Genomic DNA, 72,089 nt, shown 5'->3' on the forward strand with positions numbered 1-72,089 from the left:
GGGGGGGGGGGGGTTCACTTATTTGCACCCACCGTAGAAGCGACAAGGATTATCAATCATACCACTAGCAAAAGTTAATATTTCATTTCATTTTTATTGGAAACCTGAAGCTCCTCATAGCAGCCAGTTTAGCACTCCACAACCCTTGTTATATCGCTTGCATCATCATAAGGAAGCCGGTCTTGAGCTTATTTTGGCCAGTTTAGCAGCTTATCAACATTCAAACTAATTTTTTTTCTTTATAACCATAGCCAATAATTTTGGCAACATCTAGTATCAACAACCAGCAGCCTGCAATTCCAACTTTTGGTAGCTTGCAAGCCGACAAACATGGCATAATCTGCAAGGCTCCTCAAGTGGAGAGATTAGAGACTTAGTCGGCATACAAAAATTGACAAAATCATCAGTGGTGAGATAATAGATTTTCAGCACCTCCAACTGGGAGATGCAAACTTGCAAGGCTGCATGCTATCACCTCGAGTATCTCAATAGTGCATCCTACATTGCAAACATCTCTCTAGAAACCACAAGTTTCACAAAGGCTGTTGTACTGCATCATACACACACATTAACACTCCAAGCATAAGAAAAATACCAATTTTTGTAAAGCTAGGCCCCATCCTCCAGCTCGTCTTTTGCAGACTTGATGCCATCTCAATTTTTATTTACGTATTTTTGATTTATTTTTTGGCGTACAATAAAGGTTTGCTAAAGTTTTTCTAAAGAGGCCTTTCCCACCTATCACGCACATCATAGCTTTTTACCCCATCAAGAAACAACTTAAAGGGAGCGACAAATCCTTGAAAATTCCATCCATCCTTAAGAGGTAATTCATATCCTTAAAGAACATCCAAAGCATCAACGAGATTCAATGAAGCTTCAAAGTTTTCAAAACGAAGGATTCTAAGTCACCAAAGGGCAACATTTGCATTTCAAAATCATCAATCAAGCTACAAGGGTTTTGAAAGGCATTTCAAGGCACGAGCAAAGCTTCACAAAAGATGGCTAAGCCCGACATCGTCAAGTACTTTTAATTCACCGTCAAAGTCACAAATTCAATGCATAAATATGCTATGGAATATTTTTTCACACCCATGTTCTTTTTGTCAATGTATAGAGGTGATGATCATGCACAAAATCATGAGGAAATGTATGTAACATTATCTATGAGGAATACACACTACCCCAATTCTAATTGGAGGTAAGACCTTCCTTGAGACAAGTCTTTGTGCTAATATCATCTGCACATTGCTATGTATGCCAAATATCTTTTTCAAGAAGAAAGCCAAAGTTGAAGCTATTGTCAACAAAACATGGACACGCTGCATTGGTGGCAATAGCAAACCGTAGCAGATGGGAGAAGAAGACCAGGTGCAAAGGGAGGTGTAACTATGAGTAAATATCGTCAGACAATTGTAATGTAGATATGGGTGTCCTTCAACCTTATTTGTCTAAGGGGAGGAGTCTTTAGTCTTTGTGACACCATGTTAGATGAGACCTACTTCTATTCTGTGTGACTACCCAGTTTATATGACAACCAACCTATGTGGCATTGAGTCTCAATCTACCTTTCTTTAGTATAGGCATGGGGAGGATTGTTTGGTGGGCACGTACTAAGCCTAGTCTGAGTCTTTGAGGAATAAAAACTCTTAGTTGTTAAAGCCTATGTGGAGGATAAATGCTTGTGTGGCAAGATGTTATGCTATATCTTTATGTAAGTAAAAAATAGAGCCGGATAGCTTTTCACACTTATAAGTAAAGGCTTTTATTTACATACACTATTCTATGCTAAAGATATTATTGTACATTTTGTATATAAAGAAGTACCTTTTTTTCTTCTTCTTCTTCTTTCTCTTCTCTCGTTCTCTCTCTCTCTCTCTCTCTCTCTCTCTCTCTCTCTCTCTCTCTCTCTCTCTCTCTCTCTCTCTCTCTCTCTCTCTCTCTTCCTCCTACTATGTAGCTATGTCTACCTTCAACTTCAAGCCTCCATGAGCTCTTGTACCCACTATTGGTCCCTACAATTGGATGGTGGCAGAGACATTGAAGAGATGGAACCTCCTCCTGTCTTTGAAAATAAAATAGTTGAACGTGATGAAGGTGAGTCTCTTCCCTTTGGTCCTCACACTCCTAGTTCTGTTCCTTGTGACTTTGATTTCAACATTGTTCATGAAAGGACCAAATAGTTCAACATGATTGATGAGACACCTCTCATCTTGGTTGTTAATACTATTGATCACCCACCACTTGACCATACAAGACCTTTTGAAGTTTGTTCCATAACTCTTGCTCGTGTAAGTAGTCTCAAGTTAAAGATGAAAGAAAAAACAACCACTAATGTTCTCCCATTTCTTGTTGATACAATTTATCCTACGACTTGTCTAGATAAATCATCCTCTGTTAAGTCAGAAATTGAGAGTTACAGTTACTTTCTTCTTGGTGTAACACACTCTCTTGTTGTGCCAAAAAAGAGCTACGTGCAAAGTATCCATTTGTTTTGAGAGCTATAAGATAGTTTTAGCATAGGTTTACATAGGTATTTCTAATAAGGATGCTAAAATTCTAACATGGGATCATTACATAAATTCAAAAACACATATTTCCATGTCATTTCTTTAGAAGGCATGTTACTTTTATGATGATTGAATTAATCATTTTAAGTCAAGGTAAAAAGGTAGATGAAGCTTTCAAAGTTAGAATCTGTGAACATGTGAACAAGTAGTACTTAAAACAAATAAATCAAAGAAAGATGAGAGGGGTTCCAATTATAACATCTACGAGTTTTGATATGTTTTTTTAATTGGTTTCTCATTAGGAACAGAACGGGTTATAGGAAGGTCTCTTTATTTAATAGTTTAAGGAAAAACTAAAAAATTAATCAAGCCTTGACCAAAGGCTAGAATGGTAGGGTAGATAGCCTAAACATACCTATATAAAAATACTTTTTCTTTTTTTCTTGAAAAGTATATGCAAATCTTACTAGGCTTGGTTGAGTAACCCCAAATATATTTATTCAATTTTCAAATATTAAAATTTTCCCTCTTCTTCTTCTCTCTCTTCTTCTTTCTGCCCCTCCCAAAGTGTCCTAGTTACTCTTTATCTCCCCTCAGTTTGTGAAAGTGTAGATTTGCAATCCTTATCTCCGCTCCCTCTCTCTCTCTCTCTCTCTCTCTCTCTCTCTCTCTCCAAAGGACCATAATATCTCTCTCTTCTCCTATTCTCATGGTAGGGAACCTTTTTGTAAAGTAGTCTACCATGCATCATTTTAGCTCTATATCATCTCCTTTCCAGATTTGCAAACTCTTCCTCCACAGCTACATCATCTCCAACCTCTTTCTCCATATCCCCAAAATCTTCTTCTAGATCTACAACCTCTTTTTCCATAGCTTAAACAGCTCATTCCAGATCTACAACCTCTTTCTACATAGCTCCAACATCTCCTTCTTCGAGATATGCAACCTCTTTCTCCATAACTCAAACATCTTCTTCTAGATTTGTAACCTATTCCTCCATAGCTCCAACATGATCTCTTTCCATAGTTGTAACATGCTTCTCCATATCTCCAACATCTCCTTTTATGATCAAGGTTCTCTAGCTCACTTTTGCTCACTTCCCAATCTTGCATCTCACTTTCAAGTTCCATCACCTCTTTCTTGATGTGTAGCATCAACTTTTCTATTATATTATCTCTTTCCATATTTGTTGCAATATCTCTTTCCTTAATCTCTCTCTCTCTCTCTCTCTCTCTCTCTCTCTCTCTATGCGTGTGTGTGTGTGTGTGTGTGTGTGTGTGTGTGTGTGTGTGTGTGTGTGAGAGAGAGAGAGAGAGAGAGATAGATGAGAACTATGCATTATGCAAGTAATTTTTAGCAAGAGTGTGCTTTATCATAGCTACCAAAGGATTGCAATGGAATAAAGATGTAGTGTACATGGTGCCAACATAGTGGAATGCAAGGTGTGTATGTAAGGATTATCAAGCATCACACATTTTCAATGTTGGCAACGGATAGGTAAGTGTCAATTTCTTCAAAGCATGTGTAGTTAGTGTATTTTTCCTATGTATGACTTATTGGAGCTTTTTATATAAAAAAATCAAATAATTTTTTATTAATCGCCTCTTATTTTAGCTTGTATTGTATTTATATTTTGATACTGTACATCTTTGTGCATGCTCATGTTTGATTTGTAAAAGGTGTATCGCAAAAGTTAATAACATAGAATTTCATGCCTGCAATATTTGAATACACAATCCTTAGGGAGATATAATGAATCACTTAATGGATCAATTGTAGACCAAGAACCAACCAAGCCATGATGGACATTCAAGTGTGGAACCAAATCTCAATAGCCAACAATCCATTGAAGGTGTCTATTGAAGTTACAACAAAGAAAGGTACCGCAAATGAAAGGCAAGACAAAGGGGCCAATAAGGTGGAGCAGTAGAATAAACAGGAAGGACCCCTTCATCATGGCGATCCTGAGAGTCTAACTCTATTTCCCTTGTACGGAGTTTATATAGACAACATATATGCTAAGCTAGTAGTTTCATGTACTTGATAGATGAAATAGAATCTTTATCATCTTACAATGTCATCTCTTTACTTGCGTTAACCTGTGTCATCGTTTTGAAGTACTTTATGTTGTCATTCAATTATTGATTAGTCATATGCACTTGTCTTGAAAAACTAAATTCCCCCAGTTTTCTAAGTTGCACATAATTTTTATTCGAGACTCAGCACATCCAAAAACTCTTGTAGTTGACACGTTTGTATTTATAACTAAATATCAATAGTGGCTAGTTAAAGGATGGCCACAATGCACCATAAAACAAAAAAAAAACTCATTATTCATATTTCTAGATAAAGAAAATTTAAACCTATAGTGACTAGTAAAAGGATGGTCACATTGCACCATTAAGAAAATACATTGATCATATTTCTAGATAAAGGACATCTAAATCTAAAATGTGGATCCAAAAGAAGATTTTTTTCAAGAAATAGAAGTTTATGCTTTAAGTTGCAATTTGTTGTTGAGCTTAAGTGAGTATTGAATTTTATAAATCTTTATTGACACGTTGTAGAAGCTTCAAAGTTCTACTACATACCTAAAAATGGGATTGAAAAAAGAAAATGAACCAACTTAAGAAATATATGGCCTACATTTATGATTTAGTAAAAATTGCTACAATTTGATAGTTTGTCTCCTTAAAGATGGACATGGAAATTTGCTAAGTATGAAACTTGATTAACCCTTGTAAATATTATTCTAGAAAATCACATTCATTAATCCCTTGTTATATAAATCCCTTGTGGTTAAAAAATGGCCATAAAGAGGATTTTTCCATTCAAGGCCATGTTTTTGGAGCAAATAATGGCCAAATTAGGTAGCATATGCACCAAATAGCCACATCGAGTGGTGTTTTAGGAATTGAGGAGCCTAACATGCAGAAAGCCATTTTGACAAGGTCAAAATGGCTTTCAACATGCCGTGGCACTCGGGGGATTGCTTGGACCTAATCGAAATGACTTTCAGTGTGTTGTAGCGCATGTGGCATACTCTTTGAGCTCCTTGGGTCCCAAAACACCCTCCTCATGTGGTCCTTTGGTGTATATGTCTTCTAATTTGGTGATAAGCTCCAAAAACATGGCCTCTTATAGAAAAATAAACTCTATGGTCCCAGAAAAGTAACATGCAACTTGATCATGGTGCAAAAACACCCCCATACTTTGATGGACCCAAAAAGTCCCCAATGAAACACATTGTTGTGTATCGTTTTCCAATTAACCCCATTTTTCTAGATAAATAGTCATCTTGCAATGAGGGTATACAAGACCAAAACCTCAAAACCTCAGGAACAAGCCAAAGAAACTTTAAGAGAGATAGAAGAATAGGACTCAAACCACATAGGAACAGACAACCCAAGAAGAGTGAAGAAACATTGTGTCAATAAATCTCCCACGTTGATGAGCAACTAAAGAAGGGATGAAAGAAATGTAGTACACCTTGTGAAAAAAATCAAGATTAGTTCATATACACGGTTTTCCTTAGTGGTGCAACATGAACAAAAATGTTAAGAGATATACAAAAATAGACATTGGCACTACTACAAATCTCTACATGCAAGATAGAAACAAAAAATAATATGGTGAGTGAGCAAAGTTACGAGAAAAACATTTTTCTTACCAACACATATGTTGAAAGAAGCCTAACGATTTTATCAAAGAATGCCCCTATGACAAATCTCCAAAACAATGTGGATGAGTGAGTGGGGACCATTTTGGATCTAGATGAGGAAGAAGAATTGAAGAAAATGTTTACAAATATACTCTAGAAGTAGTCAAGGCTTCAGACCTACAACTTTATGTAGAGCTGTGAAGGTGAGATTGATTAAGTAACCTCATCTTCACATCTAAATGAGGAATAAGGACCAAGGAAAGTGTTGATGAAGATACTCTAGAAGCAGCCAATGCTACAGATGTATAGTTTTATGTAGAGATGAGAAGGTGAGGTTGAGTGATCAATGGAGAAGGGATATTTTAAACCTCTATTGCAAGATATATTTGGAGGAAAAAGTGGGATTGAAGAAGGAGATATCAGTTTAACAACTAGAGGGGAGAGAGGATTGATGTAGCAGTGTTAGAGAGAGAATGTGAGCATGTTTTTTGAAAGACCCCTTTTAGGGGGAAGGGGGGAGTCAGCAATCTCTAGAGAGAGAAAGAGTGGACCCCAACTTATAAAAAAAGGTTCTAATTTTCTTATTTCATTAATAAAGAAAAGATCTCTCCACCTCTAGGCCTATAACTTTGTCCATGTTGTACCAAAAGAACTCACCATAATCATCTAGATTGCCATGTTTGTGGCATCATATGATAGCACATGCATGCCAATGTGCTGGCGTGGGATGTCCTAGCAATCATGTCCATTGTCTAGATCCAAGTAGAATGGTCAAGGGTCAAGAGAAATATTTCCTTTCAAGTGACCTTTGGAAAGGTGTAAGCACTAGGTGCTATGCCGATATAATAAGCTTTGATTATTTTTTTTCAAGTTGAATAATCAAGTGTGTGTGTGTGTTTACATTCTAATCTCTTGTGCATTGGCTTTACCTTTAACTAATCTCTCTCTCTCTCTCTCTCTCTCTCTCTCTCTCTCTCTGTTTCTCTCTCTCTCTCTCTCTCTCTCTCTCTCTCTCTCTCTCCCCATTTTATGATTACATAATGAATGCCACCATTTACTCTCGAGAACCTTTCACAGTCAACTTATGAACATGTCATAGAAAATGTGATAAATCCTAATTTTCACCCTAATTGGAAATCTCTATGATACCATCTACTATGTGTAAAGATGCTTAGCTCAAGGCTATAAAAGTGAGCTTGTATATACACGTAACAATCCAATGCCAATATTATGCTACATTGCATTGAGTAACTAGTGCATAATTAGTTTCTACTTGTGTTCAAGGGGAGGATTATGTCATGTGTACCTATCCCTAATGTGTTTTGAAGGAAGGAAGTGTGAGTGCGTTTGTGCAAACAAAACCCACATGGCAAGGTTTGTTAGGATGCGGGTTTTGTAGCACCTAATGTACATGAGCACCCTCTTAGAAGGTGACCAATCAACTTATGACCATGTCATAGACAATGCGATAAATCCTAATGTGCACCCTACTTGGAAATCTCTATCACACCATCTCCTGTATTTGCAAATATTCTTAGTTCAAGGCTATACAAGTGAGCTTGTATATACACGCAACAATCCAATGCCAAGTTTATGCTACATTCCATTGAGTAATTAGTGCATATTTACTTTCTCTAATTCAAACTACATCTCCTAATGGCTTCAAAAATTATAAATTAGGTAGACATTGTGCTAAGAATTCTAAAGAGAAGAAAATGCTCAAGGGTAAGGTAAAGAAAATGAAGACTCATACACATAGCATGACACTTAACCACCTCATTACATACAGACATAAAAGACTTTGTACTTTTACCTTAGGCTTTTCATTGCCTAGATCTACCCTTCACTTATGCATTGGAGAGGTTTTAAAGGAATTTTTATTTTTCCAAAAATTGTGGAGACATGCTTCTTTACTTTTATGTTCACAAGCACACTAGTCTATCCACCCTATCACAACGTGTAGCAAGCTGCACCCATGAATGCTCAGCAAGAACACAGTAAGCATATGTTGCAAGAATATTGTAGACCCCAAAAGGGGAGGAGAAGATTGGAGGAAGTGAAAAACCTAAAAAAGAAAGGCTCTTGTCTATTCTATTTCTTTATTGAACCTAAAATTTTATCAAGCAAAGAGCACTGCCACACATCGAGTGAAGGGCTCTCGATCGTGCGTGTATCCAAAAAATGGCTCCAGCAAAGGTGCGGAGATGGTGAGAAAAGTCGGGGTGTGTGGATGGTGGCAAACAAAGGTACAAAGAACGTGAGTAGACATGCATGGTGTTGCTATCACAGGGATTACCAAAGGATGGGCAAGCTCCAAGATTGCTGCAGCCGCCAGTTGTGTGTGTGTGTGTGTGTGTGTGTGTGTGTGTGTGTGTGTGTGAGAGAGAGAGAGAGAGAGAGAGAGAGAGAGAGAGGGGAGTGGGCGGGCAAGGCGACACCCAAAACATATGTAGGTCATGACAAGAATGAGGATGGGGTGGCTACAGGAGCGAGGACGGGTTGTTGTAGTAGCAACGAAATAGAGGGTTCAGTGGAGAGAAATTGATAATGGTTGGGTGTTTGTCGACAATGGGTGCTCCTACTCAAACGTGGACCCGTGGGCTTGGTGTGTGTGTGTGTGTGTGTGTGTGTGTGTGTGTGTGTGTGTGTGTGTGTGTGTGTGTGTGTGTGTGTGTGTGTGTAAGAGAGAGAGAGAGAGAGAGAGGTCTTCATTTTTTGCTAGCGGCACCCTGCATGTTGTAGGTCTAACACACACACACACACACCCACACACACACACACTCACACACACACACACACGGGGAGAGAGAGACAGAGAGAGAGAGAGAGAGCGAGAAAGTATTTATTTATTGAACCTAAAATTTCATGAAGCAAAGAGCACTGCCATGTGTCCAAAGAAGGGCTCTCGATTGTGCGAGCATCCAAAAAATGACTCCAACAAAGGTGCGGAGATGGTGAGAGGAGTCGTGGTGTGTAGCTGGTGGAAAATGCAGGTGCAAAGAAGGTGAGTAGGGGCGCATGGTGTTGCTGCTGGAGGGATTATGGAAGGATGGGAAAGCTCCAAGATTGCTACAGCCGCTAGTTGTGTGTGTGTGTGTGTGTGTGTGTGTGTGTGTGTGTGTGTGTGTGTGTGTGTGTGTGTGTGTGTGTGTGTGTGTGTGTGTGTGTGTGTGTGTGTGAGAGAGAGAGAGAGAGAGAGAGAGAGAGAGAGAGAGAGAGAGAGGCACATGTAGCACTGTCAGTGTGTGTGTGTGTATGTGAGAGAGAGAAAGAGAGAGAGAGAGAGAATTAGGTAATTTGGGATGTCATTTGGAGGGTCTTATAAGAAAATGCAATTTTTTGCCTTCCCTCTCTAGAAGATAAGTGTGGTAAAAGAAAAGGTGTCGTCATCAACCGTTCAAAAAGTGTGCTTGGAAGTGGATTCTTTTGACAGATTCATAACGGCCATAATGATTGATGGAATGTCCCTTTTCAATAATATTGAATATACCTCGTCATATAGGAGGGAATTTCTTTTCCATATGACGTATGCATTAGCTAGTCTAGGGAGTAATGGCACTATACTCTTTTGTTTCTTGATTTCTTGACTGTGTATTCATGGCTTCTTCATCCACCCCCTCAAACCTTCTCACTAAACGTCATAAATATCATCTACACATTGATTTGAGTCCTGAATATGAGTCTTCATGCAAGCAAAGTAAAACAAACACAATAGTAACACACATGGAGAAAGAAAAACTCAGAGTAGAAGGAGCAAAACACATAGATTTATGGAAAAATGGCTCCCTCTATCCTTTGAATCCTATGACCAATGCCTCCCCTACATTGGTAGATCCGACTAATTTATTGACCTTTGCAGGTGAGGGATAGAATGGTTTACTTGGCTTCTGCAAAGCTCTAGCAACGAAATCAAAAATTCAAAAAAGCATGGTTCACCATCAAGGAAATGAGATTATACAAATTTCTACTTTCCATTATGAGGACCAAAAAGCCCTTTTGTGGTGCACACAAGAAATACAGGTACTACAAGAAAAAGTGTGTAACTTACAAAGGAAAGATACAAGCTTAGGTATTCGCGTGCAAAAGAAGAGACTATGGAATCTTGAAACCTTGAAGATTGGCTCTAGAGGTCTCAAGAAAAGAATCCAAGCATTGGGGTTAGGATTGTGAACCTTTTATTTTATCTCAACCATACCTTGTTTTTTCTTATGTCTGTTATATTTTCTATGTAGACATGCTATATATCCACACAAAGAAAACATAGATCCAAAGGCCAATGTAGGAAAGTAGTCAAAGCCTTTGATAAGAAGTGGTCTCGCAAAGCCTATATAATGCATGAAAAAAAGTATAAGGTTTTGCAGTGAGATGTTGTTGATCATTTTATTACAAAGAGTGCAGTGCCTACAAGTGAGATACAAGTCACACTTGACTCCCTTGGTGTGAGTAAGAGAGGGTACTCAGCTATTCTGTAGTCTATCTCCTCCTTTTTTGTGAAGAATGGAATAAATTCTAAGCTTCTACCAACAATAGCAAGTGTTTAGAAAGTGATACTTCAACTCAACCATGCACAAACAGATTTCATTGGATGTCCATTTCATATTGATGGTATTTATAGATCTCAAGGAAAACTATAACCTACGATGAGTACAACAATATCTTTATGGACCTCACTTTGTTGCAAAAACTAAAATGGTTGAGTTCTACAATGTAACATTTGAAGAAACAGGTGGCATTCCACATTTTGTTTTGAAGCTAGATGAGTGTGAGATCCTTAAAGAGAAGAAGATAGAATGAGTCACAATAACATGGATGAAAGTAGGGCTCTTTCAAAATGCCCCACTGATGATCCTTCATACTTAAGTGTTCAATTAGAAAAAAAACATATGGTGGGTTGGTGCTTTTCAGGTATTCCATTTCCACCTTCTATTCAGCTTTGGTGAGCCCTCTTGAGATTAAATTTAGATTTACTTTAACGTCTCATGAGGATTTAATCTTGAAGGTAAAGAAAGAAGACCACGACATTTTATATTGGGTGTTTCCTCAAACCCCTATCCTTGATATCATTGATAAACAAATGAATCAAGGAAGGTGCTGGTTGTCAATGGGAGGGGAGAATTTCACGTCCAATGGCATCTTTCACGTGACCTTAAAACATTGAAGTATATGTATAATTGTGGAATGGGTGCTATGGTAAAGCAGAGCTCTCTTGAGATTAAATTTAGATTTACTTTAACGTCTCATGAGGATTTAATCTTGAAGGTAAAGAAAGAAGACCACGAAATTTTATATTGGGTGTTTCATCAAACCCCTATCCTTGATATCATTGATAAAAAAATGAATCAAGGAAGGTGCTGGTTATCAATGGGAGGGGAGAATTTCACGTCCAATGGAATCTTGCACGTGACCTTAAAACATTGAAGTATATGTATAACTGTGGAATGGGTGGTATGGTGAAGACTCCATGCTTGTATTGTATGGAGCCTACAAAGACGATGGACCCAAAATGGAGAAAGGCATCTACTCGCCACAATGAGGATCCTAATTTCCACCGAGTTCTGGATAGTCCACTTGTCAATGTCCACATTTGTACAATGCATGCTCTTTGCAGAAATGTGGAGAAGTTGGTGTATCCATACATTGGGTTTTCTTGGAAAATCAAGAACTCAATAGAACAGAAGGTTGCGAAAGCGGCACTTGAACTAGTTTTGTCAGAAATGGGTCTCCATGGGGGCAATGTGAAAATCCAGTGGGACGAGAAAAGGTCAACCAATGATAAAGATGTACCTTACAAACCATCTGTTGATGGGTCAAGGCGTCAAAGATAAGAATCCAACCAAGCGTGGAAGTATATATCAGTACACTTTTGTCAGCTTAATTGAGTTTCAGCAATGGAAAAATCTCCATATGACCGTGAAGGACCAAGAACCCACAACCCGCAATGCTAAGGCTGAAGTGTGGCATTCCATTGATGTGCTATTTTAGATGTGTGACAAAGATGAGTGGACACAAAATGATCTAAACAAGTTTAAGGAGAACCTTCAGCTACTAAAGAAAGCATTTAGGTTAGCATGGACTGAAACTAAGATTACTCATTACATGGTATTGTTAACGGACCCTTTTAAATGATAAGGGCTAAAAGGTTGTTTAAAATTCTTGACAACTTGTTTTATTTATAGCACATTATTTTCAATCACTTACCATACTTCATTCAAAAGTATGGAACCCAGGAATATGGAACACCCAAGGCTTGGAAAAGTCTCATTACATGGCCATGAATGCATATTTCAGACACAGACGTCATGGTGGCTCTGGAGATAAGGCAAACTGTTTGAAAGAGTTGTTCCAATCGTTTTATTGCAGAATCCTTCATTGGCTGTAGCAAAAACATGTATTAGACTATTCGGCAATATCACAAGCAATTAGGCATTTGCAACAAAGGAAATGGAAACGAGTAGAGGCATTCAAAAACTCTAGTGCTCGTGAAGCCCAGAGAAAGTGGAGAGAGACAATGCAATATGGTAACCATAGGTGGATCAAGAGATTTTGATTTTAGGTCACAACATGTACAAGAAATTACTAATGAGATAATAGATACATTACAAGTCACAGTCTCTCAACTTGATGACAAATAGTGGATATCTTTTGGCACATTACCCTTGTATTGGATCATTAAATGTTTCCATAATCTAATAGTTCATTTGGGTTTGTTTCCCCAAAGTGAGTTCCATTGCTGTGTATGTGTAATAATAAGTTGCACGACCACCAGTGTACCCCGGACAGTATCGAAAACATTCATTAGCAAAAACTTTGTCGACAAGGATAAGTTTGTCTGCATTTTGTGGTAGCATTGGTCCACCTAGGAAGTGTGAGAGCGTCTTGAGGGCGAATGTTGCAGTACTTCCCTCTTGGGACATTTAATTGTGAAATACTAGTATGCGTGTCTCACAGAGTCTGGCAAGGTATTGTCTAGTGTTGCATCCCTTCTACAATACTCTCTTGTCCAATGGCGAAGAAAGTCATCCTTTTCATCAATCCATGACTATACATAAAATGATGAGTTAGAGAAAGACAGTGACAACTAGCATTTTTTTTAGGTGGCGGGGGGGTGTCTTTCCATTGTAGCTCTCATCTTGCATATATAAGTCATCCTTCCATAGGTCCACTAACCTTGTGGAACCTCGTGCAGAACGTGTAAACTAGTCCTCTACTTCTTGAGTACTGGTTGATGGCTTGAGGTTGTTTCTAATAGCTTGGAAGGTGTCCTCGTCTGGAAGTGTCTCTCTATACTTTTACACATTGTCAAAGTAGAGTTTGAGGCAATCCATCCGGTTACTAGAGGTTTCCATTGCCTCGTCATCACTGGTGTCATCTAATACAAATCCACTCCTCCCCTCTTGAAATTTGGAGAGTGTGGCAAGTGAAAAGTCCTCCCTTAAAGAAAATATACTTCGAATTTCATGGAGGAAAATGTATGATCTCTCACCAAATTTGAAGTCTGACAGTCCAGGAAGCATCAATGTGGTTTGTTTCTCATTAAAGCCAGAGACATCTAAAGGTAGTTGGATTTCAGATGTTTCAACTGTAAGTATTTTTCTTTGTTGCACCTCTTTAGCCTCTGCCTCAAGATTAATATCCTCCTCAATCTCAAGAACCTCATTGGACTTCAAGTCCTCATCATCTTGTTCATCGGGTGGTAGATCCTCTTCATCCATTACCTCTGAAGGATCATTCCATAGACTAGCAAATAGAGAATTTAAGAATAGAAGGAACCCAAAGTATTCTTTAGTTAGCTTGCAATCTTGTTCATGCATAGGACACCGTTACGGTCTATGGATAATAGATGGTACTTCTTGTATGACCGTCTTGTGGAATCACAATCTTTTAAGTGCACCACCACTTGTTGTGAAGCTTCTGAGTCATTGGGGGGTTCCTTTGTCCCCACAACATCATCTCCAAGAAACGTATCTTTAGCCAGAGCAAAGTCCGCATCTCTATTTAAAGAGCCTCTCAACAACTTAGATGGTCTCTCTTCTGCTTCATGTTCACCTAAGACAATTTTTGGATCCACAATCTGTCTTTATTCTCTAGGATCTTAATCCTAAGAAAAACAAAATATATGCAAAAAAAAGGTAAGTATTGGGACACACCAGGATTTAACACACTCTCTCTCTCTCTCTCTCTCTCTCTCTCTCTCTCTCTCTCTCTCTCTCACACACACACACACACACACACACACACACACACACACACACAGATTGGTCAAATAGGTCATGTTTTGTTTTAACAAAGGTTACTTGGAGAAACTCATTTTATTTGAGTTCCAAATCCTCTCTCTCCCTGTTTTGCTACCCCTTATATTCTCCACCGTGCGCGAAGAATGATCAACAGACCAATACTACGTATATGCATGCCATAGGACAACAAATAGAAGGAGGGGCTTCTCTCTCACTCTATGACGGTCTTATTTGACTTCCTATCACCCAACATAACCATTTAGCGCTCTAAGGTGCATAGACAACAATTGGCTTACAAAAAAGACCCGTCCGCGTGCCATAAGTCAAGTAAAATTGTTGTCTCTCTCTCTCTCCCTCTCTCTCTCTCTCTCTCTCTCTCTCTCTCTCTCTCTCTCTCTCTCTCTATGTACATTAAATTGTGCCTAGAAGAAAAGAACAATAGAAGTCACCTTTTCCTGGGCTTGGCATGACGACCTTCAAGATGATGCTATTTTTGTGTACCTCTCTCTCTCTGTCTCTCTCAACCACCCTCTTTCTCTCCCCCCCCCCCCCCCCCCCCCCCCCCCCCCCCCCCCTCTCTCTCTCTCTCTCTCTCTTTGAGTCACTCATTCATAGTGCCATTGCTGACATGCACGGATAATAACTACATGCTTTACTCATGTCAAACAGCTAAAACTACCTAGTGGGCATTTATTGCACCGTATAATTGTGATTGAGAGGTCGCTTTCACACTTAATTGGTTGCACATTATTTGCTAGCAGGTTTATTGTAGCGCCTTAAAGAGAGAGAGAGAGAGAGAGAGAGAGAGAGAGAGAGAGAGAGAGAGAGAGAGAGAGAGAGAGAGAGAGAGAGAGAGAGAGAGAGAGAGGATAGCGCAAGCATCCACCACGAGAGATAGGGAGAAAGAGAGAGAAACACAAAAGGAAAATATCTCAGAGAGCAGCACACAAGGTGACAATGCAGTGTGTATTGTGTCCACATATACCTACATGTATGAGAGAGAGACATAGAGAGGAGACTGAGAATAGTGTTGTGGGTGTTTGTGTGAATGCTTAACTCAAAATGGTATGTTATTGGGATTAATACACAAGCCAAAATGACAACCTTCCAAATATTTAATGAGTTTCCACAATGGTACATGGAGACGACTTTACGTTAAGATAAATGTATTACGCGCCACATATTGACACTTTTTCCCTATATGTGTGTGTGTGTGTGTGTGTGTGTGTGTGTGTCCCTATGTGTGGTAGAAAGAATTTTAATGTTGTGGTTTAAATTAGAGCTCTTGTGTGGACAATGGCGCACAGATATCATTCTATCAGTCTCTAAATCATTCCCGCGCTCCATAATGTCACTCTAAGAGAGAGAGAGAGAGAGAGAGAGAGAGAGAGAGAGAGAGAGAGAGAGAGATCTTAGAGTGAGTGAGAGGGAGATAGAGAGACATTGTTAGAGTGAGAGATAGAGAGAGAGCGATTGTTAAAGAGAGAGAGAGAGAGAGAGAGAGAGAGAGAGAGTATTTGTCAGAGAGAGAGAGAGAGAAGAAGTTTAATATTGTGGTAAAAAACTTGAGCCCTTGTGTGCACAATGGCACGCGGATAACATTCTATCATTTTCTAAATCATTCCCGCACGCCATAATGCCACTCTGAGAGAGAGAGAGAGAGAGAGAGAGAGAGAGAGAGAGAGAGAGAGAGAGAGAGAGAGAGAGAGAGAGAGAGAGAGAGAGAGAGAGAGAGAGAGAGAGAGAGAGAGAGAGAGAGAGAGACATTGGCTTACAGTTAAATGGAAAGAGCAAAGGCAACTACAAGGAAGGCAAGGAAAGGACCAGGTTTGGCTTCTAAAGTAGGAGGAAGATCTGCTAGTAAAAAGAAGAGACTAGGGAAGCCCATGAAAATCTTGAAAGCTGATGAATAGGCTACAAAGACACATTAGACAGTTTAAGGAAATTAAGAAGGTTAAAAAATGTATCTAGCTTCTAGTACCAAAGCTTCCATTTCAAAGACTAGTCAGGTCAATATGTGAGGAAGCATGTTTTGGTACCATGAGGTGGACACCTGTTGCATTGCTAGCACTACAAGAGGCAGAAGAGGATTTTTTACTGGAATAGTTCAATGAGATAACAATTATTGCAGCACATGCACACAGGGGAACAACTATGGAGAAAGATAGTGAAACTCTGAAAAGAGTAAGGTGGAGATATGATAGGCTGCTCCAGCCCAACAAATTTATAGATAATAAAATGAATAAAATTTTTCTCATCAAAGCCTAGGGCCACGACTGAACAAGAAAATCAATGTGCAGAGGAGTTAAATAAACTGAAAGAGAAGGAAAAGGCAACACATGCTATAAAAGAAGAGGTTAACAGCTACCACATTGGTGAACACACGAAATCGATGTTAGCAACAACAATTTTGTCATCTATGGAGGAAAAATTAATACTAGATATACAGTTAGAAGATGGTTTAAGAAGACTTGCATTAGATTCTACAAATATCAATATATTGCAGGATCCAGATGCTCAAATCAGGGATTCAATTGTATATATCTTCTTGAAGTAAGATGTTTTCACCATCTCTAGCATATTTTTATTCAGCCTTGAGGCTAGAGACTAACAACATCAAATTGTCTTGTAGTTTGATAAAGAGCCAGCTACCTCCACAATGCCATGCAGAAATATATATACTGGATTCCCAGATTTCTCCCTTTCTTAGAATGAAAAATACCCCTATCGGCACATTCGAGAAGTGGATTGCTCATTGTCCAATGCTGCAAGTAACAACCATAATTTTTCCATATGAGAGCAACCAGCATTGGAGCCTCGTGTGCATTGAACTTGACAAGCTAGCTATCTCGACACGAAACTCAATTCGAGGAGAATGCATCCAGAATTGAGACTATGAGTATTGATAATTATAAATTGGTTTTATTTTTGATACACAATGGAGGCAGTTATTGTGTTGGGTTCATATCAACTCCTCCTGCCTTGCAGATGCATAAAAAGATTGTTGCACATATATGGAAGGCTATGTGTGAATCTAGAGCTTTACAGGTCAAAAATTAAGGAAGTCACGGTGCCTTTATAGAATGACGCAACTCGTGTGGATGGAGATGCCTTCTCCTTGCGGAGTTTATACTATAGATCTTTTTTGTATTAAAGCCATTCATGTCAAAGATATGCATTTTACACAACATTACTATAACATTGTGATAGTTTGGACCAAGTTGTGTCTCAGTTCCTTTTTGTTTTTCTTTTGTCTTTTGCACAGTGCATTGGAGAAGTACACCATAGAGTATTTGCACCGATACTATGCCACCCTAATCCAACATCTACTTGCAATTTCACATACCATGAGCATGGATGCAGAAAAAACCCTATTGGATGACCACGTTGTAGAGTTAATGATGACTGCAGCAAACAGATTCCATAAGGGAAGCTAAGAAAGGACAGGATCAAGAGAAGGGAGGGACTTTCGAGATGATAAATGCTATAGAGGGAGAGTTTGACAAGGAGAAAAGTCCAAATGAGGGGAATCCCACACAGGAGCAAGATCACACAGATTGAGGGGCTGAGAAAGAACGCTCTAACCCTCAAGCAAAGCATACCTCTGCCACACTTCCACCTGTTGATCTTGAAAATCAAGAGTCTTTTATGCATGACACACAAACATTATAAGCAAATCCAGGTGCAATGGAGCCCTCAACACTGGAGATGCAAGAGTCTTGAACAACAAAAGAACAAGAGAAGACTCTCCAAGATTTCAACATTAGACAAGACAACCTTGATGCCAGGCAAACCCAATATGGACCCTTGATAGACATCCCTATGATTGTTTTGGTAATAAACTATATTAAAGAATATGAAAGTCAACCTATTGTCTAACTACTTTTTGTTTTACAAAATGTTTGTAGAGACTGAATATTTTGGATGACAACGGATTGTTGTTGTTTTGGGAGCCGTATGATCCCCACGCAGAAGTTATCAACCTATGCAACTTTAGGATATGCTATTGTAGATGTATTGTGCGTCCATGAACCAAGGAATTTATACAGTTTCTACTTCCAAGGTTCCCGGTTGCCATATGGTCCTCTATGCTGCAGAGAAACCTCAATCCCCCTGTAAATATGGTTTGCAGCGTAGCAAGAATCGAACGTTTGCAATTTGATTTTTTGTATTCGCAAAAGGAGTGTGTTTACATTAAAGGCAACTAAAACCCTACCAAACCAAATGTATTGCTATTCTATAAGCCCTTTTTCCAAATCCATGTCCCACATGATGATATCAACACTTTGGTGATAGTTGCCATACCCCATAAGGGCTTGCTAAATCCATCGGGCACCACTCTTTCCCCACCCTCATTTGAAGGTCATGAGCATGACTTTTATCTAGAGGATATTTTGATCCCTTATCTCCAAAATTTGTATTTCAGTCCATTGACTTTTTCAAAATTTGTACTTACAAATAATCTCCGAAATGCTAGCTATCTATATTATTATGATTCTTTGTACTTCTCAATGTGGCGCCATGGAAATGTGTGTGTGTGTGTGTGTGTGTGTGTGTGTGTGTGTGTGTGTGTGTGTGTGTGTGAGTGAGTGAGAGAGAGAGAGAGAGAGAGAGAGAGAGAGAGAGATTATATATTAAACTTAGCATATGTTGTTCAAAATATACAGTTATCACACTACCAACTAACAAAGGGACATAGGTAGTGAGATAGACCTCATCTTACAATTGAAATAAAGATATAACCAAATTGTGAAAATCATCTCATAACCAAATTGCAAGAAACACTGGAATGGAAGTCATGAATATAGATTCATTCAAGCTACATTGGCACGATTTGGACTCTTCCAATTAGTTCTCTACTACAGACAATTTTTTTTTCCACCGTTGCATTACTTTGCGTCCACCAATTAAGAAATAGAACAGTGAGGGCTCGTTCTCCGCGGGCTCATCCACGATGTCATGCCAAAGTTGCAGAAGGTTACATTGCTTTCTTATTGTGGCCACTGTCACAAGGTTGAGCTCTTTGTCAAATACCTCCACATCTATGACACCATTGTTCTCCAAGCCTGCTAACTCTTGATCAATAGGAATAAACTTAGAGTAGACTGCAACAATTTGGGAGCATTGGTACCAGAAGGAGATGAGAAGGGGTTGTGTGCCGATGGCATGTACTTGTCCACCAAAGTGTCCAGTGCAACCTCAAAATGTATGTCGTCCACCTCTTTAACATACCACTCTCTATCAAGCAGCTTGTCACAGAAGCAAGCATATAGAGATTTACATACCAGCATTGTCTTTGCAACATGTATGTGGCAGGTGTGAAATAGTTCCAACAAATAAACTTATATGAAAAAAATTCGCAATATTTGTGAATTTAGTGGGCACTAAATTTTGTAGGGACCTCTACACATCCCTAAACAACTTGCTTCTGAGAGCCTCACACACGGTGGTCTCTAGGAGTGGCTAGTCAATACAGCTCCAATTGGTATTGAGAGGGAGTTTAACCAAATTACATTTTTGATTTTCTGGGTAGAGCTGGTAGAAATTCTCATAGAAAAAAATTCCCTCATCTGCAAGACTCTTGCTAGTTCTTCTATCATACTGTAAAACACCAATGTCAGCATGGGCTACATAGGTGAGACCTATACTACACTTTAGTTGCTCCCAGTCTTCGTATCATGAAGGATAGACATCTGCATTTGCAACAACGAAATGTAAGACACCTAGTCTAACTACTCAAACGAATGAAGAACTTATGAGAGAGAGAGAGAAGAAGAAGAAGAAGAAGAGAATTTTAACGACGTAGGAAACTATTTAAGCCGATGAGGAGAGTTGAGCTCAAGACGTGCTAGTCAAGAGGGAAATGGCATAACTAATCTACCACACTTGGGTGATAGAAAGGTTATATCATTTTCCTCTTTTCATTAGCATACACACACACACAACCACCTAAGAGAGAGAGAGAGAGAGAGAGAGAGAGAGAGAGACATTTTCGTTACTTGCGAAAGCGCTGTGTGTGTGTGTGTGTGTGTGTGTGTGTGTGTGTGTGTGTGTAGAGGGAGAGGTAGAGGCAGTGGAGACGACAATGGTGGGGAAGTGGGAGTCACTGAGAAGGATGGAGACAGGGTTTTGGCTACCAGGGGTGGGGGGTCTATGGGAAGGTCGGAAAATTGCTAGCTATCATGGTGTTTGGTTTTGACATGGATTGCTTCTTTGCTCCACATCAGAGGAAAACAATGCCCACAATGGCATGTGCCCGCCCCGAACACACGCTATGTATGTATGTATGTATGCACACAAAGAAAAGTAGACACATTGCATCTACGATCTAAGGTATCGAAGAGTTCAAGCATGCATGTAAGCTTGGCTGTAGTTAAAAATTGGATAGCTATGTAGGTTTCTAGCTTGACCTCGTGAGTAGGGAAAGGTCTTTTTTTATGTGCCGAACATTTATTAGAAATTAATATGCTCAAACAAACTTAATTTATACTTTTGTACAAGCGAGATGGTTATGTCGACCTTCGACTTGAGCACGTGAGGTGAAAGGTTCAAGCACCAGGTCGATCGTGCGCAGTATGGCTTAATCAATTTTTTTTTTAAGCAATCAACATGTTTAATCACTACTTGATTAAGCACACGTCGTAGATCGGCTACTAAATGGGGCAACTGTTGATTTTTGTCCTGAGCTAGCAAGCTTTCGAGGCTGCTGTCCTTGAGCTTTTTCTTCGTGACTAGCTCAACCTATGTGTCATCCCTCCCAGGATTGTGCTCAAGCCGCACAAACAAATGATCTCACCATCTATCAGATTTCTTTGCATGGCACCACATGTGTGGACTCCTCTCTTCTTGAAAGATGGTGCATTGTGCTTTGCTACTAGTCCTCCATGTGACTATACCCACATAAGTAGTTTGATTTTCTTTCTTTGGGTTTGTCTTGGCCTACTAAGATAGACATATGTTACCATGATTGATATCTTTTAAAGTGCTCGCCCATAATTGGGGGGGGGGGGGGGGGAGAGAGAGAGAGAGAGAGAGAGAGAGAGAGAGAGAGAGAGAGTCACGTGCACATCTAACCATGTGTGCATGTGGACAAGCTGTACCTACTTCTAGAGTTTAGGTAGCCTAGGAAGTATTGTGGCACCTTTGTGAGCCTGTACTCATGACGTGCATGTCCAAGCGCTTAGAGTAGATGCATATCCTCTGATTGCACAACCCACTTCATTAGCATTAGTACCCAGTACTCAGCATGAGCATTTTCCACTATAGGAACCCTTTTTTCCCAATTGCATATGAACCACCTTTTATAGTCACTTATTTAATAAGTGACTTTTTTGCATTATAGAATCGTGGGATCAGACTGCTACTGCTCAAGCGACGCTAGCAAGAGGCAGAAGACCTAGAGTAAGAAGACTCGGGAGCACAGAACGAGTTGTGCCCCGCATGACCCAAGACCTCTAGGGTTTTCTCAGTCATCATCAAAAAATCGGCCCTTAGCCCTGCGATATAGTACCCTTCCTCGCACCAGAACCTCACTGAAATTAACCATCCCCATAAAATTTAGTCAGGATTTTGAGATTTCATGCGTGTTCAGATTTCAACATCGTTACAGACTTAATTCAATCCCAAGAAACCTCATATTGAGCTGATAATTCTTGAAATCTATACACACACACAAATAGAGAGGGGAAGGAACACACTCGCCCTGATTGGGAAGAGTGTGTTGGAGTTTTGGATGACCATAGTGATGGTTGATGCACAAGTTTATTAAAGAGCTCTAAAAGCTGCCATGAGAATCAGAGGCATTTAAACCGCACTCTGAAGGGAAGGAGATCAATGGTTGCTTCAGTTGAAGCACACCATCTTCTTCGCCGCAACAACACTCGGGTCATATACTAGAAATGTAGTTAAAGAGGGACATTTGTAGGCAAGAAGTTTATGCATTATGTTGCAATTTATAGTTGATCTTAAGTAAGTATTGAATATTTATTAAGACATTGTAGAAGGTTCAAAATTCTACTGCATACCTAAAAATGCAATTGAAAAAAGAAAATGAGCCAACTTAAGTAATATATGACCTACATTTATGATTTAGTAAAAATTCCTACAATTTGATAGTTTGTCTCCTTGAAGACGGACATGAGAATTTGCTAAGTATGGAGCTTGATTAACCCTTGTAATTCTTATTCTAGAAAAGCACATTCATTAATTCCTTGTTATATAAATCCCTTGTGGTCAAAAAATGACCATAAAGAGGAATTTTCCATACAAGGCCGCCATGCTTTTGGAGCAAATAATGGCCAAACCAGGTAGCTTATGCACCAAATAACCACATTGAGTGGTGTTTTAGGACTTGAGGAGCATGGCATGCAGAAAACAATTTTGACAAGGTAAAAATGGTTTTCGTCATGCCGTGGCACACGGGAGATCCCTCGGGCATGGTCGAAATGTCTTTCTATGTGATGTGGCGCATGTGGCATCCTTCACGCTCCTTGAGTCCCAAAATACCCTCCTGACGTGGTCCTTTGGTGTATATGTTGTGTAATTTGGTGATAATCTGCTCCAAAAACATAGCCTCTTATAGAAAAATAAACTCTATGGCCCCCAAAAAGTAGCATGCAACTTGATCATGGTGCAAAAATGTAAAGAATGAGGATGCAAGAGAGCTACACAAGACAAGCACAAAGCACACAGAGATGAAAAGCTTCTTCTTCTTCTTCACAGAAAAGAGAGTACAAAATGACTAAGTGCTAAAGCTGAAAAGTAGCACATATGTACATGCGGTCACTAAGTGTGAACTCGCTAGAAGCGTACTAGGCTGGCACTATAAGTGTAGTCCAGCTGTAGAATCACTGGCAGAGATCCTCCGTGTCGGTCACCTGACGCACCAATGAGTAAATGCCGTAAGCGGCCAAGACCCGTAGTGGATGCCAGCTCAAGGTGTAGAGCTCAACATCTCAACACTCCCCCTCGAGCTCTGCATGTCGCAGAGTCCAAGCATAGTCCGAAAACGTCGAAGCGTCTTAGCTCCGAGGGCCTTGGTAAAGATATCCGCTATCTGCTCCTCTGTGCTGACGTAGACCAAGTCGATGTCGCCCGCCAACACTCGCTCTCGAACGTAGTGGTAATGGACCTCTATGTGTTTGGTCCTAGCATGGAACACTGGGTTCCTAGACAACTGCATGCTACTAAGGTTGTCACAATGAATGACAATCTATTGGTCCACCTACACTCCCAAGTCCTCAAGTAATGTGCGTAGCCAAGCTACCTCGCACGCCGCAACTGCTGCACCTCTGTACTCGGCCTCTCTGCTCGATAAAGCAACCGTAGGCTGCTTTTCGCTGCTCCAAGTAACAACAGCACTCGCAAAAGAGAACATGAATCCACTCGTAGATCTCCTATCAACAATGCTACCTGCCCAATCTGCATCTGTATACCCATACAATGCTAATGGTGCATCTGCTGCATAGAACAATGCGTAGTCAAGAGTCCCTTGCACATACCTAAGTGTGCGTCGTACTCCATCCAAATGTGGCTTCCTCAAAAGCTGCATGAACTGACTCTCCGAGCCTACTGTGTAGCTCAAGTCTGGCCTCGTGATAGTCAAGTAGATTAGACTACCCACCATCTTCTTGTACATATTGACATCCTCAACAACATCACCCTTCTCTGCACTCAGCTTTGCATTCACATCCAAGGGAATAGAAATTGGCTTACAATCAGCCATACCATGCTTTGACAACATGTCCAAAGCATACTGTCTCTGTGATAGCCATACACCCTCTGGAGTCCTGATCACCTCAATGCCAAGAAAGTAGCGCAACTCGCCTAAATATTTCATTTCAAACTCCTGTTTGAGAAGACCCTTCACATGGTCAATCTCCATAGCATTGTCACCAACAATAATAAGGTCATCTACATATATGGTAATGACCACAATCCCCACATCACTCTCACGTACATAGAGTGAATGATCAGCATGAGCTCTCCTAAAACCAATACTGACAAGATACTTGGCAATCCTGTCATACCATGCTCTAGAGCACTGCTTCAAACCATACAAAACTTTGAGAAGTATGCATACATAATCTGGGTAACCTGGATCGACATAACTAGGTGGTTGATCCATATACACTTCCTCTTGCAACTCACCATTCAAGAAGGCATTCTTTACATCCATTTGATGCATAATCCATCCTCTAGATGCAGCCACTACTATGACAGCTCTCACAGTCGTCATCTTTGCCACTGGAGCAAAGGTCTCCTCATAGTCTATGCCATACGTCTGTGCATAACCCTTTGCGACCAACCTTGCCTTGTGACGCTCAATGTTACCATCAGTCTTATGCTTGGTTTTATACACCCATTTACAGCCAATAGCTTTCTTGCCACCTGGCAATGGCACCAACTCCCATGTGTCGTTTGCTTCCAATGCAGCCATCTCTTCATTCATTGCATCATCCCAATGCACATTTCCAACTGCATCCTCAAAACATGTGGGCTCCACATCCTGTATCACCTTAGCCATGTAGGCTTGGTGATGTGCTAGATACCCATCATAAGTCAATTTCTGAATTGGATTTTTGACTCTGTTAGATCTGCGCGGTCCTGGGTCACTCCTTTGCCCTCTAGCATCTTCTTGTACTTTCCTTACACCAGGTGTCCTAACAGCCGGAATTCCAAATTCCTCATCAAGAATTTATCCAGAACCATCTGAATCCATGTTTACATGTGAAAAACCTGATGATGCATCAACCATAAGGGGAGGTTCATCAACCTTTTCCTTTCCTTTTCGTGATACATTCCCTGTACCTGCTGGTGGAGTAACCTGTGTACGTAGTCTACCATTCCATGGCTTCTCAACAAAGCCACGAGAAGGGGAATCTTGTGGTCCACTCAAAACCTGTGACTGTGGCCTCACATTTTGTACAACCACATCATCTTTTACATCAGCCCCAATAGTGCCATGTGCATTACTGTACCAGCTGCTCATCTCATCAAAGACTACATCTCTGCTCACTCGTAATTCTCATGTAGTAGGATTGTAGCACCTGTACCCCTTTTGTTCAAGGGAATATCCCACAAGAATACATTTCTCTGCTTTAGGATCCAATTTCCTACGCAACTCATCTGGTACATGCACGTAAGCTATGCAGCCAAACACTTTCAAGTGTGCCAAATCAGGCTTTGTACCTGTAAACTTTTCCTCAGGTGTTACATCATGCACCGCAGCTGTAGGTGTCCTATTCATAATGTACACAACTGTATTTACAGCTTCAGCCCAGAAATGATGAGGCATGTTCTTCTCATTCATCAATGCACGTGCAACCTCTGCAATGTGCCTGTTTTTCCTTTCTGCGACCCCATTCTGTTGTGGAGTATATCTGCATGTAAACTGCCTGCGTATACCATGCATTCGCAGAAAATCTGAAAAATCATTGGAGAAGTACTCTCCCCCTCCATCTGACCTCAATGTCTTGATTTGCATATCTGTCTCCTTCTCAATCATGACTTTGAAGTCTTGAAAGTGACCAAACACTTCACTTTTGTTACGCATGAAGTAGACCCATACTTTCCTTGTATGGTCATCAATGAAAGAGACATAATACCTGAAACCATGTATACTTGCAGTATCGGTTGGACCCCAAACATCTATGTGCACCACTTCAAGTGGCTTTTTACATACATTGCGCTCATGTGGAAATGAGCCCTTTGACTGTTTTCCAAACTGGCATGCTGCACACACTTTATGCATACCATCCACCTTGAATTTGGGCAAACCTTTTACAATCCGTTTTGATTGCATGCTGCGCAATCTCTGCTCATTGACATGGCCAATGCGTTTGTGCCAAATGTCAACATCAGCCACAACCCCTGTGCAAATAATGCAGCTTTTACCTCAGGCATGTCTACATTCAGCGTAAACATTCTGCCCACACATTTTCCCTCTGTGATCAGCTTACAGCCATTCTGGAAATCTTCTACATAGCAGTCATTCGGATTGAAGCGAACCTGCAAACCCTGCTCAACCATTTGTCCAACAGAAACAAGATTCTTTGTAATGTTTGGGACATGAAGTACATCTGCTAAGTACTTTGATTTCCCACTCTTCGTATTTAGAGGTATGTCCCCTACATGAGCAATGGGGTGAGCTATGTCATCTCCTGTCTGCACATAGCCTGACACATCTGGTTTGCGCATATCTCGAAACCACTCTCCATGAGACGTCATGTGATTAGAGGCACCTGAATCCACATACCAAACATCATCTTGGGTGGAATTATCCGCAGTCATTGTATTCATTACATGCTGCATAACAAACATGCGCTCGTTTTTGCTGTCATCTGCATCTTTGCTAGTAGATGCATAGTTGCCCTGTTCTCTCTTTCCACTTGCTTTTCCCTTTGGACAGTCACGTGACATGTGACCTCTTTCACCACAAGTCCAACATTCTCTGCTATCTGGAGTATGTTGCTACCTGCTTGATCCTGCACCACGACCTCTTTGACTCCCCCTGCCTTGAGACTGGTTTCCCCTGCCACCTGTATTGTTTTGATTTGATTGACCTTCCAGAAATTGGCCCCTGCAACCCCTTGGGCCTTGACCACGACCTCTACCTCTACCTCTGTTGGAGTTAGAATAGAAGGCCTGTTCAGAATTATTTCTGCCATGAGAAGAAGATGTGTCAAGGTTCTTCTCCTCCAGAATAAGCATAGAAATCAAATCTTGGAACACGGGGATGTCGTCTCTTGTATTCATGGAAGACCTGAAATGTACATACTCATATCCTAGACCATCCAAGCATGCAGGGACAATGTCATCATCTTCCACTGAGACTTTAATAGATCCAAGAGCCTCAATGATACTCTTGATCTTCAAAGCATAATCATTGATGGAGAGGTTGTTCCTCTTAACCTGATTTAGCTCCGACTTTAGTTGAAGCTTCTTGGCCTTGGTGTTTACCTCAAACACTCTACCTAAGTTTTTCCATGCAATGGTGGGGGTTTCAGCATCCTGTAGATAGCCCATCATGCCATCTGTGATGCTCATAGAAAGCCAATACATCACTTTTCTCTGGCCTTGTTGCCAGTCCCTCAAAGCTTTCCTTTGTTCTGTTGTAGCGTTTGCCTCGGGAATCTCTGGTTCCTTTTCATTGTCTCCTTCTACATAGTCCCAATAACCTTTTCCTTTTAGGAAATTTGTTATTCTGAACTTCCATGCTGGGTAGTTATTTTTCTCAAGCTTCTCAGTAACAATCTGACTGAAACCATCAGACATCTTGAAGCACTAAGACAAAATAGCTGCAATCTGCAAAAACCTGCAAATTTGCTGAACCTGCTATCATGGTACCTGTAACGCTTTCTACACTCAACAGTGTCCACAATCAAACGTACATACAACCACTGTACTTGTACAGTAAATCTCTGTATACTGCACTTTGGAGACCTGTTCAGAAACTTGTGCGAACGAAGGGATTGTGATGCTCTTGCTCTCTTAGCCTCTCTTGCCTTCACCAGGCTTTGATGCCATGTAAAGAATGAGGATGCAAGAGAGCTACACAAGACAAGCACAAAGCACACAGAGATGGAAAGCTTCTTCTTCTTCTTCACAGAAAAGAGATTACAAAATGACTAAGTGCTAAAGCTGAAAAGTAGCACATATGTACATGCGGTCACTAAGTGTGAACTCGCTAGAAGCGTACTAGGCTGGCACTATAAGTGTAGTCCAGCTATAGAATCACTAGCAGAGATCCTCCGTGTCGGTCACCTAACGCGCCAGTGAGTAAATGCCGTAAGCGGCCAAGACCCGTAGTGGATGCCATCTCAAGGTGTAGAGCTCGACATCTCAACAAAAAACACCCCCATACTTTGATGGACACAACAAGTCCCCAATGCAACATTAATCCTTTGTGGTCAAAAAATGACCATAAAGAGGAATTTTCCATACAAGGCTGCCATGCTTTTGGAGCAAATAATGGCCAAATCAGGTAGCTTATGCACCAAATAACCACATTGACTGGTGTTTTAGGACTTGAGGAGCATGGCATGCAGAAAACAATTTTGACAAGGTAAAAATGGTTTTCGTCATTCCGTGGCACATGGGAGATCCCTCGGGCATGGTCAAAATGTCTTTCTATGTGATGTGGTGCATGTGGCATCCTTCACGCTCCTTGAGTCCCAAAATACCCTCCTGACGTGGTCCTTTGGTGTATATGTTGTGTAATTTGGTGATAATCTGCTCCAAAAACATAGCCTCTTATAGAAAAATAAACTCTATGGCCCCCAAAAAGTAGCATGCAACTTGATCATGGTGCAAAAACACCCCCATACTTTGATGGACACAACAAGTCCCCAATGCAACATATTCATGTGTATCTTTCTCCAATTAACCCCATTTTTCTAAATAAGTAGATATCTTGCAGTGAGGGTATGCAAGACCAAACCCTCGGTGATAAAACCAAAGAAAGTTTAAGAGCGATAGAAGAATAAGACTCAAACCAAACAGGAACAGACAACACAAGAAGTGTGAAGAAAAATTGTGTCAATAAATCTCCCACGTTGATCATGAGCAATTAAAGAAGGGATGAAAGAAATGTAATACACCCTGTGAAAAAAATCCAGATTAGTTCAAATACACGATTATTCTTAGTGGTGCGGCATGACCAAAAATGCTGAGAGATATACAAAAACAGACAATGGCACCACTACAAATCTCTACATGCAAGATAGAAACAAAAACTAATATGGTGGTGAGCAAAGTTACGAGAACAACATTGTTCTTACCAACACATATGTTGAAAGAATCCTAATAATCTTATCAAAGAATGCTCCTATGCCGAATCTCCAAAACAATGTGGATGAGTGAGGGGAGACCATTTCAGATCTAGATGAGGAAGAAGAACCGAAGAAAATGTTTAGAAAGATACTCTAGAAGCAGTCAATGCTTTAGATCTACAACTTTATGTAGTGTTATGAAGGTGATTGAGTAATTAACCTCATCTTCACATCTAGATGAGGAATACGGACCAAGGAAAGTGTTGATGAAGATACTCTAGAAGCAGCCAATGCTACATATATATAGTTTTATGTAGAGATGAGAAGGTGAGGTTGAGTGATCAATGGAGAAAGGATGTTTCAAACCTCTATTGCAAGAGATATTTGGAGGGAAAAGTGAGATTGAAGAAGAAGATGTCGGTGTAACAACTAGAGGGGAGAGAGGATCGATGTAGTAGTGTTGGAGAGAGTAAAGAGGAGAGAGAGAATGTGATCAGCATGTTTTTTGAAAGACCCCTTTTAGGGGGGAGGGGGCAGTTATCAATCTCTAGAGAGAGAAAGAGTGGATTTTTACCCCAACTTATGAAAAAAGGTTCAAATTTTCTTATTTTCTCATTTTATTAATAAAGAAAATATCTCTCCACCTCTAGGCCTATAAGTTTGACCATGTTGTACCGCAAGAACTCACCATATCCATGTAGATTTTCATGTTTGTGGCATCATGTGATAGCACATGTGTGCCAATGTGCTGGCTTGGGGTGTCCTGACAGTCATGTCCATCATCTAGAGCTAGGGAGAATGGTCAAGGGTCAAGAGACATATTTCCCTTTCATGAAGAGTAAAGTGACCTTTGGATAGGTGTAAGCACTAGGTGCTATGCCTATATAATAAGCTTTGTAATCATTTTTCAAGTTGAATAATAAAGTGTGTGTGTGTGTGTTTACATTTTAATTTCTTGTGCATTGGCTTAACCTTTAACTAATCTCTCTCTCTCTCTCTCTCTCTCTCTCTCTCTCTCTCTCTCTCTCTCTCTCTCCATTTTATGATTACATAATGAATGCCACATTATGGGGAGTCCACTATGTAAAAATTGCATATATCATGTGCAAACAAGAGGTACTTAAATAATCCCTTACCTGTATACTTTAAAGTATTATATGTATCCCTTATGTATGCATTTTTGTAGAAAAACTATCCTTTGTGTATAAAAATTTTCACTTTCTCAATTAAAAAACCCTTTATGTAGGTACTTTTTCTGTAAATATACCTAATTATAAATCCCTTATTTTGTTGGCACGTGCTATCTTGCATTTCCTAGTGGATGCCCTAGGATTATTATACCCTCCATAACCTTTCACATTTCTACTTATGACCATGTCATAGAAAATGTGATAAATCCTAATGTACACCCTACTTGAAAATCTATGTGATATCATCTACTATGTGCAAATATGCTTATCTCAAGGCTATAAATGTGAAGTTGTGTATACACACAATAATCCAATGTCAAGTTTATGCTACATTGCATTGAGTAATTAGTGCCTATTTACTTTCTCTAATTCAAACTACATCTTCTAATGGCTTCAAATCGTGCAGACATACTTGAGGAAATTCCCAAAATACCCTCAAATTTCAAAAATTCTCAAAATACCCTTGTATCTATTTTGGTTGGATTGTTCAAGATTTTCTAATCTTCATTCGTTTTTGACAATTGAGGTCCGTTTTTTAGTGCTCAGCATGTAATTTGTCACCAGTTACAATCGCAAAAAAGGCAATTATGTCTAAAAATAATGAAGCAATTCATCTCCAAAGCCTACGTAACCAACTCAAATTGTAGTTTTAGCATCTTGTACGATAGACAATCACTCTTCTTGTGAAGACCTACAAAAAAAATTATTCTTTGAGAAATTTACTCTCACAACCACGGGTATTTTGGGAATTTTGGAAAATTTGAAGGGCATTTTGGGAATTTATGACAAAATATCGGGGGTATTTTGGGAATTTTTGAAATTTAAGGGGTATTTTGGGAATTTCCTCAAATTAGAGGGATATTTTGGTAATTTTCCCTGTTAAAAAACTCTATTAGTTCAACAATCCCGTTGGGACATACTCGCTCTACTTTTAAAAAACTCTATCAGTTCAAAGATCCCGTCCCCTCCCTCCCTCCCTCCCTCAGCACCGCCTCCTTATGCAGCTGAAGAGCAATATCCTCGCTTGCCTGACCCTCCCAATTGCTCCTCGCTCACCCCATCTCCGCTCTGCACCAGTTTTGTCCCCAATCTCTCAACCTCACCCTACTCCCCCATCTCTCATTAGCCGTCATCGCAAGCCTGGAGAGAGAGAGAGAGAGAGAGAGAGAGAGAGAGAGAGAGAGAGAGAGAGAACTGCAGTTGTCTGCATGAAAATGAGGACCAAAAATGAAAGAGAGAGTTTTTTTTTTCATTTACAATAGCATCTTGTGAGATTCTAATTGGATTTATTTTTTGAAATGGGTATCACATACTGGCTTCAAAAATTATAAATCAAGTACACATTGTGCAAAGAATTCCAAAGAGAAGAAATACTGAAGGGGAATGTAAAGAAAAGGAAGACTAATACACACATAGCATGACACTTAACCACCTCTTTACATATAAGCATGCAAAGTCTTTTGACTTTGACTTTGCACTTTTACCGGTAGACTTTTCATTTCCCAGATTTACGCTTCACTTATGCATTGGAGATGTTTTAAAGGGATTTTTATTTTTCCAAAATTGTGGAGACCTACTTACTTTACTTTAATGCTCACAATGAATGTTTTACTAGTCTATCCACCCTAACTTTTCATTCATAGCAAGTTGCACCCATGAATGCGCGGCAAGACCACGGTAAGCATATGTTGCAATATATGCATGAAAAAAGCATTAACCTGTGCAAGCTGGAGGAAGTGAAGAACCTAAAAGGGCAAGGCTCTTGTAATGGAGTTATAGAGGGACATCTATAGCAATTAGAAGTTGCAAAGGAAGCTTTGGATTATTTGAAAATTTCCCCATATCTTTTTTTTTTTTTTTTTTGGGGGGGGGGGGGGGGGGGGGGGGGACTATAAAAAGTATTCCTACTCCTTTCTTCCTTGGGGAATTTTTTAACATGCCAAAAAATAAGAGGAACAACCTCTGGAGTTTCAATAGTCCAAACTTTTTATGTTCTAGGGGAACAGAGCTTCAGTTGGCGTTTAGATGTTATTTGATCCACGGTCCACCTCAAGGGGGGCGGGGGGGGGAAGGGGGGGCGCGCGGCATTGGTAACTGCTACTTTGAAAGAGAATATGGCAGGGATAAGCAACCTAGTACTAGTGGTGCTAAACGTGGTAACGACGGTGTTAGGGGGGGCGATAGCAGGGTTTGGGGCATGGCTAGCGACGAGGGATCCGGGGATGTGCCTGCAGTACATGCACAGGCCGATACTGGTGTTTGGCTGCTGCATAGTGGTCGTCTCGCTCATGGCGATATGCGCGGCCTTCTTCAAGGTGGGCCTGCTGCTGCGCCTTTACCTGCTGCTCATGTTGGTGCTCATCTGCGGCCTGCTTGTGTTCGCCCTCTTCACGTTCGTGGTGACCCACAAGTCGACGGCCAAGGCGCTGTCCAACATCGGATACAAGCAGTACCGCATCGCCGACTTCTCCGACTGGCTTCAATCCCGCGTGCACGACCCCGCTCGCTGGGCCCGTATCCGCGCTTGCCTTCGTGACTCCAAAATGTGCTTCTACGACCTCGTCTCCGAAATGCAGTTCCTCTCCAAGGCTGTCCAGTACCTTGCCGCCGATACATATGTAAGTTCACTACACTCTCTCTCTCTCTCTCTCTCTCTCTCTCTCTCTCTCTCTGGGTTGAATGTGCCATCAATTAAAACAATTGCATAAATGCACTCCTTTGACTTTCATCATGCTATACATAAACAATACAAGCATTCAAGGCTCATAAGCTGCAAAAAGTGGCGTCCTCATTGACCTTGCAGCAATCAAGTAACCACGGTGGTCCAAACTCGATATGCATTCCCATGTCACCCTTCAAACAACCCATCACCTTCCCTCGTCACTAATTGACACCTTCATTTGGAGGTGGGATCAATTACTCACGATCACCAGGTGATCGTGACCGTTGGATTGCATACGGAATGCAAAAGATTCTCACTTTCTCGGATCCGGGACTTGAATCCACTACCCTCTTCCCCACAAAATTGACTCTAACCACTAAGCTAACGCGCACTCGTTGAAAGGTGTGTGTGGGATAAGTTTATAGATCACGGCATCGCGGACAGGTTTACACCTAGTTCACACCAAATTTGGTGTGATGTGCAGGCCCTCCCCAGTTCACACCTAGTTCACACCGTGTTCACGTCAAGTTCACACCGAATTCACACCAAATTTGGTGTTGTGCACATATCTCCGAGTTCACGCTTAGTTCACACCTAGTTTAAATGTCGATCTGACGGCCCGGATTGCACCTGACGCCTACTATGGGCCATTGATCCCACCTCCCTGGGGAGGTGTCATTTAGTGACGAGGATCACCTTCCTCAAAACCTGATGCGGTGCGCGTGCGCAGAGTGCGAAGGGGAGAGAGAGAGAGAGAGAGAGAGAGAGAGAGAGAGCACGACACAGGATGTGGGGTGGAGCTCCCAAATCTCACTGTATGAGTATCATGTGAAAATGTGAGTGAGAGATCCTTATTCTTTGTATGTATAAAGAATAAGGAGATAAATGTGGGCGGTCAGACACGGCAAAGCACGGTGAGGCACACCGTCTTTACCTAACATTCTCCCACTAAAAGCTGTGTGCCGATAAGTAGCGAGAAGACTAGCCTACAATTAGTATATACAAGAGGTGAGAGAAGCCGACTCTCAACCTATGCCCACTGGCTCACTCTGTAACCGCTCTAGTGTAGATGCAACATGCATACCACTACGGCTAGAGCTACGATGACACTCCTAATGCAGGTATCGAGTGACAACGTGCATGGCTCCACAATGCACAATGCCAGTGTCAGTCATCGCACGACTGACAACTCCCACTACAAATGCACCAACCGCATAAGCAAGATCAGGTCTCGAAACCAAAACGTCAGACATGAGAGACCCGAAAGCCGACAAAACATGCACTATGTGTGCCAACCTATCCCTGTCAGCAACCTCAGTGCCATATGCATCCTCATCAGGAACCACCTGACTATGCATCACTATGTCAGCATCCTCTGGCAAAGGCATGTCCGCTGAGAATGACTGCAAAACCGAAAAATCAGCACCATTGCAATCACACACAGCTGTCTAAAGGACATTGTCGCCCTCAAACGTATCAGACGCATCATAGAACAATGCATCGGTCTCTGGCTCAATCGATGTCATTTCAACTGATGACTGGCAAAGTTGTGCATCCCCAGAGATACCACTGTCTGCGTGAACATCACCACAAGACAGATGCACAACCTACTGTGTCTCACAAGAGCCTGCCTGCTCTAATTGTCTAACCTCAGTAGGCACACACACAACTGTCTCACTGCTCTGCTGACACAAAGGCAAGGCAGCATGCAACCCACTAGCAAAGGAAACCCATCTCTGCTGTCTACATGGCTGCAACAATGTCATAGAGATAGTGCCATCTCTCACGCGACTAACATGCATCGGACATGTGCTATCAACACTAGCACCTCTAGCTAAAACAAGCTATCCACGATGCAAACTGAAACCGTGCTCATCTAGCACAACATGGCATCCACCGTCTCTCAACTGACTCATGGAGACCAAACTCCGAGTCAAACTCAGCAGATGGCGAACATGCCTTAGCACTAGCATTGCTCCACTCTGCAATGACATCCGAACATCTCCTGCACCAACAATGTCATGGATTGAACCATCAGTCAAGCGCACATATCCAAGCAAACCGCTAGCATACGAGCAAAAGTACTCGCAAAACTGGCGAGACGTGAAATGAAGCATCAATATCTAGCATCCACTGCGAAGGTAATGTGCCATCGCATGACATGAGAACCTCAAGAGTAAACATGGAAGCAAGAATGACCTCACCGTCGTGTGTAGCTTCATACACAACATCTGCCTCCAATGTAGTCAAAGCTGAAGCATCCAACCTGTACTGACGTTTGCGCTGTCGCATCCTGCGAAAACAACGCCTCTGAATGTGTCCTGTGTGTCCACAATGCCAACAAGTGTGCAGTCTCCTTCTCTGAGACTTGCATCTCGCTCTAGGCGCATATCTGGACTGTGAGGTGCCATATCTCTGACACAACAACTGCCATAAATCTCTAGTTGTACGTGCATGCATAACTATGCAATAGACTGACTCTACTAGGCTCAACATAATCATCGACCGCGCTAGTGCATCCAAGTCCTCCCACGCACTGTCAGACATGGACTCTGGCCTCATATCCTTGCCCTGGAGTGGCAATGCCTGGCCCAAACAAGTCAATGCATCAAGCATATGCGAGCTCCACCATGCAAAATTTGACCCATCAAATCTCGTAACAAAGAGCTCAAACTCTGACGTACATACTGCCATGTCTGGCAACCTGTACAACCAAAAAGCAGTAAAACCAATCCAAAAAAAACTGTCAGCAACCACACAATTGAGACAGAACCAAAAAATCAAGTGCGGAATAGCTCGACGCACAAAATACACACAAGGTCTCCCACTAGAACCACAATCTGTGGGCAAAAGATATGGATGCAAATACACGCCGCAATCCAAACTGCCAAACACTATGGCAAACAATGCTCGAGATAACAAAACTCTCCCACTCGAGAGAAAACCACTGTCTCAAGCAAAGAAGGTGACCGAGAGGTCAAGTGCACTAGCCTCTAGAATAGGCATACATATCTAGCAAAATTTCGGCAGAGTCTCCTCTGTAACTGGAGCAAAAACTCAACAGTAAATCGCAATGGAGACAACAACAAATGCCCAAATGGCCAATCCGGGAATGTACTCGTCCGGAATCACCTCACAAAGTCATACACAGAGCCAAACCGCTCTAGCCGGAGTATCACTCAACGGCGCTACAAATGACATACATATGTGAGTGAAAAATTGCTGCCAAAATGTGTCAATGAATGACCAATGTGCCAGATAACCATAGCATACACAACTCCTCACTCCTACGAGAGTGGGTACAAGAACACCAAACTGTGTCCAAGCTGACAAAACCTGTCAATGTGAGAGCCAAGCTCGATCACAAACTATGGCGAGTAATCTCCAACCATTATCCCACAAAAGCATACACAAAGCAAAAGCTCAAGACACCTGCTGTGTCGAAACCGGTATGCAAGCCAAAACACTGCAGAAGATGTCCTCAACTGCAAATGGCAACATCTGTGGGAGTACTAGACTCGACTTGTAGCCGTGAGTCAAAGCTGGAAGCTCCAAATGGCCGAGCACACACAGCTCAAGACCAAAAAAGCAGAGCAAAACATGCTCACAATGCACCACCCAAAAGGAAAAACACTGCACACAAATCTTGAGTGCTATAAGCAATCGCAATCTTGATCGCACCAACAATGTGCATAAAACTCTTGGGAAAATTTCGCCAGAGTTTTGTCAGTAAAACGGCCACAAAATCAGTAACCAAACTGACTGCACACTCAAAACCATGAGCAACCAAAGCGCATCAAACCGCACTCCAAATGCATGCACCAATCTCCACACTTTGCATACATCATTGCAAACACCTGCAAATCTAGTACACAAATATCTGCTCTACCTGTGACTGCCAAAAAACATGCTCGAGGTATACATTGCCGAGCTCAAAATGCAATCACATTAGTCTCTCTGAGCATCAAACCATATAAGGCATACATTGTATCCTCCCACCTGTGAGGAAACTTGCAGCAAATATCACTCTCACATTTGAGAGCAAACCATGTGTGGAATCCTCGACACACAATAAACAACTGCTGCTGCCGAAAATTTAGCGTTCAGAATTTTAAAATTCTGATATGACGAGTGCGTCTGGAGCGTGCCAAAACCCCAAGGTAGACTCCTGGATCACATGTATCCGAGTCCGGGTGTGAAAGCTATGCCAAAAACCTCCGTTTCGACCCAAAAACGAAGCATAAACTGCCAAAAGAGGGCTGAAAAATGCAGCTCCTCAACCGTAGCTCGAATGAGGTTTCTGATGGCTCGAATGGCTTCGAAAGTGGGGTAAAACGTCAGGTTGCCTACTAGAAACGCTCTCGGAAAACTGAATTTGCCGATGCCGAAGTCGAAACCCTGTTTGCACTCTTGAAAGTGCACGCGCGCGTGGACGCGATTTCGGGAATGAAACCAGCTCTGATACCAATTGTGAGTGCGCAGAGATGCGGTGCGCGTACGCAGAGTGCGAAGGGGGGAGAGAGAGAGAGAGCACGACACAGGATGTGGGGTGGAGCTCCCAAATCTCACTGTATGAGTATCATGTGAGAATGTGAGTGAGAGCTCCTTATTCTTTGTGAGAATGTGAGTGAGAGCCACAATTGCTCTTGCCCTTGGTTGGACTTGGCACTTATTCTTGGGCCCCGCTTACATTCTCTCTCTCTCTCTCTCTCTCTCTCTCTCTCTCTCTCTCTCTCTCTCTCTCTCTCTCATTCTCATGCTTGCAAAGTATAACCTTTGATGATAGCCAACCATGAAAGAAAAATTAGTAGAGAATATGAGTAGAGAGAAGGCGCATGTATGCCTTCAAACAAAAAGTGCTACATAAGTCATTGAGTAGGAAAGATAAGGGTTTCCATGAGACAATGCCTTGGAGTGACATCTTGATTAGGGCTACCATGGAGAAGGTAAGATACATGGATATTTCTACCATGGAAAAGGTAAGATAAGGTCGAGAAGCTAGAGATGCCGTGTTAGCAAACAAATTAGTCTACAACAAGTGATAAAATCACATGGATTTCCCTTATTTGATAAGATGCATCTTACAGCTTGTGTACGTGAAGCCCAACGTGCTGTTTCAGGGACCCACATCCCTTAGCTCCATCAAAGACCATTTCTCACATAGACCCTACTGTATGCCCGCATGGCTTCCCACCTTGACAAGTGCTACTGCTCTCACCAGGCTAATTGGATCCCGTCGCTTCTTGAGATGAAGGTCCTACCAACAAAGAGCATGTCAAACCATATACCGTTACACTCGGAACTCAGGAAATCCAATGGGGAGAGGTAGACCCCCAATGGGAGTAAGAAGCTTCTTGTTACTGGGCACACTTGTTCAAGGACCTTCTATTAAAAAGTTTTACCAAAAAAGCTTTGAGAAAAGTCAATAAAGATGTTAATCTTGAAAAACCTAAAGCTTGGGACCTCTTTGGTCGAAGTATTCAAAAAGCGATCAAAACCTCACGCTTTGGATGAAAAAGGCTCGGGAAGAGCATTGGAAGCATCTTGGAGAGGAGGTTGTTAGTTGAATTCCATAAAAGCTTCTGAATTGGTCTCCGAATAAGAACACAAAAGGTGGCTGGAAGTGAAAGCTAACCTGGATGAGCAGTAACTCGAGGAGGCCAAGAGGGCAAGACTCATATCCAGAGAGACCTTCCTCCAGCCAGAGGCTGCTAATCAAGCTCATTTCTTCAGACCCTAAAAATCAAGAAGAGCCACGGCTCCGTCCACTCGCTCACAGATGAGAATGAGAATGCTACACAAGAACAAGGCGTAATGGCTAGGATGATGCTCGATCACCTTAGCCAAATCATCAGCCAACCAGAGACCTGTTCTCAAGAAGTGGATGAAGCCAGAGCGACCTTGCTCGAGAGTGTCAACAGGAAAGTTTCCCAACCTAAAGCCTATCGTCTGGAGATGGCCTTCTCTAGAGATGAATGCTCGCTTTCATCACAAGCTCTTCGCAAGGAGAAATCCCCTGGTTGGGATGGTCTAGCCACTGAATTCTTCAGGGAGTTCTGGAGGACCTCAATGCCCAGGTCATGTGTATGGCTAACCAGGCTCTGGTCAAGGGGTCCTTGGATTTTAGTGTGAAAAGAGGGCTTATCAAGCCTATCCCAAAATAGGTTAGGTGCTCGCAGCTTAAGCACTAGCGTCCCATAACTATGATGTGAGTGGAATACAAAATCATTGCCAAGGCAGTCGCTCTAAGAATGGCCACCCTCCTTGACAGAGTCATCTCCTTTCATCAACACGATTTTATCAAAGGAAGGTCAATATATGACAATATCTTGATAGCAATGGTTGGCATTGAGTACCCAACCTTCACGAAGAAGGAGTGTATTCCACTTCAACTAGATCTAAACAAGGCTTATGATAGGATTGTGTGGTCCTTTATTGAAAATCATGAAATCATGGGCTTTGGGATGTGCCTCTATCAGCTTATACACACTTTGGGTGCGGTTAGCCAATCTAAGCTCTTATTCAATGATAGAATTGTGGGCTCTTTTGAAGTCAAAAGATCGATCAACCAAGGATGCCCCCTTGCCCCTCTTCTCTTTGCTATTGGGTCGCATCCTTTGATAACGATGCTAAAAGTTTCTACTGAGGGGAAAATACAAGGGTTATCCCTGCCCGGTAACAACCATCTTGTGGACAAGATGGTTGCGGTCAATTCCCTCCTCTTCTTGAAAGCCCGGGGGATTGACTTATACTTAGGGGAGGATGTCACTTGCGTGCAACCATATGGGAAAAACCCTCTATCTACGGACCCCATGGCACTAGCCCAACCCCCTCAACTTGACCCCCTCTATAATATGTGTATGGGTTTGTCAGTTTTAGAAAATTTGATAGTTTTCTTTGTACATTAACTGTAATTTCAAAATTTTTATAGTTTCATTTGTGAAAATGGGGATTTTTTACCCTACCCAAGGTCGCTATGCCTTAGTGCACCATGACAAATGTGGGCCTTGTCAAAAAAAAATATTTGGGGAGTTACTGAAGGATTCATGTTTCCTTGTGTTAAAAATTGGGAGGACCCATGGGAATCCACATGTCTCCCTTATTGCTCTAGCTCCTAAGTTAGTGACGTCCAATGCAAGAACGGTTACTTCAAGCGCTTTCATGTTCTCCACCTAGTAGCACGACAAAGTGCAACCAATGCTTGCACCAACTTCCATAACCATGCTCTCCTTGGCAACTTTCACACTCCTTCCACTTCCTCGCATGTGTTTTGTGATCATTCTACCCAACACGCGTCCATAATCTCCTACCTAAGTGCATTATGTGTACACCAAGCTATGGGTCTCTTAAGCCTTTGTACTAGACCTTCAAGAGTTCGCCTTTCTTCTATATGCGTGCTAAGTCCTACTACCCTTTCAGATGCCCGTGTATTTGTTGGAGTTCAAAGTGCTATGCACAATGTAGCTTCTTGCCAAGCTTCCACGAAAAAGCAATTGGAGTAGGGTGATAAATTACAACTTATTTTGTTGCTAATTGACATCCAAATACATTCAATAGAATGGCTTATGAGGACATACAAGAAGTTTTCTACATCGGCACATACGTTAAAAGGTCAAAGATACAACCAAGTGTACACATATCCTACTCCCAATGGCCTGCTTTAGACATACACATGGCCAATGTCACTAGTTTACAAATCAACTTTGTCTTGGAGCCTGTTATACCAGTAGAACAATCTCTACATTACAATCCAAGCCTTCTGCTTACAAGAAATCCTACGCATAGATCACGCAAAATGAAAGTGATTACACCTAAATATCACCAAGCAAATGTTGAATCTTGACATGTGTGACTAAGAATTTTATCGTTGTTATAGAACTTCCAAAAAAGAAACAGTAGACAACATTGTAGTAAAGCAATGTCTAATGCTAAACAAGTTACAACTCCGCCTCTAAATTTGTTATTGCATCCTTATAAACCAAAAGATTTTGGGAGACTAATAGAAATTATCCTTAGGTGGTGCAAAATTTTGGGAAGGAGTTCATTAGAGGGGTTTTCTTGGTATCTAGGGAGATACCCTCATCAAAAAGATAGAAAAGTTCCTCTCTCTCTCTCTCTCTCTCTCTCTCTCTCTCTCATTTCCACCTGGATTTTTCTTTTTTGCTCTTTTGGATGGTGGCATCTCTTAGTGTGAAGGGTTCAAGAGTGGGCATAGAGGCATTATCCTGCGGAGGGTGATGCTAGTGCATTTGTGGAGATGGGCAACAAAGAAGATAATAACCAAGATGCACGTCTCCTTTTCCCGTTGGACCCTCTGTCTCATGGAGGTAGTGATCCTCTTTTGCGCCACAAAGCAGGGCAAGGCATAGCGCTGACGGGGCAACCGTCTGCAAGGTGGGGCACAACAGTGCATCTACGCTTCAAACAAGGGTAGTGGAGGCCAGTGTAGGGGACGAGCAAGCAGAGGCAAACGCAGGGAGCATAGGTGAAGCCAGGGCGTGCTCTCTCTCTCTCTCTCTCTCTCTGCCAAAAGGCTCAAAGGGGGGAAACAGAGCATAGAGCCGAGGCTCAAAGGAGGGAAAAGGTTGAGAGGGGGGAAACAGAGCACAAAGTAGAGGGTGGCTCACTGTGTAGAGCAGATGATAGCAACGGGGGTAGGCGGTTTTACCTCCAATTTCTCAGATTCCTTGCCAAGGAATCTGAGGCACAAATTAATAAGTTAATGTCAAATTCATCTTGCATTTAAATTGCTAACCTTGCTCCGGTTTGAAGCTAAGAAGAAATCTGCTATAGTTTTTGTTTCGGCTAGAGGAGCAAGCAACGGCTTCTTTGCTGTCTTCGACTTCTTATTGCAATGCCTCTTACAGTTCACATTCTCATCAAGCGCAGTGGATTTTCAAGGTTGAGGGGAGAGTGCACTACATAGCAGAGCGATGCTGAGGTGAGTTGCAATCTTTGAGCCTCTCTTCCTCTCTCTCTCTCTCTCCTTCTTTCGAGTAGTCAAGGTCTAGCCTTGAGGGCCAAAGCATGTATTGTGGGTACCAAAAAGGGGTGCCTTGGACACTCCTTTGGTATCGCTTTACAAGCCCGATCGTCATGTATTACATGTAAAATAAACTAGCATGTTATATATCAGTGGATATATTTTTTCATGTAGAATCTAAAAATATAATTTTGAGTTTTTTTGCAAAAAGTTTATCGGTCCACACTTTTTAAAAGGGTACCACCAATACATGCTTTTACCCTTGAGCAAGGGTAGTTGTTGCTAGGTACCACAAGCCCCTCTCTCTCTCTCTCTCTCTCTCTCTCTCTCAGTCAGTTTGCCCTCTCTTTTGAATTCACATTTTCACTTTTGTCAGACGTGAAACTTTGCATTCTGCAAGCCAGTGGGCCACACACTCATGGGTGGAATCAAACAATGCCAATTAATTTGCTAAAGCAAGGACTCTCTGGATAGGAATAATTTTAATTTTTGCATGATATTTGCCCACCTTTCAACTTTGACGCTCTCCAAAATATTTAAGGGACCGATTCATATGTCAATGCCCGTCAAAATGACGGAATAAACATAGAACTCACTCTTTATTGAAAATGGTTTTACTATATCTTGGCTCTTCGAAACTGGTTAGAACAACATAAAAAGCAACCCTTAAGGTGTGGATAGATGAGAGGAGGCCAATCAAATTGATTTGAGTAGGTTGGCACGCATGTCTCATTAAGGGGAATCAACAAAGATACTTCACTTGAAAAAAAAAAAAAAAAGGAAAAAGAAAAAGTTTTTTGCAAAATGAAGTGGAAAACGAGAAGGGAAAGGAAATATTTTGAGTAAAGAAGGTGGAGGGGGGCACGTGGAGGAGAGGGAGAGAGATTCTTCTGGCACTGGATCATCACTGATAAGAGACGACTGAGCCCGGCTCTGTTCTTGAGGCATTAAATCTTTTGCTCTTTACAATGCGTTCGATAGTCGACTCCTCGACCTTGTGGTGATACTAAGGAGGTCCCTCTTTTTGGTTTGTCTGCAGCGACAGAGTCTCTCTCTCTCTCTCTCTCTCTCTCTAGGCCAGGGTGCAGTGGAGGTTCAAACTCTCTCTGGTTTTTCCACAGGTCATCCTGGTAAAGGCAGGTGCGGAGTGGGAGAAAGTTCATCACTGTGTTGGAGCACATGGCAAGCATAGCGGGGTGGACAACGGAAGGGCAGGGCAGTGCATGTTTCTCTCTCTCTCTATCTATCTCTCTCCTAAGTTGTCTTTTTCTCTCTATGTGCTGTCATTGGAGAACATAATGAGTTGTATTCGCAATCGTGTGTAGCTCGCAGGGTAGAAGTAGGAATGCGAGTGTGCATGACCCAGGGTTGTGTGCCAACGTCTGCTTCACTGTGCCTGCTCTTGTGGCCATGCACAAGGCACAGACAAAGGAGCGGCTCCCATGCCTTTGAGGGGAAGGGCAGAGTCATAGCACCTTCGATAAAGTAATGGAGACGACATCAGGCTGAGGTTCTGCCGGGAAGCTTCGGTTCTTCTTTTGGCTGTCAATATAAAAATAATTTGAGGTTATCTTGGTCCGCACTCTTGAAGAGAGATGTTCGCCTCTGGGCGATTGCTCTGAGAAGCAAGCTGCAATGAGAGCCATTGCATGCAGGGCAGGGAACTCTAGGGCCGCACAGAGCTTGCAAGAGGGGGAGTTGATTACTGTGTCTCTCTCTGCATTGCGCACTCATGAGTGGGCATGGTGCAGCTCGACAGCAGGAAGGAATGGACTCAGCAGAACACGAGGAGGAAAGGACATGAGCCCGGGCCTTGGGGAAAGGAGGGTCGCTTTTCTTATAATGCTGGGTTCGTCGAGTATACAGGCAAGAATCATCGCAGACTGGCTCACGGCAAACGTTGTCTCGAACTGCAAGGTTCTTGAGCTCAATGTATCTTGCAGTTGCAAATCTAATTAAAGCTTCCAAATGTGTGGTGCTGTGCTTAATTCTGGAAGGAATCTCAAGAATCTATAATGATTAGATATGGTCTCTCTCTCTCTCTCTCTCTCTCTCTCTATGTTAGTATAAAAATAGCTAATCTTTCAAATTTTCCTCTCGCAAAATCCATAAAAGGGAATAGCATATGGTTGAAAAATGAATTTTCCCAAACACTAGGAAGGAGGGAGCAATGTTTGAGAAAAGCATGTCTCAACTTACACTCTTTTACAGATCCCTTTAAGATTCATTTGATTCTCATTGATCCTTTAATTGGAGCAAAATCTCTCTTCATTACCAAGACTTGAACTTAGGAGCCGATTGTTAGGATTTGGATCGTCCTGGCTATGGTGGATGAAAGAGAAACATGGTGCAAGTGTGTGAGTGTGTGTAAGCAAGCTTATCTCTCAAGTGAATTAGGTTCCAAAATTGATTAGTTTGGACTCATTAACACAATCTTGAGTATTGACTTAGCTTAGCACAAGCTCACCATAGACAAGCATGTAGTTCAAAATGAGTTGTTCTTTATTGATTCAATAGATGAGCTTTAAGTAGCTCCACAACTTTGCTCCACACTATGTGGGATAAATCCACTCTCCTCTCCTTGACTCACACCTTAGGACAAAGCTCACACTTTACAATCCTCCCCTTGAGATTTGGACTAAGACAAGATACTGAAGATTCACGATCCACACAGGCTAACAAAATCCACACAGGATGGTGATATCCACACAGGAAAATAAAGTCCACAAAGGATGGTGATATCCACACAGGATGGTGAAATCCACACAAGAACAATCCACAAAGGATGGTGATGTCCACACAGGATGATAATCTGGTATCCACACAGGAAAAAGTCCTCCCCTACAAGTAGAGAGTCTGCATCTTCAAAATGGATCTTCCCAAATGCTACCTTCGTCTTCGTCCTTTTTGTCTTCTACTATGTGAGCTGATCCATTGTCAGGTCTCTTGCCTTCGTTGCTTCTGCTGTTGCTTCTACTACTGCTGCTTTCTCCACTGCTACTGCCTCCATTTGAGTAGCACCGAGAAGTAGGGTGTCCTTTCCTACCACATTTGTTGCAAGGTTTGTTTGTGTAGCAATCTTTCGCTATGTGTCCCATTCTTCCACATTCATAACACTTCCGTCCGTTTGTCGATGTTGATAGTGAATATCTTCCGCTTGACGATGTTGCGATGAAAAATCCTCTTGATGGGGTAAGTGAACCTCTTTTATTTCTTTCTTCTGCTTGGATTGAGTTGATGACATCTTGGAATGGTGGTGTTGGTTCTTTTTCTTCAAGAATTCTGACTAAGTGGTCATAAGAAGGTGGAAGTGCACTTAAAAGTATGGCCACTTTGTCATCTTCTGGTACTTCAACTTGCGTGACAATACTCTTAAGCATGTTAACTAGGCTATCAATATCCTCCCCTTCAATCATGGTTACTTTGTAAAGCTGTCTTTTAAGACTGACTTTGCTTCTTTCGGCTCTAGCTCCAAAATTACTTTCTAGGACATGCCAAGCTTCATGTGCATGCTTACATTCATCTATGAAATGAACATAGTTATCATGCAAAGAAGTGATGATAATTCCCAATGCTTGTTCGTCTTTGGCCAAATTTTGTGCACTTGCTATGAGTGTAAATGCCCTAGTGTGCACTCCATCAGGTTCGGCTTGTTGCTCGAGGGTAGTGCTAATGACAGACCACAAACATTTTTTCATAAGGTAGCCTCTTAATTTTGTTTGCCAAGTCTGAAATCCTTCCCCATTGAATTTCTCTATTCCCTTGTCCCCCATTTGTGCCAATAGAGGGGTCTTAGCTTAGGAGACTCTCCTAGCCAGTGTCTGCCTCTTTACACTGTGCACAATTGACGATAGAAATTTTTAATTTGCAAAATTGTTCTTGGTTGCAAGATTTCAATTTTAATGTCACTTTAATAAAAAATTCTCTCAATGTGAAGTACCTCTTCACTTGAGGTGAAGTCACCCTTCACATACACCTTTGAGTTCTTCTTTGATGACTGGAATGAGCCTTTGAAATTGGATTTGGATACCTGTGGAGCTCCCTTTTAAAATCTTGAAGGTGCTTTGTTTGATGACCGCCTTTGAAGTGCGGTGTAGAAGCTTTGAAAAATCTTTGAGGTTTGAGGGGGTTGAAATGACTTGAGAGTGATGGCCATACAATGGGAACAAGGCCTTGAGCTTGGGAGCTTTGAGGTCTTGAGGTAGTATTTTCACGGGACTGCCCCCTTGAGGGAGAAGGTCTTTTGGGGCTCGAGGCCGGGAGCAGTGCGGGAAGGGGGGCCTGAGAGGGGTGGGGTTTGGAGCCCTTGAGGCAACGCGTGAAGGGGGACCGCGGGATGGCCCGCTTAATTGAACCGAGAAAAGAGCCTTTTGTGGGTCGGCGGGCAGGCGGGCAGCCAATTGGGTAGGCAGGGTCAGGCCGGGCAGGCGCGGGCAAGGCCGGGCAGCGGGCAGGAAAAGCGATCGGCGGAGGACAGTCATGCGCGCACCAACGTCGTCGGACGGACAGTTGGCCGGCGCCGTCCGTTCGCAGACCCGAAAAAAAATTGCAGCGCAGTTGATCGCCGGTTGAAGTCTGCCCAGTGGGCGCCCTTTTTAAGTGTGGCCGCCCTTTAAAAAAAGTGTCAAAGGCCCCTTTAGGCAAGGTGTTCCCACCACGTGCAAGGCAATATGAGACTTTTGAAAACTCCTCCAAAAAAAAATTCTTTTGTGCATTGAATGCTTCCCTCACACACACACACACACACACACACACACACACACACACACACACACACACACACCTCTTGAGTTGCTGCAGACAGAAATTCTAAAGAGCAAGTGGAACTACTAGTCTTGCAAAATTAAGTGGACAATTAGGTACAAATTAGAAACCCGATTATAGCGAACAAATAGTCGCCGGATAGCTCTCGAGACGGGCTACGCACACACACTAATTGCAAATGCCAATTAACCTAAAATAACTAGCAGCCGTTGAATGTAAAATGCAAGTTCTTGATGGAAATTGAATGCAATCTAATGCTAATTCTCTCCCTAATGAAGTCTACCTAGCCATGGAGGGTAGTGACCTCTTGGGTGTGCCAAGGACATGCCCACACATAACTAGATTAAGGCCTAATTAGTGAGATGCAACTAATCATGAAGAATGTTAATGGGCCGTGATAATGAAGTGCAAATCAATCTAATGGAGATGCTAAAACACACACTAATGCATATTGGAAATCCTAGCTAGCACACCATAGCTCTGATACCAAATGTTAGGATTTGGATCGAGCTAGCTATGGTGGATGAAAGAGAAACATGGTGCAAGTGTGTGAGTGTGTGTAAGCAAGCTTATCACTCAAGTGAATTAGGTTCCAAGATTGATTAGCTTGGACTCATAAACACAATCTTGAGTATTGACTTAGCTTAGCACAAGCTCACCATAGACAAGCATGTAGTGCAAAATGACTTGTTGTTTATTGATTCAAGAGATGAGCTTTAAGTAGCTCTACAGTCTTTCTCCACACTATGTGGGATAAATCCACTCTCGTCTCCTTGACTCACACCTTAGGACAAAGATCACACTTTACACCAACAAATTAATGTAGATAACCATCCCAACCATGGCTTCACATTGTACCACAGGCGGATCCTTGTGTATACAAAAAAAATACATGCACATGTCCTGCCCATTGTCCACCTCTGTGCTTCATGCTCTACCTGGCCTTGGTGCTTGCCTTTGTCTGATCATCGCGTCTTGGCTGGCTTGTCTACTCCTATATTCACCCCTTGCCTGACGCCATATGGCCCTGGAGAGTGCTCGCATCTTCGAAGATTCTATATAATTTACGATTTTTTTCAAATTGTGCAGACATACTCATGCCACTTTGAGATTCAAAAATGTTGCTTGAGAGCAATAGGAAAAGAAAAAATCCCGCCTAGATTTTGACAAAATTAGTGTAAAACTATTCTTGTGGAAAGGAATTGTGAAGCTTTTGTGCTTTAGGGTTACACAGTAATGCACACATCCATGTGGATGTGTGTGACATGGGCCCTATCACACCATGTTGGCGGTCATCTCAAGAAATTGGTCTAAACGAATAAAAGAAAAGCATGCAAACTTTTGGTGTCACGCATAGGATGGTGGACTTCATTTGAGCATTCCTACGTCGTAGTGCTTGAAAAAAACTTAGTTTTAGTGACAAATTTTGAGATTTTCCTCTAAATTTTGATTTTGAAGGTTTAGTGTATTTGTGACTAGCTTAAATTGCAAACTTTTGGCTAGATTTTGAGCTTGCCTTGAAGAGAACCAAAAAAATTTAACACGCTTTAGTGTAATTATCGGCCTAAATACTAGAAGAGTTTTGTGTGTGCCCTTATTTTCTTCAGTTGCTAATAATGTTTTTGGCAAGCCCAATGTTGGGCTCTCTTAATGTGGTCAACTGATGAAGAATGCTCTTGAGTAGCATAAGGAATAGTTAGCGGTTTCAATAGCGAGTCGATTGCCCAAGCAAGCCACAAAACGACTTCTAAGTGCACAACTTTTTACACAATGAAGGTGATCGAGCACACTCCAAGTAGCAAACTGGATCAGCTATCCACACGACCTAGCCTAATAAAATATACCTATTAAAAAAGGCATGTAACATGACTGAAGGATGTCCATTGTCCGTTTTAAAAGCTTTCTCCACAATGTCCAAACTATGTCAATGGTGTTTCTTGACATCCAAAGAGACTAGGTGGAGCTGAATGGCTTGTCCTTTTGTGTTCTACTTTCTCATCCTCCATTGTCCTTTTTAAAAGCTTTCTCCACAATGTCCAAACTATGTCAATGGTGTTTCTTGACATCCAAAGGCTAGGTGGAGCTGAATGGCTTGTCCTTTTGTGTTCTACTTTCTGTCGCTTTTGAAGTTTTTTAGTCAAATTTTTTAATATCCTTGAGATGATGACATTTTCTACATGCTACCATTAAATTTAACAAACAAAAATTGGATATATGATTCCATGTAGTTTTCCCATGTAGCTAAACTAATTCATGATCTTTTAAGGAGACTACTAAAGAATTATGAATTTTATATTTTTAAATGCTTACTATGGGTGCACTATGTGTCTTACTATCTCTGCTCTTGAGTCTTGTTCTGCACAGTGTGATCACGTTGCTCTACTTTTGGCACCCTGCAAAAGTGTTGTACAATAAAAATACTATGTTTACATTATAAGATACTTCCTTGTTGCTAGCCTAGACTTACTAGTGATGTAGTAGACATTGCATTTTCAAATTATTATGCAGGATATCATGAGTTTTCAGATTGTTACATTATTTTTCTTCAAATATAGATTGAAATTGTCCTTTTCCTTTTCCTTCTCCTCTCAATTGGTATGACTTCTGGGTCAAAGTGTAGTATTGAGAAGTCTAGATTGATCTCCCTGACGAAGAATGACTCATTTGACTATTGGTCTGGTCAGGGGAGATTGTGTCTAAAGGTAGGATTTTTAGGAATCTAGGGATCCCCTTACGGGTGGACATTACTGTTACCATATACATGTGGTAGTGATGTGTGTGAACACACTAGGACCGCCGGGGCATTTTTTCCCTCTTTAGGAGGTTTTTTCCCCCGTGCATTGTATATACACCCATCACTCTAGGGCTAATTATCTTTCCATTGCACACTAAGTAACATTCTCTCTATTGTGTGCCTTGAGCTTCCTTCGTCTTCTCCAAGCTGTGTGTGTTTCTCTGCAACCCTAATTCCAACAATTGGTATCAGAGCAGGTCACGTCCTCCCGGGCTTAGTCGCCAGCTGCTCCAGCACACGCCTGCTCACTTTCTCCGATTTCAGTGAGCTTTGGCGAGCGTTCGCAGGTCGAAAAATATTTTGGGTGAGCTCCGTTTCCACAACAGGCAGTACTGCACAGGCTATTTCGTCATTTTGTGCAGATTTTCTGTCAGTGCCGTTTTCTGCATAACAGGTGCCTTATAGTCTTCTACGGTTTGTGCTATATAGCACAAGTTGTTCCCGCTCCATTTCTCCTATTTTCGGGCAGTTTTCACATCAGGTGGAGCATTTACCATGGCTGACAACAACAACACAGATGTGTTCAAGATGTTTGTTGTTGAGGACAGGTTGGATGGGGACAACTACCCTATGTGGGCTTATCTGATGCAACATGTTCTTGTGTCAAAAGGTGTCTAGAACATTGTGCAGGGCATTGATGTACGTCCTGGTTCTGAAGATGTAGGCGATGTTGAGGATGTTGCAGGTCTTGCTGCAAGGATTGCAGCTGTTAGAGTTGTTTTGCCTACGGCAGAACAAGCTCGTTGGGATGTTAAGGATGCGCAGGCTCATGCATTGATTGCGTTGTCTGTGAAGCGCACCATTATTCCTCACATCCGTTCAGCAAAATCTGCAAAACAGGCTTGGGATATTCTAGCAGGTCTTTATGCAAGCCGCAATGAGGCTAAAATTGCTTTGCTGCGTAAAGAGCTAGAGTCGAAGATTATGCATGAGGAAGATGATATGGACACTTTCCTTGCTAGTGTCAAGGATATCAATGAGCAACTCATTTCTGCAGGTGAAGTCATTTCGGACAGTTCCCTTGTGCAGACTGTTCTTGATGCCTTACCAGATTCCTACCAGACTTTTGCTAGTACTTGGAGACTCATGACCCAAGGAAATCCTGAAGTTGTCAAGTTTGATGCATTATGCACATTGCTGTTGCAAGAGTCACTTTCTAGAAAAAACAGGACTAGGCAGCGTGCAGTTGAACAGGCTTTTATTGCTTCTCAAAGAAAGGGTGGTAACAGTAATGCAGCCACTTCTTATGGTTCTGCTGCGAGTGGCAAAACTTCTGTTCCTAATGCTTCTGCTGGCAGCACTTCGTCTGGCAATTCTGGTGATAAGGGCAAAAAGAAGATGCGTTGCCATTATTGTAAAGCCAATGATCACTTGATCAAGTCGTGTCCTAAGTTGAAGGCCAAAGAGGCTAAGAAGAAAGAGGGTGGTTCCACTACAAATGCTGGTTCCACTACAAATGCAGCCATTGTTGAGTCTTCTGTGAAAGGAGATTGTGATGCTGATGTTGATGCAGAATGGGATTTTAGCGCAGAGTGCACTTACAATCCTGCTGTCCATGATGCATGCTTGTCAGTTGCTGCAGATTCACATGTGTGGTATTTCGACAGTGGTGCTACAAAGCACATTACCTCACATCGTGAATTGTTTACCTCTCTCGAGTCTGTCCCTCATGGGAATTCAGTCACTTGTGCCAACAACGCCTCTTATCCAGTTCAGGGAGTTGGAAAGATTGTGCTCACTGCTGCTAATGGCAGTTCCTTCACACTTGTTGATGCACTTTATGTACCTGGGATCAAGAAGAATCTCTTGTCTGTATCCGCACTTGCTAGACTTGGACTTGTAGTCAAATTTGTGGATGACAGATGTACAGTTCATGATCTCAGTTTTGGTGATGAAATTGTTGCATCTGGACTTTTGTGTCGTGGGCTGTATAAGCTCACTTTGTATGACAAGTGTGGACAAAATTTTGCAAATGATGTTGCAGATTGAAGGGCTATTTCAGATGCAAAACTTTGGCATGCACGTTTTGGTCATCTGAATTTTGCCAGTTTGCTGCGTTTGCAGAAATCTAATATGGTTGCTTCTTTGCCGCCTCTTGAAGCACCTATCAAACATGTTTGTGAAGGCTGTATTCTGGGTAAAATGCAGCGTTCTAAGTTTCCAAAGGATGGTTCAGTTAGGGCCACATGCAGGTTGCAGCTTGTGCATAGTGATGTTTGTGGGCCCATGCAAACTCCGTCCTTGGGCAATTACCTGTACTTCGTGACTTTCATTGATGATTACTCCAGGCATGCATGGGTATTTCCGCTTAAAGCGAAGTCCAAAGTTTTTATGTGCTTCAAACAATTTTTGGCTATGGCTGAAAATGTCTCAAAATGTACTATGGGTACCCTCCGTTCCGATCGAGGGGGGGAGTATATGTCTCATGAATTTAATGCATTTCTGGCTAGTCGTGGGATAAAAAACCAATGTAGAGTGCCTTATACACCTCAGCAAAATGGTGTTGCTGAGAGGAAAAACAGGTCACTAACGGAAATGGCACGATGTATGGTCAAAAGTCAAGCTTTGCCGCATTCTTTTTCGCTTGAGGCCATCATGTGTGCCACTTATGTACTTAACAGGTGTCCTATGAAAGCTTTGCAGTCTATTACTCCATATGAAGCATGGCATGATAGAAAACCTTCTATTGAGCACATGCGTGTTTTTGGCTGTTGCTTTGGTCCCACAAGTGCAGCGCAAAAAATTGGATGATAAGGCTGTCAAATGTATTTTTGTTGGTTATAGTGCTGAAAGCAAAGGTTACAGGTTGTATCATCCGCAAACAAAACGTATTCTGGTTTCACGGGATGTAGTGTTTGTGGAAGACTCTGTTCAGCCCTTGCTGTCATGTACTAGAGACAGTAATGTAAGCTCACAGGACATTTATGACACTTTGTTGCCTCTTTCAGTGGTGGAAATACGAATGTAAGTTCCAATGAGGAAAATGTACAGCCTATGGGGGTTTCTGAAAATGTTTTAGAACAGCCTATTACTGATGCAGATGTACATGATGTACTTGATGAGGAAAGGGCTGAAAATGAGCAGGCTAGAGGTATGCCAAAATGGCTGGTGTACACTTTGCGTGACAGTAAATTGGATGCACCTTTATCTAGTCGTACTCGTTCAGGCTCTCGCCATGCATCTTATGCATCAGATTGTTATGCTTTGGCTGTGTCTAGTTTACATGATGTTGAGGAGCCTCTGTCTTTTGATGAAGCACAGAATTCAGAAAATTGGATTGCCGCCATGAAATCAGAATATGATGCACTTATAGAGAATGACACATGGACTTTATGTGATTTGCCTCCTGGCAAAAAGGACATTGGTACGAAGTGGGTTTACAAGTTGAAACGCAAGCCGGATGGTGAGATCGATCGCCATAAGGCTCGACTTGTTGCAAAGGGTTATGCACAACAAAAAGGCATAGATTATGAAGAGACTTTTGCTCCCACTTGTCGTATGACTACTGTGCGTTTTCTATGTGCATTGGCAGCTCATTTTGGTTGGGATGTACATCAATCAGACATTGTTACTGCTTTCTTGAATGGTGACATATTTGAGGAAGTTTATGTAACGCAGCCTCGCGGTTTTGTCATAAAAGGACAAGAGGACAAAGTGTGCAAATGTAAGAAGTCTTTGTATGGGTTGAAGCAATCTCCTCGTGCTTGGTATGAGAAATCTGACACTCATTTGGTTAAACGAGGCTTTCGTAACAGTCCAACAGAAAGCACATTGTATGTAAAGCGTGAGGATGATGTATTTCTCATTGTGGTTCTTTATGTTGATGATTTGCTGATCACTGGACCAAATGAGAGACATATTGCTGAATTTAAGGCTGATTTGAATGCTACTTTAAAGATGAAAGATTTGGGGCTGTTGCATCATTACTTCGGTATACAGTTTAAGCAGTGTGATGGTGGTATTGCCTTGTGTCAGAAAAGTTACATAGAGACATTGCTATGTAAGTTTGGACTTGAGGATTGCAAACCTATTGCCACTCCCATGGAAACACGTTTGAAGTTGAGTCTACATGATGCTGGCGATCTTGCTGATGTCACTCTTTACCAAACTCCTGTTGGCTGCCTCATTTATGTATGCAACACGAGGCCAGATATTCAGTTTGCAGTCTCGCAGATCAGCAGATTTATGCATAGCCCAGGGTCTAAGCATTGGCAGGCTGTCAAGAGGATTTTCCACTACCTTAGTGGCACTTTACATCTTGGCTTGTTTTATCCCAAGGGGGGATCATTGCTGCCAGACTTACATGCTTTTTCGGACTCAGATTGGGCTGGTTGTTTTGACACGCGAGTGTCCACAAGTGGTTTTTGTTTCATGCTTGGCAGTTCATGTATATCATGGTTGAGCAAGAAGCAACCTACTGTGGCCACTTCGAGTTGTGAGGCTGAGTACAGGGCAGTCTTCATAACTACGGTTGAGTGTGTATGGCTCAGACGCCTTATGGCTGACTTGGGTGTTGGACAGGACACTGCCAACACTATCTACACTGACAGTCAGAGCGCATTGGCAGTTGCGAGGAACCCAGTTTTTCATGATCGCACAAAGCACATTGAGGTGCATTACCACTATGTCAGGGAGAGGCTCTCAGCAGGAGAGATCAGCTTGGCTTATGTGCCAACACAGGACAACCTTGCAGATCTTTTCACAAAGGCATTGTCTCGTGAGAAGCTTGAAGCTTTCCGCAAAGCTTTGGGCTTACTCCCCTTTGTGGACTGATCCTGTCCTCAGGGCATGGCACTTCCCTTTACTCATGTGCCAGCTCTCGTTCACCGCATCACTCCAGGGGGGATTTGTTACCATATACATGTGGTAGTGATGTGTGTGAACACACTAGGACCGCCGGGACATTTTTTCCCTCTTTAGGAGGTTTTTTTCCCCGTGCATTGTATATACGCCCATCACTCTAGGGCTAACTATCTTTCCATTGCACACTAAGTAACATTCTCTCTATTGTGTGCCTTGAGCTTCCTTCATCTTCTCCAAGCTGTGTGTGTTTCTCTGCAACCCTAATTCCAACAATTACTCACAAACAAAGTTTCTAGTGGGTCCTTGAGAACATTCAGAGGAAAATGAGAAGGTGGGAGTATGTGTTTCTTCTCTTCTAGAGTCGGATAAGAGTGATCAATTTATTTATGCTTCCTTATATTGCCTTCAGTAGCCCGCTCCTCTCAAAATAACCAAATGTAACTAGAAGGAGTTTTTCAAACCAGTTAAACGATTTTGGAGTAACAACACTAAAGCATGGCATCATGGCAATGGGAAAAGTGGAAAGGTATCGCTTGACCATTGGTCCAAGGTGGCCTTGGAATTCTCAAATCCATAATACAATCACTCACAATTGTGAGTTTTGCGCCCAAAAAAAAAAGATGCATCTAAATTCTATATTATGATCCATTCTCATGAAACTATACACTAAGATTATAGTAATCTATTCTAATTGCATTAATATATCTCGTTATTGAGCTTCTAATGTTTGGATGGTTCTTAGCTCCGTATGTTTGGTAACTAGAATTCCTTATTTTTGTTCATCTTTTTTCAAGGACCATCTAGCACGTATGCATTACTGTAGATTCTCCTAAATGTCATGGAAACCAAATATTTCGTCCTTGATTGCCAACCATTTTGTCTAAGTCCTAATCTCAAGCTCACCTATACTTTGTATAGGACTAGGGATGTAACCAAAGTATGTAGAACCATAGGCAAGTAGCTTGATACAATGCTCTCAACACAGCCACCAAATGGCCAACTCGAGACACAGCCACAACAAAGCTTGGTCCAGTATAGCTCTTTCTCTACAAAAAATACTAAAGAACTATTATTTCCTTTCTAATAAGGATAGGTAATAAATTTGTATGATTAAAAACCTACACACATTGTGTTGTACAAAAACCCTTCTTTGCAAAACCACATAACAGGTATGCAAAACAAAGCCATGCACACACGAATGAGGACCCATGCTTTAGCTCTAGTCCACTCTAATATCTTATCAAGGTCAAGATCTAGGAAACAGAAAATAATGTTTTAAGTCAAAAGAAACGTACGATTTTCAGCATAGTGATCGCAAAGAAATTGCACAATTGTTTGCTCGGAGTAGTCACTACATGTAAAACATATATATCGTGCACATTCAAGGACTATTTATAAAACTTTATAGCTGTGTATTTTTCATCAATAAAAGGGATCTTTTTTCTATTCGATTTTTGAAAAGTTTTCTTTTCAATATCATTTTTTCTGTATGTAAAAATTTGAGAAACACAACATCCCGCACTCTTTCTCTTCCATCACCTTGATAGACCGTTTGTCTCTCTCTCTCTCTATGTGTGTGTGTGTGTGTGTGTGTTTTCACCATTGCACTCCTGTAGATCACCTCTCTCTCTCTCTCTCTCTCTCTGTCTCTCTCTCTCTAGCCCTGCCCTCAGACCCGCCATGTCTCTCCCTAATTTTCTCCTCCCAAAGAACCATCCGTTGCATCTCTCTCTCTCTCTCTCTCTCTCTCTCTCTCTCTCTCTCTCTCCCCCATTTTGTTCCAGAACCCAAAACCCTCAAGGCATCTCTCTAGATTCTCTCCAATGAAGTCCAATTTCAAAATTTTAGACACCTACTATGTTTCTCTCTTAACATAACACTTATTGTCGACATTGCTTGGCTTGCCAAGGATGTGTGTGTGTGTGTGTGTGTGTGCGTGAATGCGCCCGTTTGCATGCATGCATGCATGCACCCTATAGGTGCATATTACTACATGTACATATCAATTTCCATATGTAAAGACTCTCCACATATATATGTATACATATTTATATGTATGTGTGTATATGAAAGTAAAACAAATACAATAGTATTATATTCAAGTGTATAAAAACATACAACTATAAACATAAGTGTAGATAATGAGAGGTAGAAACACAAGGTTTGTAATCTTGCAAATGTAGTTTGTATGTATGTATGTATGTGTGTGTGTGTGTATGTGTATATATATATATATATATATATATATATATATATATATATATATATATATATATATATATATATATATATATATATATATATATATATATATATATATATATATATATATATATAGAGAGAGAGAGAGAGAGAGAGAGAGAGAGAGAGAGAGAGAGAGAGAGAGAGAGAGATGGCTAAAGAGATAGGAGATGTTTTGTGCAGAACGGGTGTTGTATACCTCCAGAGGCATGCGGCTTTTCCTCTTCAGGAGTAGTGTATACAAGTCCTACACATCCCAGTGCAGATGCAGATTGCAACACTTTTGACAATTATCCAGATCTACGATGCTTTGATTGCAACTCTTGCCCTGCCGGTTTTCTTCAATCCATCAGTGTCAATTGGAAAAAGATTGCAATCAGTTCTGCTGCCATTGCTGTTGTTCTACTTGTTATTTACATAATTGGTTGCCAAGCCCTTTGAGATGTTTAATGCTCATTGCAACAATAAGTTGACCCTAGAATTTTACTATTTTAAAATGCATACACCGATTTTAAATATTAAAGCATAAAGACACACATATTTATACATTTACACATAAAGCATAAAGTTGACCCTAGAAAGCGCCTAGTCAAAGATAGTTGTACATAATTTCAAAATGTGCTAAAAGTAGATTCAAGGATGGACTAGATCACTAAGGTCTCTAAAAAGATCCTAAAGCAAGGAATCTATATTTGCAAACTCCAAAAAAATTATTGATTTTATTTTTTGCAAAACTCACAACAGTGAGTATTATAAAATTAAACAATCCAAAAAATCTGCCTAGAAAGCCCTGTTCACAAGTTGAGCAGGACATCAGAGAAACATTAGAATTGAACAGGCAAACACGGGAGCCACCCCATCATAAATACCATTAAAAAATTTGAATTAAAAAAAATGGAGTGCCCAATTTTTCTAACATAAATCTACTGTCTAGTGCAAATAACGTACATTGTGAATATGCTTTCACCCAATAATAAATGTTACATCCTATCATTGTCCATTAAAATCTAAAAAAAGTAAAAAAGAGAGAAGAAACGATGAGAAATCCTTCTATTTGCACAAAACTAAGGTTTTGCTTCAAACCACAAGTAGCTTTATTGAAGAAAGCTAAAGAAAAATTTCATCCTTCCCACAAGAAAGATGATGAATATTTTGTAGGGTGAAAGCATGTTAACCTGTCGCGCTTTTTGTGCTAGTTAGCAGTTTCAAGTTAGCATATCTTCGAAAAGTTGGGCATCCGGTAATTTTTTTACAAATAACATCAAAATTTGTCGGAGGTTGTACATTTGGATTCCTTGTTTCAAGTGCTTTCTATTGATATATCATATGTCATAGATCTTAGAGATGTAGCTCAAGTTATTGTACTAGTTAGCATATGTCAAAATTGTGCTAGTTAGCATTGTCTGGGACATGAAAAAGCATGACAAGTTAACATGCTTTCACCCTGTAGTGATGATAGTGCTTATGAGACCCGTTAGGAGATGCACCCTCAACTCAAGTACCCGTCAATGAAGATGACTTAAATGATATCAAAACCAACATAACTTTGATTGGTGAAGGTTAACTTCAATGATAAATCCGAGCTCTGCTAATACAATTCTCTTTGCCAAATAGTTGAGACAGTTGTGTGATGGTAGTAATTCATTTTTTGGTACAAATACTCTCAAGTTTGATGATGTTGTGGGTGTTCTTTTAAGAAATGAAATGCAAAGGAAGAGCATAGGAGAAACATCAAGTGCTAAACTATCAATAGAAATGAGAGGAAGACAAAAGAAGAGATTCAAGAACCTATGAAGTTGTGAATGCTCAAGGCATATCATATCATGGACAAAGACAAATCCAGAATGCTAGAAATGCGGCAAGAAGAGCAACGTTAACAAGGATTGTTGGTCAAGAAGATGAAGGAGTCAGATTCTCAAGAAATCAATTCAACATTAAAGGCAAATGTGGTAGGTAAAGTAGAAAAAGATGCTCTAACTCTTTCACTAGACAATGTATCCAAATCTTAAATGGTAAGCTCTGGAGCTTCATTCCATGAAATAAGAAGTATTTCCAAGATTTCACCAAAGGTAATTTTGGGTATGTTATTGGATGTACCGTCGTAGCATAGCTCCAATGACCAACACATAAATGTCAATCCAAAGTAACGAGCTACCCGGCTAGGGGGAAAAAACTCACACAATTAGTGAGCTAATCATCATGAAAACATGAATGATGACTCTACCAAGTGAGCTTCTCGGCCTATGGAGGAGCTAAGCCACAAAGATGGGCAATCTCCACATTCACTTCTCTTCACCTCCAAGGGAATCCAAATCTTTCTATTACCTTTGTAGCCTCTTTGATGAGTCTGTCTTGCATAAGGTCTTCATGAGCTCCTGAGATCTTCATAAAGCTTTTTTTCAAGTGTCATTGGCCAATGGTTTACTGGTAGCCAGCTCTTTCTACAGTGTGTGTAGAATCCTTGTGCAAGAAGATGATTCTTTGGAATCCATTTTGGGTCTGTATCTTCTTGATGATAGTGGTAGGCTTCAACAATCCAGTGATGTTCTATTGTATTGCCTCTTCTTAGGTATTCAGGGATGTTTTTGAGGTTGATTCCCATTTGGCCTTGTTCCTTGAGAGGGTCTCAACTGCACTTCATATGTTGTAATCTTTGGTTTTGGTACCCATACATGTTTGTTAGGTCTATAGTACAGTTGTTCTTTTAGATCATACTGTGACGTTGTATGTCCCATGCATTTATCTTTTGTGTTGATCTTCTATCTTCAATTCACTTTGGATTATTGATTATCATTTGACTGCTCAGGACAAACACTTTCTTGACTTTCGGAATGAGCTGGTCTCTTTAGGTAGCTATTCCAGTGTTGGAGTTTAGAGTTAGTTATGAGTTCAAAGAATTCAGATGGTGCATATCAGATCAGACAACTAGAATCCGAACTGGAACAGAGAACTGAACTAAGACAGAGTATTGAACTGGAAAGACTGAAGACTGGAAAATTGGAACTGATAATGTAAATTCAGATCAGTATGCACAATACAGAAAGTACAAGATAAGAACTAAGTACAAATGGCTCCAAACCCAAAAGGTTCCCAGGATTAATACAAGAACTTTAGAGATAATTACATAGATTTACAATGGTACATGAAAACCAACCCACAACCAACCCTGTAGAATGTATAATGGGTCTTATTTATAGGATTGTGTAGAATTACTACAGTAAATACCATAGTTACTGCCCGTCAAATACTTATGGAAGTTACCACTGGTAATTCCTAAGGAACTATTCCAACCTGCTACATCTACATCCTTCCCTTCAAATTTATCATCAATGAGCCAAAAGGAATCTTCTGCCTTCAAAAGTATAGGGTCATTCTTGATGTGTGTATACAAAAAATCCGCCTCCGGGTTTTGATATCAAGAAGTGGATTACCCATTATCCCTCCACTGAACCTGCTTCCTCTTGCCTTTCCTCTTTGGCGCCTCAGGACCAGTAGCAGCACTTTCCTTCTGGATGAATTTGTAAACGACCTCTTGCTCAAGATGATCCTTCCTTCCTTAGTCACCTCATGTTCATAGGGCATGAGAGGGTTGTATGTTCTGGTCTCAGGGTCATACAAGGTTTGTTTGGATTAATGAGACACGCTATGGCTAGTTTATGACAATGCAAGGCAGATGTGTATCCATCCTTGTGAGAGCGGTTGATAAGTCTTGACTCTGGCTTCAAAAAGTATTTCAACAATCCCTTTGTATTGTGGGCCTAAGGCTTCCTTAGTAGTGATGTCTTTTTTGGGATTTTGGAAGATTCCACTGTTAACTGAAGGAGATGATTTAAGATCTTTGTCAATCCTCGTAGCTTGACTGTCATTGACCATGCAAAGCTTGAAGTGCTAGATGACAGCTTGTAAAATCAAGTACAGTGTCTTTCTGAAGTGCCATCTCCACTATTGATTACCAAGTTCTCTAGTCATTTGTGGCTCTGTCATACGATTCACAGATCTCATCTGTAATACTCAGATATGTGAACAAATTGACTGGTTCTAGATACTGAGGATACAATGCTAGGAATTTTCTTTCCAACTCTGATTCCCTAGCAGGTAAATCATATAAAAGGAGTAAAGAGTTAGATACAAACTCAAGGAAATTTAGAATGACCTGATTCTCTTGCTGCATCATCTTCCTAGTAATCCTTAAAAGTTGGAGGACATTTCTAAGAACATTTGCATGAGCTCCTACCGACTTCTAAGTGTGGGGTCCTTGGCTAATGGTAGCCGGATCCTCGATCATAGCTTGCACTCTTTGGTCTAAGATTCCCCTTGCACTCTGCATTTGAATCAAAAGTTGTTTGAGTTGAGTTATGATCTCTTTCATACATTTGTATGTGGACCAATTTCCTAGCAGTAGATCAAGTTCTAGACCCAAAGATTTCAAATCAATTGGTTGAATTCCTTTGCAAAAGTGAATTAACAACCTTATCATTTGTTGTCAGTGTCCATTCAGGGTCTCTGTCTAGTATTTGAATACTATTGGAATGAGGGGGTAACTGACAAACTTCTTGGTCATGGAAACTGGTTGATTTCCAATTCCGTACCATCTCCCTAGCCCCACAATAGAGCATTGAAGCATTCTAAATCAGAGAAAATAGATTCGTCTTCCATAAACCTTCTTGTGATGGGCATTGGTTGATGCCTTAATCTTTTATTGAGTGTAATCAGTTGTAGAGAATATTGATCAGTGGTTTTAGACTCAAAAGTGTAGACTAAAACTTTACCTTTATCTCTACGGGTTAGTGTTTTTTGATTTTGTAGTTCTTGTTGCTCCCTAAGTGTAGTGTTTTGCAGGTTCCATTAGTATGCTGCTGGGCAGCATCTGATTCTTGTCTTTAGCAGCACCAGTATTGCCTTTATCAGTGCCATTACCCTCAATTGGAGCCGACCCTCCAACTTTTGAGCTTGATGGTGGCTAAGGGGGGTTATCATCATCATGGTCATCAAGTTTATCTGGATATTCCCTTGTATCTTCCTCTTCCTCCTCTTCATTCAGAATCTTCTTCAAGATTATTCTGAGTATTGATATGATCAGTTATGACTTGATTCACCAGTGTTGTGTTGTAGTCATTTACTTTGTCCTACAAATCACTCTGAATGGAGTCAATCACTACTTGAATATCTTTAAGATTCAGTGTAGCACGACCATTAGGATTGATTATATCATCAATATTTTGGTAAATATACTTCTTCAGTATAGACTACTTTAACAAAGTGTAATCAAAATGCTTAGTAGGTTTTGAAATCTATCAGCATCAGTCTAGGCTTTTTTCTTTGCTTCAAAAATCAGCTATTCTGCAGATTTTAACCTAAGAAGATTAGTCTCCAAAGAACTGATGGTCCGAGCTTGGTCAGCAAGTTTCCTCTGAGATTGACAAGTCTCAGCTTTAGTTGTGGCTAGTTTTGCTTTGAGATTTTCTAATTCAGTGCTAGACACTGATGGTTCCATCATTTGTTCGAGGGAGTGTACAATAGTATTCTAGGATGTCTGAATAGCAGCAGAGAATCCATTTGTAATAGTAACTTTATCAAAATTGTATGGCACATAAACCAACACAGGAGTCGGGTATTGAAGGGTTGCACTATTTGGTTTTCATAGTACCATCCTACCCTTCACAAGATTTTTCTACATACGTTGGAGATGGTGATACTTTAATACTGTTAAATCTGACTCACTACTTTGCTGACTTGGAGGAATGATATATACTTTATCCTTTCCTTTCTCAGTCCTCTCTACTGGCATCGAATGCTCAGTAGGCTGGGTTTTTAGAGGCATAGTGAAAGATGTTGGTTTCCCAAATATTTTGTGCAAATCCTTCCATACCTCATAGGTTTTAGCCAAACTAGTCCTAGGTTTTTGATGAATACTGGTCTCAGTAGCTTCACTAGATCTTTTTGGACCCACATCAACCAATTGCTGGCCTGGATGTGTATCCTGGTCTAGTTCTTCTTCATTAGAAGATACTGTAACCTTTTTAGGCGGTGCACCAAGTGATGTTGCCCAGGCTTGTTTGAATTTTTTATGAGGATGTGGACCTTGATCCCAGTAGAGAAATTGCCAAACATACCAAGCTTTAAACAAATTTTGTGATTTTAGCTTGGAAGTTTGATGCAACACACTGGTAGCCAAAAATTGAATGAGATTGAAAGGAGCATGAGGGTCCAATATCTTTAACAGTAGCATGGAAAAGAGCTTTTCAGAGACGTAGGTGGGATTTTTCTTCAGACTGATGGCTTCAAAAATAAAGCAATATACTAAGGGCATTCCAATTCTGCTACTGGAACCCCTTGGCCACCATATTTCCTTTTCTTTTTGGACTGCTCATCTTCCTTCAGTACCGTACTAAAGGCTACTCTGGTGTAGCTGGACGGTATTTATTCTCATTAGGTAGTAAAAAAGCATAAGGGATTTCACCAATTGTGACTTCCAGTTGAACTCCATTGACTGCAGCAGTACCATGGTCAACACCAAATTTATCTAGCACCTGCTTAATGATTTTTGCGTCAAAATTGAGTTTTGTGGCCTCAACCACTACCTACAAATCCCAAAGCTCTAGGAGCTTTACTGCTTGGTCTATGAATACATATTTGTGAATCTTGTTGTATTGAATAAAAGGTAGAGCTTTTGTGATAATATTGATCTCGTTGTTGTAGCTTCATTCATTTTCTCTTGCATCCTTTTTGACGTCTTTTGTCTGCCCATACATTGTGTCTTCACAGAACATGGTGGAGAGGAAGAGAAATCACTTGTATTCTTAAGTCGTAGCGTGGTGTGTCAGGTAAAACAGGATGAGGTGTTGCAGAAGACGATGACGAGGTTGCAAGTAGTATTGTGGGAGTCTCGAAGCTTGGAATAGCAAAAGGGCAATAGCAAAAAGTTGTCACGCAAGAGACCTGAGCACAAAAATGCTTACACGTCTCATTGTTATACAGGGCCGTGCCATAAAAGCTCCACTACTTTCCATTTTTGGGTTTATGTGCACCGGATTTGATGTGGCACATGCATTGGTCACTTCTCCCAAATGTTGCTAACACAATCTCCTTAATGATTTGATCACTGATTTCCTTTGGACTGTTACCTAAGACTGACTTGGGCTGTGTCTGGTCTTGAATATCTACTAGCTCTAGAAGGATGCTATTACTAGCTTGATATGAAAAAGATTCAGAGGCTTTGCTTTTGGTTCATACTGGTCTACTGGTGCCGATGTCTTAGAAGGACCAGTACTAGCATTCTCTAAAACCCCTTCGCTAAAGGAATAATAAAGCTTAATTTTGGCCCCATTATACACTCCAGGAAACACTAATCTAGACAGATCTTGCAGTGTGAATGTACTGTTGAAGAACACCCAATCTACTTCATATGGCCCAGACCAAATGGCCCAGACCAAGCTATCTTGAGGTTTGGTTTTTTCGGTCACAATTTAGACTAGTAAAGTAAAACCAAATCTCCTCTCTAAAATTCTCTTACTTTGATTCTACTGTCATGCGAGTGCTTCCTTCGCTGCTGAACCACCTCTTATTTGAGCATTCCATGTTGTTGCTTAACTCATCCAGTTGTAGCAATTCTTTCAATCTCTACTAAAGATTGTGATTGAAGTCCATGCCATGCTCCATTGCCAATCAGAGACTGGGAATAATAAACTCCATTGGCATGACTACTTTTGTTCCACATACCATTTGGAATGGTATCATTCCAGTGTGGTAACCTTATAAGTTGTGCAGTATGCCCATAAAGGAGTCTAAATTTTAGCATCCCACTGGTGTGGCTCCTTCTGAACTATCTTTGTCAAAATATTCTTAATGGTTTTATTATTGCTCTTTGCTTGACCATTGCATCGAGGATATTATGGAGTGGATTTTCTATGTTTGATTGAAAGCATGTCCATCAATATTTCCATACTATCATTAATGAAATGTGTACCCTGGTCAGAGACAATTTTGATAGGGAAGCCAAATTAAAACAACAATAGGTTTAGCAGTATTATTCAAAAGAGACTTAGCCTCTACTCATTTTTAGCATAACAGGTAGCCATTTAAATATATCTATTCTTTCTGGGAGTGACTTTCTTAAATGGTCCCATAAAATCTAGACCCCATTTCATAAATACCCCCAAAGTTTGTATTGGAGTGAGAGGAGTCATATCTGTTGTTGTAGGTCTACCCATCCTCTAGCATGCATCATAAGTTTTGCAAAATGCCCTGACATAATCTATCATATTTTTCCATCATAGTCCTGCTTGCAATATAAATGCCTTGTTCTGATTCTGAGACCAAGTGTCTGGGAGTACCCCTTTTTGAAGAAAATCATATAATTCTTGCCACTCTGGATTTAGGTTTTCTTTAGTTGAATCTTGGAATACTCAAAATCCACTAGCTCATCTCTTGGGGATACCTCAGAATAACCTTTAGTGCTTCTCGACAGAAATTCATATAATTCTGCCACTTTGGATTTAGGTTCTCTTTAGTTGAATCTTGGAATAGTCATAATCCACTGGCTCATCTCTTGGGGATACCTCAGAATAACCTTCAGTGCTTCTGGACAGAAATTTAGCGCGATAATGTGCCTTACCAGGGTTGTGGAAAATGCAAAATTCAAATTCCATCAAGAACATATCTAGCAAATCAATCTACCTTGAATAATGGATTTGTTAATAAAAAACAATAACGTCTGATGATCCACATAAAAATGAAATAGTTTATCTAGAAGATAGTGCCTAAAATTAGTTGCTTTGAACACCATTCCCAGTGCTTCTCTTTCTATAGTGGTGTATCCCTATTCAACAATACTAAACCTGCAACTGGTAAAGTAAATAGGATGATCGGTCTTTCCATCAGGTTGGAAAGTATAGCTCCCATTGCCAATCTTGAAGCATCCACATGGACATGAAAAATAACATCCCAACTTGTTGGGGGTCATCGTAGCATCACCTAATCACAACCCAAGAGCAAAAAAAATTCAATCCTAGGATCGAAAACGGCTAGAGCTTGGAGGCATGTGCATCATTGGATATATTCAGTGAGAAAATTCAATAGAATGCTCTTCCACTGCAATAGAGATTAGCCATAAATCACTAACTCTAATCACACCATAATCATCAATCAAGCATCACCTACACACATTAAGCCCACCAAAGACCAACTTGCCATAGACTTTGAATCTCAAAGCACTCTTTTGACAAGCACACACTAACTTCATTGATGTTGGCCTCTCCAATCACCACATGCGAATAACGGTACTTAATCAAAATCTACACACACGAGGGTGAATCGTGCTTGAGTGTCATTAAACCCATCCACACATGAGCAAACAATAGGGCACATACTATAATCACAAGATTAATAACCCACATAGTCAACGTAGTTAGAGATGTTAAATATCACAAATTGAGTACTCATAGAATGATAGGAGTGGTCAATAAGCAAGAAGTCATCACCACACATTTAAATCTAGAATAATGAGAAGGTGAAACGACTTCATGATATAATGGAATATAGAAGAATTAAGACTAATGAAGAAAGTAGAGATTAGATTAATCAAGATGTATTTCTCTAATTATAAATAATTAGCACTAGTCTTCTAAGCATCGGCATTAAGCTCAAGGCTAGGACATCCATAGAGTGAACACTCAAGAGTGAGATCTCAAGAATGGATACTAAAGAATGAATCCTTCTTGCATAAAAGGATTTCTTATAAAGGCATGCACCACAAGCCTTTCTACTATGGGACTAAGTTGATCCCTCTAGCATATACAATTTGGAACTCCCAAATGAGCCCAGGACCTTATACAATGTGAATAGAAAATATTATGCACATCCATAGTACATCCCTAGTTTCGTGCATAATCGGTGTCGCATGTGTTATTAGCTGCTGCTAACATCCCCCCTCCTAATTTGGCGCACGTCCTCGTGTGTCGCTGAAGCAAAGCACAAAGGCATTGTAGAAAGCACTTCCATGGAAGAATGTTGAGCTGTAAAACATAAGGCAAGTTATGAGTATCAAAGGTCAACAAAGATGAATAAAACATGAAGTACAATGAACAATCATGCGATGTGAATTTTTATCTTAAAATATGGATCAATCATAGCCAAAAACTAAACAATATGAAGGAAAAAAAACACCTAAACTATTATGAAGATTAAACCACTTGAAATTTTGAGTTTTATGCAAGAAACACAAGCAATCAGTTAAGACCCTAGGCTAATGCAAGTTCATAATCCTACTAGCCTAAAAACAATATGAACAATCTTACTAAAGCATCCAAGTCTATCATGTCTACAGGCTATAAAAAAGCTCCTAATCTATTAGTACACTGTCACACTTCGCTTTCTCAAGCTCATAGAGGAGTTGTTTTTAAACTTTTGATAGAAAAAAATAAAGCACATCACAAAGTGACCACCCCAAGGCAAGTCTAGCTATGACTCTCTGCTTCTTAAACCCTCAAGAAGGTGTTCCAAGAATCTTCTAGCCCACCAAGGCGACAACGACTAACCCCTATCAACCCAAGGCATTGGTTTAGGGCCTTGACCAAGCGATCCATGGTGGTTCCCCTCGCCTACCAAGTGTCAATAAGGTGCTAGGCCTCACATAGAGACAAACATAGCATATATATTTGATTTTCATGTGTCTAGTAGTATTTTTGCTACTCTTTTTGGGCACTTTTTGGCCTCATTGTTTCATTTTTTAGCACTTTTTTATTTCTTCCATAATTAGAGTGCATACGGAAAATGGACTAAGAGGCTAAAAGACTAATCATAGTCCTAGGTCATGCTAGAAGTGAGTGGAGTATTAAGTCAATCACTAAGAGTCTCTGACTAGCAAACAATGATCTTACATTAACCTAAGGTCAAGGTCAATTACCTATGATTAGCACACATAAAACCAAATTTCTAATGAGTTTAATATTCACAAAGCAAAGGTTTGAAACTTTTATGTATTCCTAGATTTTGAAAATGAAGGAGCCATAGCTTAGAAGCAAAATCACGTAATCCAAGCAAGCAAAGAGATGTAAAGATGAAAAAGAGCATATCATGGAAGTATTTCACCTATTCATGCTCTTTTGAGCATCCATGAGAAAGCATCCACTTTATGTAGAAGCCTCTTTGATTCTTTTTATTAGCAAGACAATTAAGCTCCAAAAACCATTTATTGAAAACACAAGCTCCAAAAAACCAAGAAAAACACACAAAAACAACTATTGCAATCCTAATGCTAGGGTCTCAAAACCCAAATATGTGAAAGGGAAAACATACTAGGGAAAAAAGTGCCTTTGGTTATGCACATGATGCTCTTTTGATAGCAAATCTATGCATACATATCAAAAAATGAGAGAATGTTCTTCTTCATAAGCATATATTGCAATGTTCAAACCTCTCATGCATGATAAAAAGTTGATTGATTACTAGCCCAAATGGAATGTGAAAGTTTAGTCAAACTAGAAATCATGAAACTTTTAATGAAGGGAATTGGCTCTCGGTAGCCAAATTGTACAATTTAGCTCCAAAAAAGTTAACTATCAACAACTAGCTCAAATAAAATTTCCACTTTTCCAAACTATGAGCTAGCATGTATAAAAAATTTAATCATAAGAATTGGAATTTCTCTGAACAGCCACATTTTGAAATATATTATAGGGTCCCACATTTGCAATGGAGTCCCAATCATGTCACATCCCTTCAAAACAACTCAATCATTAGTGCTCTTAAGCATTTATCATTCAACACAAGCACTAAAACAATTCACGATCAATCACAAACCCAAAATTTTACTGCTCTCCCATGGTCATTCAAAGAAGCTCAATTTTTAGTGCTATTCAGTGATTTGCATTCAAATCAAGCACTAGAATGCATATTTAATGCCATTTTCAAGCATAAAGTCCCAACCAAACAAGCAAAACTCATCATCTGGTGTAACTCTCACATGAAGCTCACATACTTTCAAAAAGAGCTTGACATTTAGTGCAATGAAAACTTCAATCAAGCTGAGCACTAAACCATACACAAGTCAAATTATTGATGCAAGTAAGGGCATTTGTGCATAGATACAATCATGGTACAAACAATCAATGCCCACGTCCGTGCTCTTAAACTAGAAAATATGTCATACATATCAAATGATGAAGTGACTATTCATCTCTCTCGATTGCTCAAGCAAAAAAACTCACCGTACCCCTTCAAAATAGGGCTCAACAATTAGTGCATGAGAGAATTTAGCATTCAAATAAGCACTAAACAGAGCTGGCATGATCATTTACAAGCGTTGAAAGTCTAATGCAATTTATGAAAAGAACCTCAATTCATAGATTCACCATTATGCTCTCATGTAGCAAGTTTCTTTCAATGAATTTATACAAAAATGGTAGCTTAGACTCTTACACAACCAATCTGTTACCCATAACTGAGTCATAATGTAGAGAAATCCTCAAATTTTAACCCTTTCATGAGTGGTCAAAGTAATCATGATTTGTCTGTCATAAGCCAATTCCCTCTCAAAAAACATGCTTAGTGTTAATGCTAAATAATAAGCACTAAAACGTCATGTTTTGCCACAAGCCCAAAATTTTACTGCATTATATGTAAATAAATTTCAATCACGCCAAACCATTCATACAAAAGATAGAGGGTGCTCTCCATAAAGTGCAACTCTTCAATTTTAGGCATTCATGAACTTCTTGTAAAACCATTTCCTTTACAAAGAAATTGGGGAGGTTTTTTTTTCTTTCTTTTTAATTGATTTTTTGTGACTGGGCTATTGATGAGGTGGATCTGCAAGGGTGAGGCACAACACAAGTCCTGACAGAGAGGCCCTGAGAATGGTGCTCGTGTTTGCAGGTCAACGAGAGCAACTCAGGAACCTTATGAGGCGAGAGAAGCGAGAGTGAAAATTTGAGCTGGCTCGATAGTAGAGGCATGGACTTGGAGTGTGGGAGAAGTAGATTTGCGATGATGGTAGAGGCATAGCCAGTAGGTATGACCGAGGGTGATATTGCAGGAGTTTCAATTTGCAACTATGAGCCTAAGAAAGCGTGTGTGTGGACTGACTAGGGGACCCGAGGAAAGCTCTACAGGGCACACACAAAGTGTGTGTGTGTGTGTGTGTGTGTTCAGGTTCAACACCTCAGGGAAGCTGAGGTTGCGAGGATGGGGGGTTTTGGTATAGCAAGTACGCCACTGCAGTGCAGGTGGATTTTCTCGCCAAGCTTGGTAGGTAGGTCAAGCTAGGGAATGAGCCAATGAGCCAATCAACTTGATTGTGTGTGAGAGAGAATGGGGTCAACAACGGAGGGTCGTAATAGTGTAGGTTGTAGCAAGCCGAGGTAGAGAGAGGAGGACATAGGGTGTGTGGGGTTTGATGGAGTGCTTTGTTGAGCCAGCCTGGCAATATTGTTCAAGGGTTCACAGGCAAGAGTTTCTTACTAAGAGTTTGGATTATAAATGGGTCTTCATTGAGTGCACACATGTGTGTGTGAGAATGGTACCGATTGGGTGTGGCATGAGCTTGGGGAGAGAGACTTGGTGTGCCACAACCAATGGCGTCCTCAGTCCTGGTCACTTTATAAAAAGAGCTGAGAGCTCACTGGGACTAGCAATTCCATTGGTGGTGATGGCAAGGAATGATGCAGGTGCTACGTGCATCCAACTTTGTGAGAACGTGTGTGTGTGTATTGGGATTTTAAGGCAGCAAGAAAAGTTGGGACCCGAGCTTGCTACTAGGCCGAGTTGTGCAAGGTCTTCAAGGGGTCCATGACAAAAAAAATATCATTAGTGGTGATAGACATTTTTTGGCTATCCAAAAGTTCCATAGTGAGCTACCTCACCCTACCAAAATCACCCAAATACTGTGGCTATCCCTACCATTTCATTGTACATACGCGTGTGTGAGTTAGTGGACTTTCCCCATATCTTCTTAAAACCCTCAGCTAGCTAGTCATTGGGTTAGTTAAGCAAAAAAAGTAACCAAAATAAAAATAATAATATATATTATGGCCCATTTGTGTGTAAATATTTTATTGTATATAGGGCCTAAATATAGGGAATTTTTATAATTATTTTGGTATTTATTTAAATATTTCTACCTAAGTGTGCGTTAGATTTCTAAGTACGCTATGTACATTTACTCACTATTACCATGATGTTTCTTACCATATATTCTATAAAAAATCATTTCATGCAAGCTTCTCTTATTTTTGGTGTGAATCCACTCCAAGGAAAAACCTCCAAAAAATACCTTTCACTATCAGTCATTGCCTTTCACTAAATTCTTATTTTCTACAGGTATTCTTTCTTACCTCTTGTAAATAAATACACATCAATAAAAACAAATGAGGTCCCTCCTCATTTGATTCCCTATATTTTCATATATTTATTTTGTATATAATAGCCCACACTATTCTAGATGCCATGAATAGTTTTTATATACTAGCCTATTTTTTCCAATATCCTTATAATATATTGATGCATAATCCACAACCATACATATTTTCAAACACCTAAGAATAAATTAGGTCATGCTCTTATGCAAGGAGGGTCTCACCTTTGGAGTCATATGCAAATTCAACAAAAGGGGGGCCACTGAAGGCTTTTGTGTGAAGAAAACTAGGCATTTTGGTGGGATTTCTTACATCCATCTCCGCTCCAAATTTGAAGTGGTGGTTAGAAGAAAAAATGTGGACCAAGAGCTTTATAATCAACTCAAAAATTTTGATAATTTTTTGAGCTACCACCAATGACATATGATTTTTTGAGTGGACCCCAATTTTCCCACTTTTCTCACAAGTAGCCCATTGTCTTCTCTCACCTCTTTCCACACTTCTACACACACACACACAAATTCATTCCTCTCAATCCCCCACTCAAACCTTCACCTTTCATGGTTTCTCTCACATTCTTCACCATTAACCTCCCCTCTTACTTCCAGAGCTCTCATATGAGCTCTGCATGTACATACACCATCTCTATGCCTCTCTCTATTACTTCCAAAGTAGAATTCCATCTTACCCCTTCTCTATATACATAAAATTCAACGTGTAAACTATGCTTAACCTCTATAAATTAGGATATATCATCAACCAAATTTCCATTTTCATCGTAATAATCAACCTTGACTGCGGTGGCATAAAGAAAAGAAGAAGAAGAAGAGGATCAATAGTCATTTTTAGAACCTACACAAGTAAGTCCAAAACTTCTTCAAACTTCACTAGCACAAGGATTTTCTCACTTCATTCAACCATCTTATTTCAACCATCCATCTCATTCTACCCATTGTAAATATATCATTAACTTTCTAGTGATTACTAGCACTAATCACTAACATACTAACACAAAATAGCCATTAACCTAACCATAAAAGACACCTCAACTCAAGACATGGGCATAGTAACTCTCTCTCTCTCTCTCTCTCTCTCTCCCTCCTTCCTTAATACTCTTCTTTCACC

At 40.8% G+C, this 72,089-nt stretch overlaps 1 protein-coding gene across 1 annotated transcript; it reads left to right on the plus strand.

Annotated features, from left to right (window-relative positions):
- Positions 1–32,480: 32,480 nt before the first annotated feature.
- LOC147430114 (tetraspanin-8-like) lies at positions 32,481–57,054 on the plus strand. Its single transcript, XM_086495447.1, has 2 exons — positions 32,481–32,984; positions 56,797–57,054. Exons 1-2 carry the CDS (start codon positions 32,481–32,483, stop codon positions 57,052–57,054), a joined length of 762 nt encoding a protein of 253 aa, XP_086351573.1.
- The last annotated feature ends 15,035 nt before the right edge of the window (positions 57,055–72,089 follow it).

Source organism: Adiantum capillus-veneris, chromosome 22, assembly GCF_014529385.1.
Source record: "Adiantum capillus-veneris isolate H3 chromosome 22, ASM1452938v2, whole genome shotgun sequence".
Lineage (NCBI taxonomy): Eukaryota > Viridiplantae > Streptophyta > Polypodiopsida > Polypodiales > Pteridaceae > Adiantum > Adiantum capillus-veneris.

Coding starts and splice junctions, on each gene's coding strand:
- LOC147430114 (XM_086495447.1), top strand. CDS start 32,481: ATGGCAGGGATAAGCAACCTAGTACTAGTGGTGCTAAACGTGGTAACG. Junction 32,985..56,796: donor ACCTTGCCGCCGATACATAT/GTAAGTTCACTA, acceptor TGTTTTGTGCAG/AACGGGTGTTGTATACCTCC.